Consider the following 71,441-nt stretch of genomic DNA (forward strand, 5'->3'; position numbering starts at 1 on the left):
ATGGTCACCCGGTGCCCCCGTCTCAGGGGGGGGCCGGATACAGCTGGTGGGGGTGCCGGGAAAGGCGGAGGTTGGGTCTTCGGGGGACTGGACTGGGACTCTCTCTGCCCTCCCTGGTTCCCCCCCCCTCTCTGGCAGGGTGGTCCCTGACTGGCTCGGGGGTACTCTCCTACAGGGCCCCGGGAGACCCGGGTGTTGGTCCAGCGATCCGCCTCGACAGCCAGCTTTCTCGGATCCGTGAGCTTGCTGTCGAGCAGATGCTGGCGCAGTTCCACAAAACAGTTCGCAGCCAGGTGTTCCCACAACATGAGGTCGGTTAGTTCTTCTAGGGTGGTTACCTTGCTGCCCTTGATCCACCCATCGAATGCGCGGCTGAAGAAGTTTACATACTCCACCCAGGTGGTGCCCGGGATCTTCCTGCAGTCCCGGAACCGCTGGCGGTACATCTCCGGGGTGAGGCCGTACCTTGTGAGGAGGGCCTCTTTCATGTGGTCGTAGGAGGTCTGCATGGAGGTTGGTAGGTCGAGCAGGGTGTCTCTCCCTTCGCTCAGGAATCGTCCCCACAACCCGGCCCCCCAATCCTTCTGCGGGACCCGATGGGAGGTCATGGCGACCTCGTAGGCCCTGAACCACTGTTGAATGTCATCGTTTTTGTAATATTCTTTGACCACATCCTTGGGGATGTGGACCTTCTGCTCCGCCGGGGAGGCCGCCTCTCGGTTCCCCGGGGGCCGCGCTTCTTCGCTTTTTGCTTTTAGCTCCATTTCCTTCAAGCTGCGTTCGTGCTCCAGTTGAAGTCTTCTTTCTTCGTGTTCCCGTTGGAGTTTCTTCTCTTCTAGTTCTCCTTGCACCCGCATCTGTTCCACTGCTAGCTTTTTCTCGGCTAATTTCAACTCGCCCTCGATTTTGAGTTTGGCTAATTCGAGTTCGTGATGGCGACTTCTTTCTCTGTCTGCGAGTTCCTCCGGGGATAGGCCCCCGTTTGGTACGAAGCTTCGCACCTGGTTGCTGCTGCATTCTCCTTGGGAGGGTCCAGCTTCGTCGTGGAGTTCCACCGCTCCTTCTGGGCGGGGTGCTCCAGAATCCACCCAAGCTTTTAGTGCCTTCTGCATATCTTCTTTGGTGTTGAGACCAGTGGTAGCGATTTTGAGTTCCTTGCAGAATTGCTTCAATTCTCTGTGTGTGTACTCCTCTATTTGTTCCGCCTGGAACACAGTCCTGGCGTCGGTTTCTGTGAGACTCATGGCGTTTTCTTCTGCCGTATTTGCCGGTAGTGCGCCAGCCATTCACAGTACGATCTCTAGATTATGAGCCCGAATCCCGTCGCTTGCCACCAATGTTAGAAGGCGACCTCAGAGGAGCCCGGAGGGGTACCTGACCACCCTGACACCCACCCTCGGGGTATCGTAGCCGGGCACTGGCGGGAGACTCCTCAGGGGAAGAGTCTCGTATCTAGGATCGTACACACGGCACCACACGACAAAGAGACACCACACCGTATGTTCTTAGGAACAAATCTTTATCTAATCAGCTTTGTAGGTTCTTAATGATCAGCAAGGTAGATATATACAAGTAGAGCACGGGCTCAAAGAGTCTCAATAGGGTTAGGAGGTAGCGGGACAGTCTTTGGGGGATATGAATCCAGGCAGGGGCGTACCCGGCGCACAGCTCACAATCCTCGAGCTGGGGGATACGCTGTAGTCGTTGGGGTCCGGCGGGACCGAGAGAGTCTGTAGGAGCCGCGAGTCACTCAGCAGGGCTCAAGAACAAGTTCGGAGGTCTTACGATCTTCAAGGAGCCGCGAGTCACTCAGCAGGGCTCAAGCACAAGTTCGGAGGTCTTACGATCTTCAAGGAGCCGCGAGTCACTCAGCAGGGCTCAAGCACAAGTTCGGAGGTCTTACGATCTTCAAGGAGCCGCGAGTCACTCAGCAGGGCTCAAGCACAAGTTCGGAGGTCTTACGATCTTCACGGAGCCGCGAGTCACTCAGCAGGGCTCAGGTGTTCCAAGGGTGCAGGGGAGCCGCGACCACATCAGCAGGGCTCTCCTCGTTCCAGAATCGAATCCGCCAGATAGTCCCAGAGCACCCCTTGTTATAGGTCGACTCCCCTTTGATGTCCGGAGTCTGTGCAGGCAGGGGTCTTGTCACCTGGGGGTCGCTAGTCGGCGTTTCCTGGCATATCGTCTTTTGATCCTTTCAGGGCCGGGTCGGGAGGAGTCCCAGACACACAGCAGGCGTGGAGCCAGTCCTCAGGGGGGGTGTGGGAGAGTAGGGTCTGCAATCCTATGATCACCCAGATTTTTTGCTTTTGCTTCATTGGTTTACGACTTTCCCCGGCTGTGGGCCTGCCAATCAGACCCACAGCCTAGCTGTTCTCTCTCGAAATTAACACACATGTACGTTAGGTGCATCCACTAATTGGAACTGGGCCGCCTTGTCAGTCCCTGTCTCAGCATACCACAGGTATCCAGGGCATCGGTGTACCCAGGGCCTACCAGGGGCTGAAGCATGTATTATGCCACCCCTGGAATGGCCGCCCAAATCTGACACAACTGGCTGCACGACAGCTGGGGCCACGTGGTGTAATCACCCGTTGGTGTAGGTGTAGTATTCCTACACCTAAACCCTAAAATGGACACATGGATTCCTATCAGTCACTCCTATAGCAGGCCTTATCAATCCTGAAGGCAGAGTGCAGGGAATCATGTGGGACGGTGCTCTGGCGCGAGCTGAGCCCGTCGACGGCTTGCGGAACCAAGTCCTAATGGCCGTTCCATGGTGACGCGGGCCAACTACTTTTAATGCATTATAATCCTGGCGGTTATTTGCTAACTTTGGCCTCACATCACCTACACATGTCGAGTAAGGTGTCATACGAATGGGAATACAAACCCCTCGCCAGTCCTGGTGACGGGGTTAGCATTCCCCCCTTTTAGAGGGACACGACATGGAAGTAACCTTGAACCCCGGTTAAAGTTGACTCAAGCCTCAGCATCACAAAATGGATGCTGCCACCAGACACAAGTCTGACCTCCTGCTGCTGGGGGACCTTCCAGCAAGGGGAGCTTGGACAAAGGGTTTCCTGTCGAGGGCGGTGTTAGCACCGTCCCAGACAGGGTTTGTGTATCCCAGGTAGGCAGGGCTGAAAGGAAGGTGATTGCAAGTGGCACCCCGGTGCTCACTGTGCATAGCCCGGCTCAAACCAGTTTCGGGGGCACACCAGCCCCTGAGCTGGCGCGAAGCCGGACAAAGGTTAGGGGTGTAACCACCCCCCTCCTGGCTCCACCCATAGGTAGAACCTAGTCACGGGCCAGCCCCTTTTCTTAGAATAAAGGTAGGAGCGAGTCCCCTTCCCAAATTGGATAATCAGATAATCGGATAACTCCGAATCACGAACCACTTTCCACGAAAGGAACTCTTGACTATTTCTGAAGACTCTCCCTTGTGGCTAAGGAGTAGCCACCCTGCACCAGCAGGCACCACCTAAGCGCTTGCGGTTTGCTTTAAGTCTCTCCTACGGATCAAGACTGCCCAGCTCGACGAGACCCGAGTTCCCTGCCATCTCTGACCTTTTACCTACCTCATCAGCCCAGCTGAGAGTCGTAGGTGTGACGAGACCTGCGGGACCGGCTATCTTCAGAACCTGCACGACGCTTATCTAGCACGCCCACCGAGGGACCCTCGAGTGAGTGCCCCTAGGGTTTGAGAAGCCCTAAACCCTGAGCAGCTCCAGCATCGAAGTCTGTCTCCCCAGCATCCACGAGATCTGCGTGGGGGCCCTTCCGCTCCTTGCTGTTCACCGCGTTGTCCGACCACTTGCCGACCGGCTTGTGGCCCTCTTCACGACGCACCACGTTTTGTTTCATCACTAGTCTGGTTGCTCCAGACTGGCTCTTGCTCCCCTTCAACAGAGGAGTACCACGGACCCTCCTGGTCCACTCCCGATGCCATCTTGACTCCCCCGCTTGGGTTGCCACTGCCAAGATCCGCTGCCCCCTCCTGGGCCCAGCACCATCGACAGCAGACACCTTCGTGGGACAGCTCGCCCTCCATCCTGGTCGCCGCCGCGCCTCCTGGTCCGAGGAACAGCCGAGTCCGACGTCACCCACTCACCTGGTCGAGGTGACTTCAGCCGGTACCCTCCTGGTACCCACACGATCGCTGGCTAGCGGTTGAGAACTGAGTCCCCTCTGCTTTCAGGTTTCCTTCATCACCGATCCAGGCTTGGATCGCTCTGAACATCGTCACTGGTCGCCTGCCAGCAACTTCTTCTTTCAGGCTCCTGAGACTACACGAGGACTCCCGACATCTTGCCGAACTTCACGCAGCCGCAGCCTCCGGGCTAGGTAACTCGAGCATCTCGGTGCTCCATCGCAGGTTCGCTCTGCAAGTGTCCAGTTCCTTTTTCGTTTAGTCCCACTGATCGGATCACTCCGGAATCAGTACCTCCAGACTCTAACCATTCGCATTTCACTGTTAGTGTAGATGGTTTCTCGTGCCCCTCGGGCATTTGTGTAAATTGTGCAACTGTAGTATTTTCCTAAGAGTTTTGTAGTGTGCTTAGCTCCCTGACTCATAAAGAGCCAGGGTAGTCTTGTTATAAATAAATATCCTTTTATTTTCATAACAACTTGTGTGGTGTCCTTTCACTTGGTGTTCAAGGGGTATATGTGATGGTAAACAGCTGGCTTAACACGCCCTCTAGAGTTTAGCCTAAGACTGCTCGTATCCACGCTACTAGGATAGCTGGTCTAAAAGGTTGACTTACAACCAATCATCAATAAGGGTCGTTTGGAATGATACACAGTGATCACTAGAATAGTGAGCACTACATATCAGGCCAACTTCTCACATTGGTGAGCAGCGGTTGGGATTTGAGCTTGCTGTTGTTTTACCACACACGTATCCTAAGAATATCGCAGTGAAAGATCACATAAGTACCCAGGTACATATAACTTAACTTAGAATACTCCGAGTTCTACTGAACCGGCTGTTGTAGTGTAACAGGGCTTAGCACACCCTGACTACAACTCTTAGCAAGGGATCAGTAGGTAAACACATAGTGTAGGTAGGTGCATCACTTACACCTCACTAGAAAAGCATGTCAGTCCACGGAGAGTCTTCGCAGACTCCCTTAGTGGTCAGTGACCCTCCACATGTCGTGTCACGATATGCAGCTCTTAGCTTCAAGGAGATGCGACAACTGTGTGCCTCCAGGAAGCTAAACCAGGGTTCTAACCCTACCATCGCAATTCTGATAGGTCTCTTAGAGGCGTACGATGCTAGGAGGTCCTCTAACCCAGGTCCCCCCAGTGCAGATGGGAACATGCCTCCCTTAGAGGGAACCCTCGGTGACCCAGACCTCGACCTCCACACAGAGGAGGAGGACGAGGACGAGTTATCGGGAGACGAGGCAGACAAAGGTCCAGTGGTAGTCGGCAGGCTTACAAGGACCAACTTAAGCAGGCATGAGAATGGAACTGGGGGAGCCCCGGGCCCACGCTCAAGCAGGCTTAACCTTGGGAACGGACGAGCTAGGTCTCTCTCCAGAGGCTCTGGCAGATCGGTTCATACACATGTCTCTCAGGCATCTTCTCAGAGAGGAATGACTTCCCCTCAGAGGAGGGAGCATGAAGCGAAGATGCGGGAGGTCAATCTGAGGATCGAGCGGGAAGAACTTGCCCTCGCCAAAGAAAGACTTGCCTTGGCCCGAGAGCAGAAATTAAGTGGGTTAGATCCCACTGGTGGCAGCATTCTCAATAGAGAGAAAGACAGGGGTATAGACACTAGACACCTGAGTAAAATAGTGCCCCCCTTTAAACAAGGGGACGACATCCACAAGTGGATAACTGCCTTGGAGAGGGCCTGCACTGTCCAGTGCGTCCCCCCAAGTCAGTGGGCAGCTATACTGTGGCTTTCCTTTGAAGGTAAAGGAAGGGACAAGCTCCTCACTACAAGAGCTGAGGATGCTAACAACTACCAAGTCCTGAAGAACACACTGATTGATGGGTTCGGCTTAACCACGGAACAGTACCGGGTGCTGTTCCGGGACACCCAGAAAATTCAGTCTCAGGATTGGGCTGACTTTGTCGATTGTGCCACTAAGGCTTTGGAAGGCTGGTTGCTGGGTAGCAAGGTTACTGATTACACAGGATTGTACAATCTTATCATGCGAGAACAGATTTTAAACAACTGTCAGAACCAATTGTTGCATCAGCACCTTGTCGACTCGGATCTGACCTCTCCCCAAGAATTGGGAAAGAAGGCGGACAGATGGGTCAGAACAAGGGTCAAGCAGAACCAGAATCAGAACCAGGGTGGTCAGAAGAAAGCAGACCAAAAGGGTAACAAGAACGAACAAAATGACCAGAAGTCTTCGACAGGTCCCCAACAAACCAAAGAGGGTGGGGGTCAGGCTTCACAGAAGAAGAAGACTCAAGAAGGCCAGTCAAAAAGGTGGTGCCAATACTGTAAAAGTAAGACTCACTAGTTTAGTGAGTGCACCAAGAAAGGAGGGCAAACTCCTACCACTGCAGCCCCTAAGGCACCTGCGCCCCCTAGTACAGTCAGCAGTGGTAGTGCGCCTCCCAAGGCATTAGTTGGGTTAACCTTGGGAACCGAGGGGAGTGACGACTTAATCGGCACGCTCACTCAGGCCGTCCTTGTCTGTACAGGGGATATGGATATGTCCCCTGAGGCCAGTCCCAATACTTTGGGCAAATACAGACAGACACCTTTGATAAATGGAAGAGTGGCTCAGGCCTACAGGGACACGTGTGCCAGTGTCACCATGGTGACGCCTAACTTTGTGGACCCTGGACAGATCATGCTAGGTACCAGTTACCTAGTGACCAATGCCAGCAACGTCACTACCAATCACAGTATGGCAGTTGTTGATTTCTCCTGGGGAGGGGTAAGTGGCCCGAAAAAGGTTGTGGTTAGTTCAGACCTCCCCGTAGAATGTCTGTTGGGCAATGATTTGGAAACGTCACAATGGTCAGAAGTGGAGCAGAGGACTCACATGGAGATGTTAGGCTTGCCAGCACATGTCCTTGCTGTGACCAGGTCACAGGCCAAAAGATGCCCCACTGAACAGGTGCTGGATCCTGGAAGAACGGACCAGACACCTTCCAAGAAAAGGAGCAGTAAGGGTAAGGCTTCGCCTTCCCCCTTGCCCCAGGTCGTGGATCAAGTCTCCGAGGAGGCTGACCTTAAAGAACTGAGGGAAACTGAGCCGCAAGAGCTTGAACCTGGTCAGGTTGAGTTTCTGGGCTCAGGGGGACCCTCCAGGGAAGACCTGGGGAAGGCACAGTTAGACTGCCCCTCACTTGAACCCCTCAGACAGCAGGCCGCTGCTGAGGCTGCAGGGAACGCCACAGGTGTGAGAAGTTGGCCTGATGTATGATGTCACTAGTTATAGTGTACACCTTATATCAGTCCAAATACCCTTATGGTGATTGGTTGTAAAGTCAACCTTATAGACCAGCTATCCTAGTGGTAGCATGGACAAGAGCAGTCTTAGGCTAAACTCTGAATGGCATGTGAAGCCAGCTGTGATACCATATATAATCCCTTGAATACCAAATGAAAGGACACCACAACAGATATATATATAAAATAAAGTGTATTTATTCTAAGCAAACCCTCAGCACTCTTTATGAGTTTAGAGGTAAGTACAACACAGTCTTATTAATGCATACAGTAAGTCACACAGGTAAGTAATACAGTTAGGCCCTAGGGGCCACGCAAACCATATACTAAGTAAGTGGTATAAGAACCACTGTCACGGAAATAGAATAGGCCTAGGCCTAGGGAATCGCTGGGGCTACACTACACTAGCGTTAGTTAGGAAGTGGGAGGCCCACGGGATTCGTGTGCAGAGTGGAAACACTCACGCGTAATGCGTAAAAGTCAATAGCAATGTTACAGTTTAGAAATAGATAGATTTAGGACACTTCCGGAGTAGCTAGGAAGTTGAGACTTGAAAACTAGACACTAGGATAGTCACTATCCTGATGAGCACCGGAGTACCCAAGTTACCTAGCCCACAGGCTGCGGGTGCATAGGGGTGAAGATGCGTCGTTTTCGTCGTCGACTCCTATGGATGCCTGAAGAAAGATGCTGACAGGCAGTCAGGAGAGAGTGTCCGGTGGATCCCAAGCCTGGGATCAAGAAGAGAAGAAACCTGCAAGCAGAGGGGACAGAGTCAAGGTCACTAGCCAGTGACCACGTGGAACCAGGAAGGAACCAGGCGATGTCGTGAAGAGTTGCAGGTGAAGGTGAAGCTTGTCGCTGCAGCCAGGAGGACCAGGAAGCGTCGAGGACGACCAGGACCAGGAGGCGAGCTGTCCCACGAAGGCTCTTGCTGTCGGCGGCGTCGAAGTTGGACTAGGACTCACCAAGCCTTGGCAAGCGGAACCCACGAAGAACAAGGGACTTGCTTCTGGTGCAGACCAGGAAGGTCTGGGGTGCTTCTTCTTTGCAGAGAAGCGGGAGCCAGTCTGGAGGAGCCAAACCAGCGCAGAAGATTTCAGGGAGCGTCGTCACAGAGGCCACTAGCCAGCGGGCAAGCAACCGGACAGACGCGGCAAGCAGGAAAATGCTGAAGGGCCCCACGCAGGACTCGTGGAGTGTGGGGGGCTGGTCTTCGGTGCAGATGGTGCTTGGGGTTGGGGCTTCTCAATCCCCGGTGCACAACTTCGAGGGTACCTCAGAAGCTGCGCTGTAAGTTACTAGCCACTTTTCCCAGGTCGCCGGTCCCACGTCGCTCGTCGCCTCCACGGATCTCAGCTCTGCTGCAGATGTGGATGAGGGTCGGAGAAGTCTGGAAATCAAGGCTCTGGTCGGGCTCTGCAGTCGGTTCCTCGTCGAACGTTTCACAAAGCAAAGGGTAGTCACTTGATGGTGCCTGTTTGCACAGGGTAGCCACTCCTTGGCTACAAGGGAGATTCTTCAGTCTTCTTCTTTCGTCGAATGTCGAAGGTCCAGAGTTTCTGTTCAGTTTTGCAGGTTCAGGATAATCTAAAGTCTTGAGGCCCAACTCCCACTCTTATACTAATCTGGGGGGCTGGGATACCTGCTAGGTCACGCCTTATGGGTGGGACCTGGGAGGGGGTGGTTACACCCACTTCCCTTTGTCCAGTTTCGCGCCAGAGCTGGGGCTGGAGTGCCCCAGCGCCGGTTTGAACTGGACTATGCAAGGAACACCTTGTGTGCCCCAGGCATGTCTCATTCCTTTCAGCCCACCCTGCCCCAATACACTAAAGGCTGTCTGGGGAGGTGCTAGCACCTCCCCAAGCAGGAAACCTATTGTCCAGGCCTCCCTGGCTGGGATCACTCCCAGCTGCAGGAGGTCAGACTTGTGTCGTGGCAGCAGCATCCATTTTGTGATGCTGAGGCTTTGGTCAGAGGCTAACAGTTGAAGTATGATTTTAACATGTCTTTCCCTCTAGAAGGGGGGAATAATATTCTCATGTCCAGAAATGGCATGGGGGTATTATTCCCGAGTGTTAGACACCTTACACGACATGTTTTGATAAAGCCAAACCATAGTTACCATAACCGTCTAAGATTATAAGGCACTTTAAGAGTATATGGTAGGCTATATCATAGAACAGCTATAAGGACATGGTTCCGAAAGCTGCAGACAGGCTCAGCTCATGCTAGAGCACCATCTCACATGTTACCAAGCACTCTGCCTCCAGGATTGTCAAGGCCTGCCATAGGAGTGACTGATAGGTACACATGTGTCTATATGTTAGTTAGGTATAGGAATACTACACCTAAGCAAGGGGTGATTACACGACCTTGCCCCAGCTGAGTGATCAGCCAGTTGTGTCAAAATGGAAGGCCAGGCCAGGGGTGGCACAATACATGCTGCAGCCCCTGGTAGGCCTAGGGTACACCTATGCCCTGGGTACCTAGGGTACACTGTACAGGGGCCAATAAGGTGATCCTATCCAAATGGGTTATGCACCTAAAGTACATAGTAGTAATTTAGAGAGAGAACAGCAGGGCTGTGGGTCTGATTAGCAGGCCCACAGCCACATCTAAGTCGAAAACCAGTAAAGCAAAAGCAAAAAGTGGGGGTGAACATAGAAAGCAGACCCTACTCTCCTACACAACCCCCCCCCAAACTTAGGGACATTAAACTAACCTTGACCAGTTGAGTCTTCATGTTCTAAGTGGAAATATCTGGAGAGTCCATCTGCATTGGCATGGTCAGTCCCAGGTCTATGTTCCACTGTGAAGTCCATCCCCTGTAGGGAAATGGACCACCTAAGAAGTTTGGGATTTTCACCCTTCATCTGATTTAGCCACAAGAGGGGCTTATGGTCTGTCTGAATCTTGAAGTGAGTGCCAAACAAGTATGGCCTCAGCTTCTTCAGGGCCCAAACCACAGCAAAGGCCTCCCTCTCAATAGCTGACCAACGTTTCTCTCTAGGGGTCAGCCTTCTACTTATAAAAGCAATGGGCTGGTCTTGACCATCTACATTCAGTTGTGAAAGAACAGCTCCCACACCTAACTCAGAAGCATCTGTCTGGACAATGAACTCTTTGGAGTAGTCTGGACTTTTCAGAATAGGTGCACTGCACATGGCCTGCTTCAGGTCATCAAATGCTTTTTGACAGCTTGCTGTCCACTGAACTTTCTTTGGCAGCTTCTTGGAGGTCAAGTCATTAAGTGGTGTCACTATGGACCCATAGTTCTTAACAAACTTTCTGTAGTACCCAGACAGGCCCAAGAAAGCTCTGACCTGAGTCTGGGTAGTTGGAGGAGCCCAGTCCTTTATGGTCTGGATCTTGCTCTCCAGTGGTTGAACCTGACCCCCACCAACTAGGTGGCCCAGGTATACAACCTTGCTCTGCCCTATCTGGCACTTAGTGGCCTTGATAGTGAGGCCTGCCTTTTGCAGGGCCTCTAAAACATTCCTCAGGTGGACCAGGTGATCCTCCCAGGTGGAGCTAAAGACAGCAATATCATCAAGATAAGCTGCACAATAATCATCCAACCCAGTACGGACTTGATTCACCAGCCTTTGGAAAGTGGCAGGTGCATTCTTCAAACCAAAGGGCATTACCACAAATTGATAATGTCCTCCTGGGGTCGAGAAAGCAGTTTTGGCCTTTGCACTCTCAGCTAGTCTGATTTGCCAGTAGCCTGCTGTTAGGTCAAATGTGCTCAAAAACTTAGCAGCTGCCAGTCTGTCAATGAGCTCATCTGCCCTAGGTATTGGGTGGGCATCTGTCCTAGTGACAGCATTGAGACCTCTGTAATCCACGCAAAACCTCATCTCTCTCTTACCATCTTGGGTGTGAGGTTTTGGCACAAGGACTACAGGACTAGCCCAAGGGCTCTCTGAAGGTTCACTGACTCCCAGCTCCAACATCTTTTGTACCTCAACTTTTATGCAGTCCCTGACATGGTCAGGTTGCCTGTAGATTTTACTCTTCACAGGCAGACTGTCACCAGTGTCCACCTCATGGGTGCACCAGTTTGTCTGACTTGGGGTCAGAGAGAACATATGTCTGTAGGCCTGCAGAACTTGTCTGCAGTCCTGTTGCTGATGGACAGTGAGGCTGTCAGAAAAGACCACACCATCAACTGAGCCATCATCAGGGTTCTGAGTCAACAGGTCTGGGAGAGGGTCACTCTCTTCCTCCTGCCCCTCATCTGTAGCCATGAGTAGCCCCATGTCTGCCCTGTCAACATATGCCTTCAATCTGTTGACATGAAGCACCCTGTGGGGGCTTCTGGGAGTCCCAAGGTCCACCAAGTAGGTGACTTCTCCCTTTTTCTCAACAATAGTGTGGGGTCCAGACCATTTGTCTTGGAGTGCTGCTGGGGCCACTGGCTCCAACACCCACACTTTCTGCCCTGGCTGGTAAACAGTCAGTACAGCCTTTTGGTCATGCCAAGCTTTTTGGAGTTCTTGGCTTGCCTCAAGGTTTTTAGAAGCCTTCTTCATATACTCTGCCATCCTGGAGCGGAGACCAAGTACATAATCCACTATGTCTAGTTTGGGTTGTCTGAGAGGTCTCTCCCATCCTTCCTTCACCAAACACAGGGGTCCTCTTACAGGATGCCCAAACAAAAGCTCAAAAGGGCTGTAGCCAACCCCCTTTTGTGGGACCTCTCTGTAAGCAAACAGAAGGCAGGGTAAAAGGATGTCCCATCTTCGCCTAAGCTTGTCTGGTAATCCTTTTATCATTCCCTTTAGGGTCTTGTTGAATCTCTCAACAAGCCCATTGCACTGTGGGTGATAGGGTGTGGTGAACTTATAGTTAACACCACACTCCTTCCACATTGCAGTCAAGTATCCTGACATAAAGTTGGCACCTCTGTCAGAAATGACCTCCTTTGGAAAGCCCACTCTGGAGAATACTCCAAGCAGGGCCCTTGCCACAACAGGAGCTGTTGTGGTCCTCAGGGGAATTGCTTCTGGGTACCTGGTGGCATGGTCCACTATCACCAGTATGAATCTGTGCCCAGATGCTGTTTGTGGGTCCATTGGTCCTACAATATCTATGCCCACTCTTTCAAAGGGGACCCCCACCACAGGTAGTGGTATGAGGGGGGCCTTTGTGGTGCCACCTGATTTGCCACTGGCTTGGCAGGTGACACAGGAGCGACAAAACTCCTTAGTATCTTCTGACATATGGGGCCAGTGAAAGTGAGGGACAAGCCTGTCCCAAGTCTTGTTCTGGCCTAAATGTCCTGCAAGGGGAATATCATGGGCCAAGGTTAGAAGGAAGCCTCTGAACTTCAGTGGTATGACCAACCTCCTGGATGCACCAGGCTTGGGGTCTCTAGCCTCTGAGTACAGTAGCCCTTCATCCCAATACACTCTATGGGTACCTTGAGCATTCCCTGCAGCCTCAGCAGCAGCCAGCTGTCTGAGGGGTTCAAGAGAGGGGCAGTCTAATTGAGCCTGCCTCAGATCTGCCCTGGAAGGTCCCCCTGTCCCAAGAAACTCAACCTGATCAGGTTCAAGTTCTTCTAGGACAGTTCCTTCAGGGCTCTCAGAATCATCCTCCTGGGAGGGCTGATCCACCACCTGAGGCAGGGGGGAAGGCACAGCCTTAACCCTACTGCTCTTTCTCTTGGATTGTGACTGGTCCATAGTTTCAGGATCCAGCACTTGTTCAGTGTTGCACTTTTTGGCCTGTGACCTGGTCACAGCAAGGACATGTGCATCTATCCCCAGCATTTCTGCATGGGTCCTATACTCCACTTCAGACCAAACTGAAGTTTCAAGATCATTGCCCAGTAAACACTCTACAGGAAGGTCTGAACTAACAACAACTTTCTTGAGGCCAGTTACCCCTCCCCAGGAGAAGTTAACAATAGCCACACTATGGGAGGTAGTGGCATTGCTAGCGTTGGTCACTAGGTAATTCTCACCTAGTATGATCTGTCCAGGGTCCACAAAAGCAGGTGTCACCATTGTGACACTAGCCCCCGTGTCCCTGTAGGCCTGAGCCATTCTTTGGTTGATAAAAGGTGTCTGTCTGTACTTGCCCAGGTTACTGGGGCCTACAGTAGAGGACAAAGCTAAGTCCCCATCACAGATCAGGACAGCCTGAGTAGGTACTCTGACTAGGCCAGAATCCTCCTCAGTTCCCAGGGTTAACCCTACTACACCCTTTTGCTGGGAACCACCACTTACAGCTGAACTAGGGGGTACAGTTGCCTTAGGGGCAATGGTGGCTGGGGGCTTATCCTTTTTGGTGCACTCACTAAACCAATGTGAGGTAGACTTACAATAGTTGCACCATGGTTTCTTTTGGCCTTCTTTCTTCTTATCCTTTTTGGAACCACCCTCCCCCTGAGCCTTTTGGGGGCCTGGTGAAGACTTCTGGTCTTTTTGTTTCTGCTCATTACCCTTCTGGTCTGCCTTTTTCTGATCACCGCCCTGGTTCTGGTTTTTCTGCTTAACTCTAGTCCTGACCCATCTATCTGCCTTCTTTCCCAATTCTTGGGGAGAAGTCAGATCAGAATCAATCAGGTGTTGATGCAATAGCTGGTTTTGACAGTTGTTAAGTATTTGTTCTCTCATGATCAAATTATACAATCCTGTATAGTCCTTAACCTTACTTCCCAATAGCCAGCCTTCCAGAGCCTTAGTGGCACAATCTACAAAGTCAGTCCAGTCCTGAGTCTGTGTCTTCTGGGTATCCCTGAACAACAACCTGTATTGTTCAGTGGTTAGGCCAAACCCATCAATCAGAGCACTCTTCAGGACAGTGTAATTATCTGCATCCTCATCACTAACTGTGAGGAGCTTGTCTCTTCCTTTCTCAGAGAAGGAGAGCCACAAGATAGCTGCCCACTGACTTTGGGGTACCTGCTGTACTTTGCAAGCTCTCTCCAAAGCAGTTATCCATTTGTGGATGTCATCCCCACACTTGTAGGGAGGGACAATCTTGCTCAGGTTTCTATTATCATAGTGCCTGTCTCTATCTCTAGGAATGTTGCTGCCACCAGTGGGTTCTAACCCACTTAACTTTTGTTCTCTAGCCAGAGCAAGCTTTTCTTTGGCAAGGGCAAGTTCTTCCCTCTGAATCCTCAGATTAGCCTCCCTCATTCTGGCTGCATGCTCCTTTCTCTCAGGTGAAGTCATTCCCCTGTGAGAGGAAGCATTAGAGATGTTAGAGACATGGGAGTGGATGGATTCCCCTGAAGGGGATCTGTCCTTCCTGTTTCTCTGTGAATGTCTACTTGTGGGTCTGTATGGGGGGACCCCATGCAAACTCCCATGTAAACTTAAGTTAGCCTGGCTAAGTCTCCTTACTTGGCTCTGGCTGTCTACCTCCCCATCTGAAGCCCCATCTGACTCCTCTGTGGTGGGTAGACCCTCCTCTGTGCCTAGGGCACCTTCCTGTGATGCCCTCTGAGCATCATACTTCTCTAGGAGTTGTCTTAACTGAAGGAGGGTAGGGTTTGCACCCTGTTTTATTCCTCTGGAGGTACACAATTGTCTCATCTCCTGGAATGTTAAGGTATCATACCTAGAGGGGGTCTTCTGCAGACCTGCCCCTCCTGAGAGAGCATCTACTTGATCTCCTCCCAGAGGCATGATCTAGTGAGGGTGTGGTGTGTGCACCTACCTACACTAGTTGTATCTACTAAACCTTTCTAGTAGTTGTAGTCAGGGTGTGTTATTCCCTTCAACCTACAACTACAAAGTCCAGTAGGACTTAAGTATAATAATCTATGTTATATGTACCTAGACAATATCTGTGTGATCTTTCAATTTAGTATCTCAAGATTACAATGGTATTACAACAGCAAGCTCAGATCCCAACCGCTGCTCACCAATGTGAGAAGTTGGCCTGATGTATGATGTCACTAGTTATAGTGTACACCTTATATCAGTCCAAATACCCTTATGGTGATTGGTTGTAAAGTCAACCTTATAGACCAGCTATCCTAGTGGTAGCATGGATAAGAGCAGTCTTAGGCTAAACTCTGAATGGCATGTGAAGCCAGCTGTGATACCATATATAATCCCTTGAATACCAAATGAAAGGACACCACAACAGATATATATATAAAATAAAGTGTATTTATTCTAAGCAAACCCTCTAGAGGTAAGTACAACACAGTCTTATTAATGCATACAGTAAGTCACACAGGTAAGTAATACAGTTAGGCCCTAGGGGCCACGCAAACCATATACTAAGTAAGTGGTATAAGAACCACTGTCACGGAAATAGAATAGGCCTAGGCCTAGGGAATCGCTGGGGCTACACTACACTAGCGTTAGTTAGGAAGTGGGAGGCCCACGGGATTCGTGTGCAGAGTGGAAAAACTCACGCGTAATGCGTAAAAGTCAATAGCAATGTTACAGTTTAGAAATAGATAGATTTAGGACACTTCCGGAGTAGCTAGGAAGTTGAGACTTGAAAACTAGACACTAGGATAGTCACTATCCTGATGAGCACCGGAGTACCCAAGTTACCTAGCCAACAGGCTGCGGGTGCATAGGGGTGAAGATGCGTCGTTTTCGTCGTCGACTCCTATGGATGCCTGAAGAAAGATGCTGACAGGCAGTCAGGAGAGAGTGTCCGGTGGATCCCAAGCCTGGGATCAAGAAGAGAAGAAACCTGCAAGCAGAGGGGACAGAGTCAAGGTCACTAGCCAGTGACCACGTGGAACCAGGAAGGAACCAGGCGATGTCGTGAAGAGTTGCAGGTGAAGGTGAAGCTTGTCGCTGCAGCCAGGAGGACCAGGAAGCGTCGAGGACGACCAGGACCAGGAGGCGAGCTGTCCCACGAAGGCTCTTGCTGTCGGCGGCGTCGAAGTTGGACTAGGACTCACCAAGCCTTGGCAAGCGGAACCCACGAAGAACAAGGGACTTGCTTCTGGTGCAGACCAGGAAGGTCTGGGGTGCTTCTTCTTTGCAGAGAAGCGGGAGCCAGAATGGAGGAGCCAAACCAGCGCAGAAGATTTCAGGGAGCGTCGTCACAGAGGCCACTAGCCAGCGGGCAAGCAACCGGACAGACGCGGCAAGCAGGAAAATGCTGAAGGGCCCCACGCAGGACTCGTGGAGTGTGGGGGGCTGGTCTTCGGTGCAGATGGTGCTTGGGGTTGGAGCTTCTCAATCCCCGGTGCACAACTTCGAGGGTACCTCAGAAGCTGCGCTGTAAGTTACTAGCCACTTTTCCCAGGTCGCCGGTCCCACGTCGCTCGTCGCCTCCACGGATCTCAGCTCTGCTGCAGATGTGGATGAGGGTCGGAGAAGTCTGGAAATCAAGGCTCTGGTCGGGCTCTGCAGTCGGTTCCTCGTCGAACGTTTCACAAAGCAAAGGGTAGTCACTTGATGGTGCCTGTTTGCACAGGGTAGCCACTCCTTGGCTACAAGGGAGATTCTTCAGTCTTCTTCTTTCGTCGAATGTCGAAGGTCCAGAGTTTCTGTTCAGTTTTGCAGGTTCAGGATAATCTAAAGTCTTGAGGCCCAACTCCCACTCTTATACTAATCTGGGGGGCGGGGATACCTGCTAGGTCACGCCTTATGGGTGGGACCTGGGAGGGGGTGGTTACACCCACTTCCCTTTGTCCAGTTTCGCGCCAGAGCTGGGGCTGGAGTGCCCCAGCGCCGGTTTGAACTGGACTATGCAAGGAACACCTTGTGTGCCCCAGGCATGTCTCATTCCTTTCAGCCCACCCTGCCCCAATACACTAAAGGCTGTCTGGGGAGGTGCTAGCACCTCCCCAAGCAGGAAACCTATTGTCCAGGCCTCCCTGGCTGGGATCACTCCCAGCTGCAGGAGGTCAGACTTGTGTCGTGGCAGCAGCATCCATTTTGTGATGCTGAGGCTTTGGTCAGAGGCTAACAGTTGAAGTATGATTTTAACATGTCTTTCCCTCTAGAAGGGGGGAATAATATTCTCATGTCCAGAAATGGCATGGGGGTATTATTCCCGAGTGTTAGACACCTTACACGACATGTTTTGATAAAGCCAAACCATAGTTACCATAACCGTCTAAGATTATAAGGCACTTTAAGAGTATATGGTAGGCTATATCATAGAACAGCTATAAGGACATGGTTCCGAAAGCTGCAGACAGGCTCAGCTCATGCTAGAGCACCATCTCACATGTTACCAAGCACTCTGCCTCCAGGATTGTCAAGGCCTGCCATAGGAGTGACTGATAGGTACACATGTGTCTATATGTTAGTTAGGTATAGGAATACTACACCTAAGCAAGGGGTGATTACACGACCTTGCCCCAGCTGAGTGATCAGCCAGTTGTGTCAAAATGGAAGGCCAGGCCAGGGGTGGCACAATACATGCTGCAGCCCCTGGTAGGCCTAGGGTACACCTATGCCCTGGGTACCTAGGGTACACTGTACAGGGGCCAATAAGGTGATCCTACCCAAATGGGTTATGCACCTAAAGTACATAGTAGTAATTTAGAGAGAGAACAGCAGGGCTGTGGGTCTGATTAGCAGGCCCACAGCCACATCTAAGTCGAAAACCAGTAAAGCAAAAGCAAAAAGTGGGGGTGAACATAGAAAGCAGACCCTACTCTCCTACAACAGGTACCCACAAAGTGTACTGGGACGATGGACTCCTGTACTCCGAGGCAAGAGACCCCAAACCTGGTGCGACCAGGAGGCTGGTCATCCCCTTGTCTCTGAGAGGTTTCCTTCTCACCTTGGCCCACGAGATTCCCCTTGCAGGTCACTTAGGCCAGAATAAGACTTGGGACAGAATTGTTCCACACTTTCACTGGCCCCACATGTCCGAAGATACGAAGGAGTTTTGCCGCTCCTGTGTCACTTGCCAAGCCAGTGGTAAGTCAGGTGGCACGACAAAGGCCCCCCTCATACCACTACCAGTGGTGGGGGTACCCTTTGAACGAGTGGGGATCGACATTGTCGGACCAATGGAACCCCAGACAGCATCAGGGCACAAGTTTATACTGGTGGTGGTGGACCACGCCACCAGGTATCCTGAAGCTATTCCCCTTAGGACCACTACAGCACCTGTGGTGGCACGGGCCCTACTTGGAGTGTTCTCCAGAGTGGGCTTCCCTAAGGAGGTCGTCTCAGACAGAGGTGCAAACTTCATGTCGGGATATCTGACTGCTATGTGGAAGGAATGTGGTGTCAACTACAAGTTCACCACACCCTATCACCCACAATGCAATGGGCTTGTTGAGAGATTCAACAGGACCCTAAAAGGGATGATTCACGGACTACCTGAAAAGCTTCGGCGGAGATGGGATGTCCTGATACCCTGCCTCTTGTTCGCCTACAGAGAGGTCCCGCAGAAGGGGGTTGGCTACAGCCCTTTTGAGCTTCTGTTCGGACATCCTGTAAGGGGACCCCTTTGTTTGGTAAAGGAAGGATGGGAGAGACCTCTCAGAAAGCCGGCATCAAACATTGTGGACTATGTACTCGGTCTCCGCTCGCGGATGGCGGAGTACATGGAGAAGGCGTCTAAAAACCTGGAGGCGAGCCAAGAATTACAGAAAGCTTGGCACGACCAAAAGGCTGTCCTGACTGTGTACCAGCCTGGACAGAAGGTGTGGGTGCTGGAGCCAGTGGCCCCAGCAGCCCTCAAAGACAAATGGTCTGGGCCCCACACGATCATTGAGCAAAAGGGAGAGGTCACCTACTTGGTAGACCTGGGAACTCCCCGGAGCCCCCACAGGGTGCTCCATGTAAACAGGCTCAAGGCATATGTCGACAGGGAGGGCATGGGCTTGCTCATGGCCACAGATGAGGGACAGGAGGAGGAGAGTGACCCTCTCCCAGACCTGCTCTCTCAGAACCCTGACGATGGATCAGTAGATGGTGTTGTCTTTTGTGGCAGCCTCTCTGGACATCAACAAGAGGATTGTAAACAGGTTCTTCAATCCTTTCGACATATGTTCTCTCTGACACCCAGTCAGACCAAGTGGTGTACCCATGAGGTCGACACTGGGGACAGTCTGCCCGTAAAGAGTAAAATCTATCGGCAACCTGATCATGTCAGAGACTGCATCAAGACAGAGGTGCAGAAAATGTTGGAGCTGGGAGTCATTGAACCCTCGGACAGCCCCTGGGCTAGTCCCGTAGTGCTCGTGCCGAAACCTCACACCCAGGGCGGTAAGAAAGAGATGAGGTTTTGCGTGGACTACAGAGGTCTCAATGCGGTCACTAAGACTGACGCCCACCCGATACCAAGAGCAGACGAACTTATCGACCGGTTGGCCTCGGCCAACTACTTAAGTACGTTTGACCTGACAGCTGGGTATTGGCAAATCAGGTTAGCTGAGGAGGCCAAGCCCAAAACAGCATTTTCTACCCCGGGTGGGCATTATCAGTTCGTGGTAATGCCCTTTGGTTTGAAAAATGCACCTGCCACCTTCCAAAGGCTGGTGAATCGAGTTCTCACTGGGTTGGACGACTTCTGTGCGGCGTATCTGGACGATATCGCTGTCTTTAGCTCCACCTGGGAGGATCACCTGGTCCACCTGAGGAAAGTGTTAGAGGCCCTGCAGAAGGCAGGCCTCACTATCAAGGCCACCAAGTGCCAGATAGGGCAGACACAGGTTGTATACCTGGGCCACCTTGTAGGTGGAGGCCAGGTTCAACCATTGGAGAGCAAGATACAGGCCATCCAGGACTGGGCTCCTCCAACCACCCAGACTCAGGTTCGAGCTTTCTTGGGCCTGACTGGTTATTACCGGAAATTTGTCAGAAATTATGGATCCATTGTGACCCCGCTAAACGACCTGACAAGTAAAAAGATGCCAAAAAAAGTTCAGTGGACAGCAAGCTGTCAGAAGGCATTCGATGACCTGAAGCAGGCCATGTGCACAGCACCTATCCTAAAGAGTCCAGACTACTCCAAACCATTCATTGTCCAAACAGACGCTTCGGAGCTAGGTGTGGGAGCTGTTCTATCGCAACTGAATTTTGATGGTCATGACCAGCCCATAGCTTTTATTAGCAGGAGGCTGACCCCCAGAGAGAAGAATTGGTCAGCTATTGAGAGGGAGGCCTTTGCTGTGGTTTGGGCCCTGAAGAAGTTGAGGCCATACTTGTTTGGCACTCACTTCAAGATTCAGACCGACCATAAGCCCCTCTTGTGGCTAAATCAAATGAAGGGTGAAAACCCCAAACTACTTAGGTGGTCCATTTCCCTACAGGGGATGGACTTCACAGTGGAGCATAGACCTGGCACTGATCATGGCAATGCAGATGGGCTCTCCAGGTATTTCCACTTAGAGCAAGAAGACTCACCTGGTCAAGGTTAGCTTATTGTCCCAAAGTTTGGGGGGGGGTCATGTAGGAGAGTAGGGTCTGCAATCCTATGATCACCCAGATTTTTTGCTTTTGCTTCATTGGTTTACGACTTTCCCCGGCTGTGGGCCTGCCAATCAGACCCACAGCCTAGCTGTTCTCTCTCGAAATTAACACACATGTACGTTAGGTGCATCCACTAATTGGAACTGGGCCGCCTTGTCAGTCCCTGTCTCAGCATACCACAGGTATCCAGGGCATCGGTGTACCCAGGGCCTACCAGGGGCTGAAGCATGTATTATGCCACCCCTGGAATGGCCGCCCAAATCTGACACAACTGGCTGCACGACAGCTGGGGCCACGTGGTGTAATCACCCGTTGCTGTAGGTGTAGTATTCCTACACCTAAACCCTAAAATGGACACATGGATTCCTATCAGTCACTCCTATAGCAGGCCTTATCAATCCTGAAGGCAGAGTGCAGGGAATCATGTGGGACGGTGCTCTGGCGCGAGCTGAGCCCGTCGACGGCTTGCGGAACCAAGTCCTAATGGCCGTTCCATGGTGACGCGGGCCAACTACTTTTAATGCATTATAATCCTGGCGGTTATTTGCTAACTTTGGCCTCACATCACCTACACATGTCGAGTAAGGTGTCATACGAATGGGAATACAAACCCCTCGCCAGTCCTGGTGACGGGGTTAGCATTCCCCCCTTTTAGAGGGACACGACATGGAAGTAACCTTGAACCCCGGTTAAAGTTGACTCAAGCCTCAGCATCACAAAATGGATGCTGCCACCAGACACAAGTCTGACCTCCTGCTGCTGGGGGACCTTCCAGCAAGGGGAGCTTGGACAAAGGGTTTCCTGTCGAGGGCGGTGTTAGCACCGTCCCAGACAGGGTTTGTGTATCCCAGGTAGGCAGGGCTGAAAGGAAGGTGATTGCAAGTGGCACCCCGGTGCTCACTGTGCATAGCCCGGCTCAAACCAGTTTCGGGGGCACACCAGCCCCTGAGCTGGCGCGAAGCCGGACAAAGGTTAGGGGTGTAACCACCCCCCTCCTGGCTCCACCCATAGGTAGAACCTAGTCACGGGCCAGCCCCTTTTCTTAGAATAAAGGTAGGAGCGAGTCCCCTTCCCAAATTGGATAATCAGATAATCGGATAACTCCGAATCACGAACCACTTTCCACGAAAGGAACTCTTGACTATTTCTGAAGACTCTCCCTTGTGGCTAAGGAGTAGCCACCCTGCACCAGCAGGCACCACCTAAGCGCTTGCGGTTTGCTGTAAGTCTCTCCTACGGATCAAGACTGCCCAGCTCGACGAGACCCGAGTTCCCTGCCATCTCTGACCTTTTACCTACCTCATCAGCCCAGCTGAGAGTCGTAGGTGTGACGAGACCTGCGGGACCGGCTATCTTCAGAACCTGCACGACGCTTATCTAGCACGCCCACCGAGGGACCCTCGAGTGAGTGCCCCTAGGGTTTGAGAAGCCCTAAACCCTGAGCAGCTCCAGCATCGAAGTCTGTCTCCCCAGCATCCACGAGATCTGCGTGGGGGCCCTTCCGCTCCTTGCTGTTCACCGCGTTGTCCGACCACTTGCCGACCGGCTTGTGGCCCTCTTCACGATGCACCACGTTTTGTTTCATCACTAGTCTGGTTGCTCCAGACTGGCTCTTGCTCCCCTTCAACAGAGGAGTACCACGGACCCTCCTGGTCCACTCCCGATGCCATCTTGACTCCCCCGCTTGGGTTGCCACTGCCAAGATCCGCTGCCCCCTCCTGGGCCCAGCACCATCGACAGCAGACACCTTCGTGGGACAGCTCGCCCTCCATCCTGGTCGCCGCCGCGCCTCCTGGTCCGAGGAACAGCCGAGTCCGACGTCACCCACTCACCTGGTCGAGGTGACTTCAGCCGGTACCCTCCTGGTACCCACACGATCGCTGGCTAGCGGTTGAGAACTGAGTCCCCTCTGCTTTCAGGTTTCCTTCATCACCGATCCAGGCTTGGATCGCTCTGAACATCGTCACTGGTCGCCTGCCAGCAACTTCTTCTTTCAGGCTCCTGAGACTACACGAGGACTCCCGACATCTTGCCGAACTTCACGCAGCCGCAGCCTCCGGGCTAGGTAACTCGAGCATCTCGGTGCTCCATCGCAGGTTCGCTCTACAAGTGTCCAGTTCCTTTTTCGTTTAGTCCCACTGATCGGATCACTCCGGAATCAGTACCTCCAGACTCTAACCATTCGCATTTCACTGTTAGTGTAGATGGTTTCTCGTGCCCCTCGGGCATTTGTGTAAATTGTGCAACTGTAGTATTTTCCTAAGAGTTTTGTAGTGTGCTTAGCTCCCTGACTCATAAAGAGCCAGGGTAGTCTTGTTATAAATAAATATCCTTTTATTTTCATAACAACTTGTGTGGTGTCCTTTCACTTGGTGTTCAAGGGGTATATGTGATGGTAAACAGCTGGCTTAACACGCCCTCTAGAGTTTAGCCTAAGACTGCTCGTATCCACGCTACTAGGATAGCTGGTCTAAAAGGTTGACTTACAACCAATCATCAATAAGGGTCGTTTGGAATGATACACAGTGATCACTAGAATAGTGAGCACTACATATCAGGCCAACTTCTCACAGGGGGCCGGAGGGACGATCGAAACCCATCTTCCCAGGGGAGGTCAGAGGTGCGATGGAAACTGCTCCTCCCTCTCCCACTCCATGGGAGCGCGATGTCCTCCAGCCGGGGCGGCGCCTCTAGGCCTGGGTCGCACTGGGGTCGGGCGGCCATTGTAGGTGCACGAAGTGGGCACGCGGGTTCTGTGGTACTGGGGGAAGATGGAGGGCCTGGACGGGGAAGTCCGGGGTGGGTGTGTGTGTGTGCAGGCGGGAAGGACCGGCTAGGCCATGTACTCGGGGCTGAATGAGGTGCATGGGTCAGGGTGTGTGGCGCGGGGACAGGAATGGCCATGCCACGAGGCCGGGTCTAATACGGACATACACACATGGAGTTGTGGGCATCTGATAATGATGTACACCCACCCATGTCTCTGCCCACTGCTGGTATTCCTCTGCAGCCACCCCCATGTCTCTGCCCACTGCTGGTATTCCTCTGCAGCCACCCCCATGTCTCTGCCCACTGCTATAGTGATATGCAGCCACCCCTATGTCTCTGCCCACCGCTGGTATTCCTCTGCACCCACCCCCAGGTCTCTGCCCATTGCTGGTATTCCTCTGCACCCACCCCCATGTCTCTACCCACTGCTGGTATTCCTCTGCTGCCACCCCCATGTCTCTGCCCACTGCTGGTAGTGATATGCAGCCACCCCCATGTCTCTGCCCACTGCTGGTATTCCTCTGCACACACCCCCATGTCTCTGCCCACTGCTGGTAGTGATATGCACACCCCCCCATGTCTCTGCCCACTGCTGGTATTCCTCTGCACACAACCCTATGTCTCTGCCCACTGCGGGTAGTGATATGCACACACCCCCATGGCTCTGCACACTAGTGGTATTCCTCTGCAGCCACCCCCATGTCTCTGCCCACTGCTGGTAGTGATATGCAGCCACCCCCATGTCTCTGCCCACTGCTGATATTCCTCTGAACCCACCCCCATGTCTCTGCCCACTGCTGATATTCCTCTGAACCCACCCCCATGTCTCTGCCCACTGCTGGTAGTGATATGCAGCCACCCCCATGTCTCTGCCCACTGCTGGTATTCCTCTGAACCCACCCCCATGTCTCTGCCCACTGCTGGTATTCCTCTGCACACACACCCATGTCTCTGCCCACTGCTGGTATTCCTCTGCACCCACCCACATGTCTCTGCCCACTGCTGGTGGTGATATGCAGCCACCCCCATGTCTCTGCCCACTGCTTGCAGTGATATGCAGCCAACCCCATGTCTCTGCCCACTGCTGGTAGCGATATGCACCCACCCCATGTCTCTGCAAACTGCTGGTAGTGATATGCAGCCACCCCCATGTCTCTGCCCACTGCTGGTATTCCTCTGCACACACCCCCATGTCTCTGCCCACTGCTGGTGTGATATGCAGCCACCGCCATGTCTCTGCCCACTGCTGGTAGTGATATGCACACCCACCCATGTCTCTGCCCACTGCTGGTATTCCTCTGCACCCACCACATGTCTCTGCCCACTGCTAGTATTCCTCTGCACCCACCCACATGTCTCTGCCCACTGCTGGTGTGATATGCAGCCACCGCCATGTCTCTGCCCACTGCTGGTAGTGATATGCAGCCAACCCCATGTCTCTGCCCACTGCTGGTAGCGATATGCACCCACCCCCATGTCTCTGCCCACTGCTGGTAGTGATATGCACACACACCCATGTCTCTGCCCACTGCTGGTATTCCTCTGCACCCACCACATGTCTCTGCCCACTGCTAGTATTCCTCTGCACCCACCCACATGTCTCTGCCCACTGCTGGTGTGATATGCAGCCACCGCCATGTCTCTGCCCACTGCTGGTAGTAATATGCAGCCACCCCCATGTCTCTGCCCACTGCTGGTAGTGATATGCACCCACCCCCATGTCTCTGCCCACTGCTGGTAGTGATATGAAGCCACCCCCATGTCTCTGCCCACTGCTGGTATTCCTCTGCACACACACCCATGTCTCTCTCCACTGCTGGTAGTGATATGCACCCCCCCCCATGTCTCTGCCCACTGCTGGTATTCCTCTGCACCCACCCCCATGTCTCTGTCCACTGCTGGGAATCCTCTGCACCCACACCCATGCCTCTGTCCACTGCTGGTAGTGATATGCACCCACACCCATGTCTCTGTCCACTGCTGGTAGTGATATGCACCCACCCCCATATCTCTGTCCACTGCTGGGAGTCCTCTGCAGCCACCCCCATGTCTCTGTCCACTGCTGGTATTCCTCTGCACCCACCCCTCACATGTCTCTGCCCACTGCTGGTATCCCTCTGCACCAACCCCTCACATGTCTCTGCCCACTGCTGGTATTCCTCTGCAGCCAACCCCATGTCCCTGCCCACTGCTGGTAGTGATATGCACACACCGCCATGTCTCTGCCCACTGCTGGTATTCCTCTGCACTCACCCACATGTCTCTGCCCACTGCTGGTTGTGATATGCAGCCACCCCCATGTCTCTGCCCACTGCTCGTATTCCTCTGCACACACACCCATGTCTCTGCCCACTGCTGGTATTCCTCTGCACACACCCCCATGTCTCTGCCCACTGCTGGTAGTGATATGCACACACACCCATGTCTCTGCACACTGCTGGTATTCCTCTGCAGCCACCCACATGTCTCTGCCCACTGCTGGTAGTGATATGCAGCCACCCACATGTCTCTGCCCACTGCTGGTATTCCTCTGCACCCATCCACATGTCTCTGCCCACTGCTGGTAGTGATATGCAGCCACCCCCATGTCTCTGCCCACTGCTCGTATTCCTCTGCACACACACCCATGTCTCTGCCCACTGCTGGTATTCCTCTGCACACACTCCCATGTCTCTGCCACTGCTGGTAGTGATATGCACACAACCCCATGTCTCTGCACACTGCTGGCATTCCTCTGCAGCCACCCCCATGTCTCTGCCCACTGCTGGTAGTGATTTGCAGCCACCCCCATGTCTCTGCCCACTGCTGGTATTCCTCTGCACCCACCCACATGTCTCTGCCCACTGCTGGTAGTGATATGCAGCCACCCCCATGTCTCTGCCCACTGCTGGTAGTGATAAGAAGCCACCCCGATGTCTCTGCCCACTGCTGGTATTCCCCTGCACACACACCCATGTCTCTGTCCACTGCTGGTAGTGATATGCACACACACCCATGTCTCTGCCCACTGCTGGTATTCCTCTGCACCCACCCCCATGTCTCTGTCCACTGCTGGGAATCCTCTGCACCCACACCCATGCCTCTGTCCACTGCTGGTAGTGATATGCACCCACACCCATGTCTCTGTCACTGCTGGTAGTGATATGCACCCACCCCCATGTCTCTGTCCACTGCTGGGAGTCCTCTGCAGCCACCCCTCACATGTCTGCCCACTGCTGGTATTCCTCTGCTGCCAACCCCATGTCTCTGCCCACTGCTGGTATTCCTCTTCACACACACCAATGTCTCTGCCCACTGTTGGTATTCCTCTGCACCCACCCACATGTCTCTGCCCACTGCTGGTGGTGATATGCAGCCACCCCCATGTCTCTGCCCACTGCTTGCAGTGATATGCAGCCAACCCCATGTCTCTGCCCACTGCTGGTAGCGATATGCACCCACCCCCATGTCTCTGCCCACTGCTGGTAGTGATATGCAGCCACCCCCATGTCTCTGCCCACTGCTGGTATTCCTCTGCACACACCCCCATGTCTCTGCCCACTGCTGGTGTGATATGCAGCCACCGCCATGTCTCTGCCCACTGCTGGTAGTGATATGCACACCCACCCATGTCTCTGCCCACTGCTGGTATTCCTCTGCACCCACCACATGTCTCTGCCCACTGCTAGTATTCCTCTGCACCCACCCACATGTCTCTGCCCACTGCTGGTGTGATATGCAGCCACCGCCATGTCTCTGCCCACTGCTGGTAGTGATATGCAGCCAACCCCATGTCTCTGCCCACTGCTGGTAGCGATATGCACCCACCCCCATGTCTCTGCCCACTGCTGGTAGTGATATGCACACACACCCATGTCTCTGCCCACTGCTGGTATTCCTCTGCACCCACCACATGTCTCTGCCCACTGCTAGTATTCCTCTGCACCCACCCACATGTCTCTGCCCACTGCTGGTGTGATATGCAGCCACCGCCATGTCTCTGCCCACTGCTGGTAGTGATATGCAGCCACCCCCATGTCTCTGCCCACTGCTGGTAGTGATATGCACCCACCCCCATGTCTCTGCCCACTGCTGGTATTTCTCTGCACACACACCCATGTCTCTCTCCACTGCTGGTAGTGATATGCACCCCCCCCCATGTCTCTGCCCACTGCTGGTATTCCTCTACACCCACCCCCATGTCTCTGTCCACTGCTGGGAATCCTCTGCACCCACACCCATGCCTCTGTCCACTGCTGGTAGTGATATGCACCCACACCCATGTCTCTGTCCACTGCTGGTAGTGATATGCACCCACCCCCATATCTCTGTCCACTGCTGGGAGTCCTCTGCAGCCACCCCCATGTCTCTGTCCACTGCTGGTATTCCTCTGCACCCACCCCTCACATGTCTCTGCCCACTGCTGGTATCCCTCTGCACCAACCCCTCACATGTCTCTGCCCACTGCTGGTATTCCTCTGCAGCCAACCCCATGTCCCTGCCCACTGCTGGTAGTGATATGCACACACCCCCATGTCTCTGCCCACTGCTGGTATTCCTCTGCACCCACCCACATGTCTCTGCCCACTGCTGGTTGTGATGTGCAGCCACCCCCATGTCTCTGCCCACTGCTCGTATTCCTCTGCACACACACCCATGTCTCTGCCCACTGCTGGTATTCCTCTGCACACACCCCCATGTCACTGCCCACTGCTGGTAGTGATATGCACACACACCCATGTCTCTGCACACTGCTGGTATTCCTCTGCAGCCACCCACATGTCTCTGCCCACTGCTGGTAGTGATATGCAGCCACCCACATGTCTCTGCCCACTGCTGGTATTCCTCTGCACCCATCCACATGTCTCTGCCCACTGCTGGTAGTGATATGCAGCCACCCCCATGTCTCTGCCCACTGCTCGTATTCCTCTGCACACACACCCATGTCTCTGCCCACTGCTGGTATTCCTCTGCACACACCCCCATGTCTCTGCCACTGCTGGTAGTGATATGCACACAACCCCATGTCTCTGCACACTGCTGGCATTCCTCTGCAGCCACCCCCATGTCTCTGCCCACTGCTGGTAGTGATATGCAGCCACCCCCATATCTCTGCCCACTGCTGGTATTCCTCTGCACCCACCCACATGTCTCTGCCCACTGCTGGTAGTGATATGCAGCCACCCCCATGTCTCTGCCCACTGCTGGTAGTGATAAGAAGCCACCCCGATGTCTCTGCCCACTGCTGGTATTCCCCTGCACACACACCCATGTCTCTGCCCACTGCTGGTAGTGATATGCAGCCACCCCCATGTCTCTGCCCACTGCTGGTATTCCTCTGCACCCACCCACATGTATCTGCCCACTGCTGGTAGTGATATGCAGCCACCCCCATGTCTCTGCCCACTCCTGGTAGTGATATGCAGCCACCTCCATGTCTCTGCCCACTGCTGGTAGTTGTTAGAAGGCGACCTCAGAGGAGCCCGGAGGGGTACCTGACCACCCTGAGACCCACCCTCGGGGTATTGTAGCCGGGCAATGGCGGGAGACTCCTCAGGGGAAGAGGCCGGGTCTAACACGCGTCCCCCCAAGCTGAAAGCCAGAGAGAACTACCCATCCTCTTGGGTGTTCTCTTCGCTGAGGCGGAAGAACCGGGAGAGGCCGTCGGCGTTGGCGTGGTTAGTACCAGGGCGATGTTCCACGGTGAAATCCATCCCCTGGAGGGAGATTGTTAGACGGCGACCTCAGAGGAGCCCGGAAAGGGGTTCCTGACTACCCTGAGACCCACCCTCAAAGTATCGTAGCCGGGCACTGGCGGGAGACTCCTCAGGAGGAGAAATCTCGTATCGAGGATCGTACTTCTGGCACCACACGACACAGAAACACCACACCGTGCGTTCTTAGGAACCAATCTTTATCAAACAGGTTAGCACTGCAAATATGTACAAGGAGAGCACGGGCTCAATGAGTCTCGGAAAGGATAGGGGGTAGCGGGACAGTCTCTGGCAAAAGGTTCAAGGCAAGGACGTACCCGGCGCACAGCTCACAATCCTCCAGCTGGGGGGTAGGCTGGTTGTCGTGGGGTCCGGCGGGACCGGTGGAGTCTGTGGAAGCCGCGAGTCACTCAGCAGGGCTCAGGTACAGTTCGGAGGTCTTACGATCTTCAGGGAGCCGCGAGTCACTCAGTAGGGCTCAGGTACAGTTCGGAGGTCTTACGATCTTCAGGGAGCCGCGAGTCACTCAGCAGGGCTCAGGTACAGTTCGGAGGTCTTACGATCTTCAGGGAGCCGCGAGTCACTCAGCAGGGCTCAGGTGGTCTAAGTTCCAGGAGCCGCGACCGCGTCAGCAGGCTCTCGTTGTTCCAGCGTCGAATCTGCCGGACAGCCCCAGAGCACCCCTTGTTATAGGTCGACCCCTCTTTGATGTCCGGAGTCTGTGCAGGCAGGGGTCTTGTCACCTGGGGGTCGCTTGTCGGGGTTTCCTGCCATTGTCTTGTGATCTTTTCAGGGCCGGGTCGGGGAGGAGTCCCAGACACCCAGCAGGCGTGGAGCCAGCCCTCAGGGAGGCCGGAGGGCCGATCGAAACCCATCGTCCCAGGGGAGTTCAGAGGTGCGATAGAAACTGCTCCTCCCTCTCTCATCCCCTGGAAGCGTGATGTCCTCCAGCCGGAGTGGCGCCTCTAGGCCCGGGTCGCGCTGGGGCCGGGCGGCCATCTTGGTGCACGAAGTGGGCAGGCGGACCCGGGGTGGCCGAAGGGAGAGAGGCCATGGACGAGGATGTCCGGGTCGGGTGCGTGTGTTCTGGTGGAAAGGATCGGTTAGGCCGGGGGGATTGGGGCTGCCGGCACCAGGTTAGGTGGTGTGGGGACCAGTAGAGCCATGTTACGAGGCCGGGTCCAACACGCGTCCCCCCCCAGCTGAAAGCCGGAGAGAACTGCCCATCATCTTGGGGGGTTCTCTTCGCTGAGGCGGAAGAACCGGGAGAGGCCATCGGCGTTGGCGTGGTCAGTCCCAGGGCGGTGTTCCACGGTGAAATCCATCCCCTGGAGGGAGATTGACCACCGCAGTAGCTTGGGGTTTTCTCCCCGCATCTGCATGAGCCATCGCAAGGGCCGATGGTCGGTTTGTACTTTAAAATGGGTGCCGAACAGGTAAGGGCGTAGTTTCTTGAGCGCCCAGACCACGGCAAAGGCTTCGCGCTCAATCGTGCTCCATCGCTGTTCTCTGGGCAACAGCCGCCGGCTGAGGAAGGCGACGGGCTGGTCTAGGCCTTGGTCATTCATCTGGGACAGGACGGCCCCAATGCCATGCTCGGAGGCATCGGTTTGGACTACAAACTCCTTGGAGTAGTCGGGAGCCTGGAGGACGGGGGCCGTGCACATGGCCTTCTTTAGGGCATCGAACGCCTCCTGGCAGGCGGTCGTCCACTGAACCTTCTTTGGCTGTTTTTTGGATGTGAGTTCTGTGAGGGGGCCGACAAGGCTGCCATACCCCTTGATGAATCTTCTGTAGTAGCCAGTGAGGCCCAGAAAGGCTCGGACCTCCGTTTGGGTGGTGGGGGGTTCCCAGGCCACGATGGCGTCGATCTTTGGCTGTAGAGGGGCGACCTGGCCACTCCCGACCTGGTGCCCCAGGTAGACTACTGATCCTTGCCCAATTTGGCACTTGCTAGCTTTTACTGTGAGGCCTGCCTGGCGCAGGGCGGTTAGCACCCTCCGGAGGTGCTGGAGGTGCTCACTCCATTCGGAACTGAAAACGGCGATGTCGTCTAGATAGGCCGCGCTGAACTGTTCCAGCCCGGCCAGGACTCTATTCACCAGGCGCTGGAAGGTGGCCGGGGCATTTTTCATTCCGAAGGGCATTACGCGGAAGCGGTAATGCCCATCTGGGGTGGAGAAGGCGGACCGCTCCTTGGCCCCCTCGGTGAGCGCAATCTGCCAGTATCCGCAGGTGAGGTCGAAGGTGCTGAGGAACCGGGCTGCCCCGAGTCGGTCAATGAGCTCGTCGGCTCGTGGAATGGGGTGGGCATCGGCTCGGGTGACGTCATTGAGCCCCCGGTAGTCCACACAGAACCGGAGCTCGGGGGCGACACCGGGGGCCGCTGCCTTCGGGACCAGGACCACTGGGCTGGCCCAGGGACTGTCAGATGGCTTGATCACCCCCATGGTTAACATCTTTGAGACTTCAGCTTGAATGCAGGACCGGACCCGGTCTGGGACCCGGTATGCTCGGTGTCTCACCGGCGGGCTGTCCCCGGTGTCCACGTCATGGACACACCAGTCGGTGACTCAGGGGATCAGGGAGAAGAGGTCGGCAAATTGTCCTAGTAGCTGGCGGCAGTCCTCTTGTTGCTGGGCAGTGAGAGCTGGGGAGAGGTTCACTCCCTCCACGGAGCCATCCTGCTCCTTGCACACAGGAGGTCCGGGAGGGGATCGGTCTCATCTTCGGCCCCGTCATCGGTGGCCAGCAGGAGGCTCAGTTCTGTCCGCACGAAGTGAGGCTTGAGGCGGTTCACGTGCAGGACCCGGAGGGGATCCCGAGGCGACTGGACGTCCACCAAGTATGTGACTGGACTCTTCCGCTCAATCACTTTGTAGGGCCCGGTCCACCTGTCCTGGAGGGCTCCTGGCTTCACGGGGGCCATGACCCATACTTGTTGGCCCGGCTGGAACTCGAACAGAGTGGCATTCTGGTCGTACCAGCGCTTCATCTCTTCTTGGCTTGTCTCTAGGTTGGCCTCGGCCAGTGCTCGGAACTTCCTGGTCTGGTTCCGGAGGGTCAGAACATAGTGGAACACATCTCGTGGGGTGGTCTGGGGGCCGCCTCCCACCCTTCCTTAACCAAGCTGAGGGGACCTCGGACGGGGTGTCCATAGAGCAACTCAAACGGGCTGAACCCTAGGGACTTCTGGGGGACCTCTCGGTAAGCGAACAAGAGGCAGGGGAGCAGGACGTCCCACTTACGCCGGAGGGGCTCTTCTAGGCCGGTGATCATCCCTTTCAGAGTCCTGTTAAACCTCTCTACTAGGCCGTTCCCTTGGGGATGGTACGGGGTGGTGAATTTGTAGGACACTCCACATTGTTGCCACAGGGACGTCATGTACTTCGAGATAAAATTAGTGCCGCGATCGCTCACGACCTCGCGGGGAAAACCTACCCGGGAAAAGATCCCCATCAGGGCCCGGCCCACTACGGGGGCCGTGACGGTGCGTAGGGGGATCGCCTCAGGGTATCGGGTGGCGTGATCCACCAGGACCAGGATGAAACGGTGACCTTGGGAGGTGGGGGGGTCCAGGGGCCCCACGATGTCGATCCCGACTCGTTCAAAGGGGGTACTGACGACCGGGAAGGGTTGGAGGGGAGCCTTGCGCTTCCCCCCACTCTTCCCGCTAGCTTGGCACGTGGGACAGGACTTGCAGTGGGCTTCTACAGCTGCTCTCATTCTAGGCCAGTAAAAATGGGTCACGAGACGGCTGTAGGTCTTGTCTTGACCCAGGTGGCCGGTGTTAGACGGCGACCTCAGAGGAGCCCGGAAGGGGGTCCTGACTACCCTGAGACCCACCCTCGTAGTATCGTAGCCGGGCACTGGCGGGAGACTCCCCAGGGGGAGGAATCTCGCAGCTAGGATCGTACTTCTGGCACCACACGACACAGAGTGACCACACTGGGTATTCTCAGAAAACAATCTTTATCAAGTAGGTTATCACGGCAAATATGTACAAGGTGAGCACGGGCTCAAGAGTCTCGGAAAGGTAGGGGGTAGCGGGACAGTCTTTGGCAAAGGTTCAAGCAGGGACGTATCCGGCGCACAGCTCACAATCCTCGAGCTGGGGGATACGTGGTCGTAGTCGGGGTCCGGCGGGACCGTGAGAGTCTGGGGGGACCGCGAGTCACTCAGCGGGCTTAGGTACAAGTTCGGAGGTCTTACGATCTTCAAGGAGCCGCGAGTCACTCAGCAGGCTCAGGTACGAGTTCGGAGGTCTTACGATCTTCAGGGAGCCGCGAGTCACTCAGCAGGCTTAGGCACAAGTTCGGAGGTGTTACGATCTTCAAGGAGCCGCGAGTCACTCAGCAGGCTTAGGCACAAGTTCGGAGGTGTTACGATCTTCAAGGAGCCGCGAGTCACTCAGCAGGCTTAGGCACAAGTTCGGAGGTGTTATGATCTTCAAGGAGCCGCGAGTCACTCAGCAGGCATAGGTTGGATCGGTTCCAGGAGCCGCGACCACGTCGGCAGGCTCTCGTTGTTCCAGCGTCGAATCTACCGGACAGACCCAGAGCACTCCTTGTTATAGGTCGACCCCTCTTTGATGTCCGGAGTCTGTGCAGGCAGGGGTCTTGTCACCTGGGGGTCGCTTGTCGGGATTTCCTGCTATTGTCTTTTGATCCCTTTCAGGGCCGGGTCGGGAGGAGTCCCAGACACCCAGCAGGCACGGAGCCAGCCCGCAGGGAGGCCGGAGGGCCGATCGAAACCCATCGTCCCAGGGGAGTTCAGAGGTGCGATAGAAACTGCTCCTCCCTCTCTCATCCCCTGGAAGCGTGATGTCCTCCAGCCGGAGTGGCGCCTCTAGGTCAGGGTCGCGCTGGGGCCGGGCGGCCATCTTGGTGCATGAAGTGGGCACGCGGGCCCGGGGTGGCCGAAAGGAGAGAGGCCACGGACGAGGATGCCCGGGTCGGGTGCGGGTGTTCTGGTAGGAAGGACCGGCTAGGCCGTGGGTTTGGGCTGCAGGTACCAGGTTTCGGTGGTGCGGGGGCACGGAGGGCCATTCTATGAGGCCGGGTCCAACACGCGTCCCCCCCAGCTGAAAGCCGGAGAGAACTGCCCATCATCTTGGGGGGTTCTCTTCGCTGAGGCGGAAGAACCGGGAGAGGCCGTCAGCGTTGGCGTGGTCCGTACCAGGGTGGTGTTCTACGGTGAAATCCATCCCCTGGAGGGAGATTGACCACCGCAGTAGCTTGGGGTTTTCTCCTCGCATCTGCATGAGCCATCGCAAGGGCCGATGGTCAGTTTGGACTCTGAAATGTGTGCCGAACAAGTAGGGTCGTAGCTTTTTGAGTGCCCAGACCACGGCAAAGGCTTCGCGCTCTATGGTGCTCCACCTCTGTTCTCAGGGCAACAGCCGCCGACTGAGGAAGGCGACGGGCTGGTCTAGGCCTTGGTCATTCACTTGGGACAGGACGGCCCCAATGCCATGCTCGGAGGCATCGGTCTGGACTATGAACTCCTTGGCATAGTCGGGAGCCTGGAGGACGGGAGCAGTGCACATGGCCTTTTTTAGAGCATCGAAAGCTTCCTGGCAGGCAGCCGTCCACTGCACCTTCTTTGGCTGTCTTTTAGATGTGAGTTCGGTGAGAGGGCCGACAAGGCTGCCATACCCCCGAATGAATCTTCGGTAGTAGCCTGTGAGTCCCAGGAAGGCTCGGACCTCCGTCTGGGTGATGGGTGGTTCCCAGGCCAGGATGGCGTCGATCTTTGGCTGTAGAGGGGCGACCTGGCCGCTCCCGACCTGGTGCCCCAGGTAGACTACGGATCCTTGCCCGATCTGGCACTTGCTGGCTTTTACTGTGAGGCCTGCCTGGCGCAGGGCGGTTAGCACCCTCCGGAGGTGCTGGAGGTGCTCACTCCACTCTGAACTGAAGACAGCGATATCGTCTAGATATGCCGCGCTGAACTGTTCCAACCCGGCCAGGACCCTATTCACCAGTCGCTGGAAAGTGGCCGGGGCATTTTTCATCCCGAAGGGCATTACGCGGAAGCGGTAGTGCCCGTCGGGGGTGGAGAAAGCGGACCGCTCCTTGGCCCCTTCGGTGAGCGCAATCTGCCAGTATCCGCAGGTGAGGTCGAAAGTGCTGAGGAACCGGGCTGCCCCTAGCCGGTCAATGAGTTCGTCTGCTCGTGGGATGGGGTGGGCATCGGCTCGGGTAACGTCGTTGAGCCCCCGGTAATCCACGCAGAATCGAAGTTCGGGGGCGACACCGGGGGCCGCTGCCTTCGAGACCAGGACCACGGGGCTGGCCCAGGGACTGTCAGAGGGCTCGATCACCCCCAGGGTCAGCATCTTCGAGACTTCATCTTGAATGCAGGACCGGACCCGGTCAGGAACCCGGTAGGCTCGGTGTCTCACCGGCGGGCTGTCCCCGGTGTCCACGTCATGAACACACCAGTTGGTGACCCGGGGGGTCAGAGAGAAGAGGTCGGCAAATTGTCTTAGGAGCTGGCGGCAGTCCGCTTGTTCAATCAATCAATCAATCAAGGAATTTGTATCGCGCACTACTCACCCGGAAGGGTCTCAAGGCGCTTGGGGGAGGGGGTCTGCTACTGCTCGAACAGCCAGGTCTTGAGCTGTTTCCTGAAGGCGAGGTGGTCCTGGGTCAGCCGCAGGTGGACGGGTAGGGAGTTCCATGTCTTAGCCGCCAGGTAGGAGAAGGATCTTCCTCCGGCGGTGGCTCTCTGGATGCGAGGGACGACGGCGAGGGCGAGGTTCGCGGATCGTAGCTGTCGGGTGGGCGTGTAGAAGGTCAGGCGGTCGTTGAGGTACCTTGGGCCCAGGTCGTGGAGGGATTTGTGTGCGTGGGTGAGGAGCCTGAACGTGATCCTCTTGTTGACAGGGAGCCAGTGCAGGTCTCTTAGGTGGCTCGAGATGTGGCTGCGTCGGGGGGCGTTCAGGATGAGACGGGCGGAGGCGTTCTGGATACGCTGAAGTCTTTTCTGAAGCTTGGCTGTTGTACCGGCGTAGAGGGTGTTTCCGTAGTCTAGTCTGCTGGTGACGAGGGCCTGGGTGACAGTCTTCCTGGTCTCAGTCGGGATCCATCTGAAGATCTTGCGGAGCATGCGGAGGTTGTGGAAGCAAGATGAGGAGACGGCGTTGACTTGTCTGGTCATCGATAGGGAGGAGTCCAGGATGACGCCCAAGTTGCGTGCCCTCGTGGCGCCATTGGGCCAATTCGGGTAGATCTCCTAACTCGGGGACCGGGGCGGGGTCGGATGGTGCGGGTTCGTAGCTAGCGACGGACCCTTCTGATGGGGGGACGGGAGGACCCTCGGCGGGGACTGTTCTGGTCTCTTCGATCGGGGTGCTTTCGACTTCTCTCTGGGGAGTGAGTCGGGCGGACATAGATCGGGTGGTGGCGCACACCCACTCGGGGAGTCCCATCATTCCTAGGTGGGCCTTACGCTCTACGTGCTTCCAGGGGGAACTCTCTAGGTCGTTCCCTAAAAGGCAGTCGACCGGCTGGGAGGTTCTTACGGCCACCTTGAGTTTACCTACCACCCCTCCCCACTCAAATGGCACCAGGGCTACCTGACACATACTCTCTCTATTGTCTGCGGATATTACGGGGCAAAAGACGTTGGGGAGGATCTGCTCTTCGGGGACTAGGTGCCTGAGGACACCGGTGATACTGGCCCCGGTGTCTCGCAGGGCCTCTACCTGGTGGCCATTGATTTTGACGAGCTGCCCATATTTCTGGGTGTTGGAGGGGAGGAGGCTACCAGGGATCATCTCCCTATCTCCCAGGGATACTAGGGCCATCGCTGCGGGTTCCCACTCCTCGGCTTCCTCAACCTCCTCCCCCAGGGCTACGTTGGCTATCTGTCTCGTCGGGGGGACTTGGGCGGCCATGGGGCACTCTGGGTCATTGGCGTAGTGCCCGGGTTTCTGGCAACGGAAACATGTGACGGTCACCCGGTGTCCCCGTTTCCCAGGGGGCCCGGTCACTGGTGGAGGGGGCGCCGGGAAAGGTGGAGGTTGTGTCTTCGGGGGGCTAGGCTGGGACTCTCTCGGCCCTCCCTGGTTCCCTCCTCCTCTCTGGCGGGGTGGTCCCTGACTGGTTCGGGGGTACTCTCCTGCCATGCCCCGGGAGACCCGGGTGTTGGTCCAGCGGTCGGCCTCCACAGCCAGCTTCCGGGGATCTGTGAGCTTGCTGTCCAGCAGATGCTGACGTAGTTCTACGAAGCAGTTCGCAGCTAGATGTTCCCACAACATGAGATCAGTGAGTTCGGCAAGGGTGGTGACTTTGCTGCCCTTGATCCACCCATCGAAGGCCCGACTGAAAAAGTTTACATATTCCACCCATGTGGTGCCCGGGATCTTCCTGCAGTCCCGGAACCGTTGCCGGTACATTTCTGGGGTGAGGCCGTATCTTGTGAGTAGAGCCTCTTTCATGTGGCTTGTTGCTGGGCATTGAGGGCTGGGGAGAGGTTCACTCCCTCCACGGAGCCATCCTGCTCCTTGACACACAGGAGGTCCGGGAGGGGATCCGACTCATCTTCGGCCCCGTCATCGGTGGCTAGCAGGAGGCTCAGTTCTGTCCGCACAAAGTGAGGCTTGAGGCGGTTCACGTGCAGGACCCGGAGGGGATCCCGAGGCGACTGGACGTCCACCAAGTATGTGACTGGACTCTTCCGCTCAACCACTTTGTAAAGCCCAGTCCATCGGTCCTGGAGGGCGCCAGGCTTCACGGGGGCCATGACCCACACCTGCTGGCCCGGCTGGAACTCGACCAGAGTGGCATTCTGGTCGTACCAGCGTTTCATTTCTTCTTGACTCGCCTCCAGGTTGGCCTCGGCCAGTTCTCGGAACTTCCTGGTCTGGTTCCGGAGGGCCAGGACGTATTGGAACACATCTCGGGGGGTGGTCTGGGGTGCCGCCTCCCACTCTTCCTTAACCAAACTGAGGGGACCTCGGACTGGGTGCCCATAGAGTAATTCAAACGGGCTGAATCCTAGGGACTTCTGGGGGACCTCTCGGTAAGCGAACAAGAGGCAAGGGAGCAGGACGTCCCACTTACGCCGGAGGGGCTCTTCTAGGCCAGCGATCATCCCTTTCAAAGTCCTATTAAACCTCTCTACTAGGCCGTTCCCTTGGGGATGGTACGGGGTGGTGAACTTATAGGACACTCCACATTGTTGCCACAGGGACGTCATATACCTTGAGATAAAATTAGTGCCGCGATCGCTCACGACCTCACGGGGAAACCCCACCCTGGAAAAGATCCCCATCAGGGCCCGGCCCACCACAGGGGCCGTAATGGTGCGCAGGGGAATAGCCTCCGGATAGCGGGTGGCGTGGTCCACTAGGACCAAGATGAAATGGTGACCTTGGGAGGTGGGGGGGTCCAGTGGTCCCACGATGTCGATTCCGACTCGTTCGAAGGGGGTACTGACGACCGGGAAGGGTTGGAGGGGAGCCTTGAGCTTCCCCCCACTCTTCCCACTAGCCTGGCACGTGGGGCAGGACTTGCAATGGGCCTCTACCGCTGCTCTCATTTTAGGCCAATAAAAATGGGTCACAAGACGGCTGTAGGTCTTGTCCTGTCCCAGGTGGCCGGCGAGGGGGACGTCGTGGGCTAAACCCAGGAGGAAATCTCGGAAGCGGAGGGGTACCACCAGTACCCGTCCGGATCCCAGCTCCACCGACTTCTGCTCACTGTACAGGATGCTATTCTCCCAATAGATTCGGTGCGTCCCGGTCTGGTCACCTGCGGCTTGGCCCTCGGCCTGGCGCCGCAGCCCGACCAGGGAAGGACAAGTGGCTTGCTCCCTGCAAAACTCTTCCCGGGTGGGCCCGCCCTCGTGGCGCCATTGGGCCAATTCGGGTAGATCTCCTAACTCGGGGACCGGGGCGGGGTCGGATGGTGCGGGTTCGTAGCTAGCGACGGACCCTTCTGATGGGGGGACGGGAGGACCCTCGGCGGGGACTGTTCTGGTCTCTTCGATCGGGGTGCTTTCGACTTCTCTCTGGGGAGTGAGTCGGGCGGACATAGATCGGGTGGTGGCGCACACCCACTCGGGGAGTCCCATCATTCCTAGGTGGGCCTTACGCTCTACGTGCTTCCAGGGGGAACTCTCTAGGTCGTTCCCTAAAAGGCAGTCGACCGGCTGGGAGGTTCTTACGGCCACCTTGAGTTTACCTACCACCCCTCCCCACTCAAATGGCACCAGGGCTACCTGACACATACTCTCTCTATTGTCTGCGGATATTACGGGGCAAAAGACGTTGGGGAGGATCTGCTCTTCGGGGACTAGGTGCCTGAGGACACCGGTGATACTGGCCCCGGTGTCTCGCAGGGCCTCTGTAGGAGAGTAGGGTCTGCAATCCTATGATCACCCAGATTTTTTGCTTTTGCTTCATTGGTTTACGACTTTCTCCGGCTGTGGGCCTGCCAATCAGACCCACAGCCTAGCTGTTCTCTCTCGAAATTAACACACATGTACGTTAGGTGCATCCACTAATTGGAACTGGGCCACCTTGTCAGTCCCTGTCTCAGCATACCACAGGTATCCAGGGCATCGGTGTACCCAGGGCCTACCAGGGGCTGAAGCATGTATTATGCCACCCCTGGAATGGCCGCCCAAATCTGACACAACTGGCTGCACGACAGCTGGGGCCACGTGGTGTAATCACCCGTTGCTGTAGGTGTAGTATTCCTACACCTAAACCCTAAAATGGACACATGGATTCCTATCAGTCACTCCTATAGCAGGCCTTATCAATCCTGAAGGCAGAGTGCAGGGAATCATGTGGGACGGTGCTCTGGCGCGAGCTGAGCCCGTCGACGGCTTGCGGAACCAAGCCCTAATAGCCGTTCCATGGTGACGCGGGCCAACTACTTTTAATGCATTATAATCCTTGTGGTTATTTGCTAACTTTGGCATCGCATCACCTATACATGTCGAGTAAGGTGTCATACGAATGGGAATACGAACCCCTCGCCAGTCCTGGTGACGGGGTTAGCATTCCCCCCTTTTAGAGGGACACGACATGGAAGTAACCTTGAACCCCGGTTAAAGTTGACTCAAGCCTCAGCATCACAAAATGGATGCTGCCACCAGACACAAGTCTGACCTCCTGCTGCTGGGGGACCTTCCAGCAAGGGGAGCTTGGACAAAGGGTTTCCTGTCGAGGGCGGTGTTAGCACCGTCCCAGACAGGGTTTGTGTATCCCAGGTAGGCAGGGCTGAAAGGGAGGTGATTGCAAGTGGCACCCCGGTGCTCACTGTGCATAGCCCGGCTCAAACCAGTTTCGGGGGCACAGCAGCCCCTGAGCTGGCGCGAAGCCGGACAAAGGATAGGGGTGTAACCACCCCCCTCCTGGCTCCACCCATAGGTAGAACCTAGTCACGGGCCAGCCCCTTTTTCTTAGAATAAAGGTAGGAGCGAGTCCCCTTCCCAAATTGGATAATCAGATAATCGGATAACTCCGAATCACGAACTACTTTCCACGAAAGGAACTCTTGACTATTTCTGAAGACTCTCCCTTGTGGCTAAGGAGTAGCCACCCTGCACCAGCAGGCACCATCTAAGCGCTTGCGGTTTGCTGTAAGTCTCTCCTACGGATCAAGACTGCCCAGCTCGACGAGACCCGAGTTCCCTGCCATCTCTGACCTTTTACCTCCCTCATCAGCTCAGCTGAGAGTCGTAGGTGTGACGAGACCTGTGGGACCGGCTATCTTCAGAACCTGCACGACGCTTATCTAGCACGCCCACCGAGGGACCCTCGAGTGAGTGCACCTAGGGTTTGAGAAGCCCTAACCCTGAGCAGCTCCAGCATCGAAGTCTGCCTCCCCAGCATCCCCGAGATCTGCGTGGGGGCCCTTCCGCTCCTTGTTGTTCACCGCGTTGTTCGACCACTTGCCGACCGGCTTGTGGCCCTCTTCACGACGCACCACGATTGTTTCATCACTAGTCTGGTTGCTCCAGACTGGCTCTTGCTCCCCTTCAACAGAGGAGTACCACGGACCCTCCTGGTCCACTCCCGACACCATCTTGACTCCCCCGCCTGGGTGGCCACTGCCAAGATCCGCTGCCCCTTCCTGGGCCCAGCATCATCGACAGCAGACACCTTCGTGGGACAGCTCGCCCTCCATCCTGGTCGCCGCCGCGCCTCCTGGTCCGAGGAACAGCCGAGTCCGACGTCACCCACTCACCTGGTCGAGGTGACTTCAGCCGGTACCCTCCTGGTACCCACACGATCGCTGGCTAGCGGTTGAGAACTGAGTCCCCTCTGCTTTCAGGTTTTCCTTCACCACCGATCCAGGCTTGGATCGCTCTGAACATCGTCACTGGTCGCCTGCCAGCAACTTCTTCTTTCAGGCTCCTGAGACTACACGAGGACTCCCGACATCTTGACGAACTTCACGCAGCCGCAGCCTCCGGGCTAGGTAACTCGAGCATCTCGGTGCTCCATCGCAGGTTCGCTCTACAAGTGTCCAGTTCCTTTTTCGTTTAGTCCCACTGATCGGATCACTCCGGAATCAGTATCTCCAGACTCTAACCATTCGCATTTCACTGTTAGTGTAGATGGTTTCTCGTGCCCCTCGGGCATTTGTGTAAATTGTGCAACTGAAGTATTTTCCTAAGAGTTTTGTAGTGTGCTTAGCTCCCTGACTCATAAAGAGCCAGGGTAGTCTTGTCATAAATAAATATCCTTTTATTTTCATAACAACTTGTGTGGTGTCCTTTCACTTGGTGTTCAAGGGGTATATGTGATGGTAAACAGCTGGCTTAACACGCCCTCTAGAGTTTAGCCTAAGACTGCTCGTATCCACGCTACTAGGATAGCTGGTCTAAAAGGTTGACTTACAACCAATCATCAATGAGGGTCGTTTGGAATGATACACAGTGATCACTAGAATAGTGAGCACTACATATCAGGCCAACTTCTCACATTGGTGAGCAGCGGTTGGGATTTGAGCTTGCTGTTGTTTTACCACACACGTATCCTAAGAATATCGCAGTGAAAGATCACATAAGTACCCAGGTACATATAACTTAACTTAGAATACTCCGAGTTCTACTGAACCGGCTGTTGTAGTGTAACAGGGCTTAGCACACCCTGACTACAACTCTTAGCAAGGGATCAGTAGGTAAACCCATAGTGTAGGTAGGTGCAACACTTACACCTCACTAGAAAAGCATGTCGGTCCACGGAGAGTCTGCAGGGACTCCCCTAGTGGTCAGTGACCCTCCACAGGTCGTGTCACGGTATGCAACTCTTAGTTTCAAGGAGATGAGACAACTGTGTGCCTCCAGGAAGCTAAACCAGGGTTCTAACCCTACCATCGCAATACTGATAGGTCTCTTAGAGGCGTACGATGCTAGGAGGTCCTCTAACCCAGGTCCCCCCAGTGCAGATGGGAACATGCCTCCCTTAGAGGGAACCCTCGGTGACCCAGACCTCGACCTCCACACAGAGGAGGAGGACGAGGACGAGTTATCGGGAAACGAGGCAGACAAAGGTCCAGCGGTAGTCGGCAGGCTTACAAGGACCAACTTAAGCAGGCATGAGAATGGAACTGGGGGAGCCCCGGGCCCACGCTCAAGCAGGCTTAACCTTGGGAACGGACGAGCTAGGTCTCTCTCCAGAGGCTCTGGCAGATTGGTTCATACACATGTCTCTCAGGCACCTTCTCAGAGAGGAATGACTTCCCCTCAGAGGAGGGAGCATGAAGCGAAGATGCGGGAGGTCAATCTGAGGATCGAGCGGGAAGAACTTGCCCTCGCCAAAGAAAGACTTGCCTTAGCCCGAGAGCAGAAATTAAGTGGGTTAGATCCCACTGGTGGCAGCATTCTCAATAGAGAGAAAGACAGGGGTATAGACACTAGACACCTGAGTAAAATAGTGCCCCCCTTTAAACAAGGGGACGACATCCACAAGTGGATAACTGCCTTGGAGAGGGCCTGCACTGTCCAGTGCGTCCCCCCAAGTCAGTGGGCAGCTATACTGTGGCTTTCCTTTGAAGGTAAAGGAAGGGACAAGCTCCTCACTACAAGAGCTGCGGATGCTAACAACTACCAAGTCCTGAAGAACACACTGATTGATGGGTTCGGCTTAACCACGGAACAGTACCGGGTGCTGTTCCGAGACACCCAGAAAATTCAGTCTCAGGATTGGGCTGACTTTGTCGATTGTGCCACTAAGGCTTTGGAAGGCTGGTTGCTGGGTAGCAAGGTTACTGATTACACAGGATTGTACAATCTTATCATGCGAGAACAGATTTTAAACAACTGTCAGAACCAATTGTTGCATCAGCACCTTGTCGACTCGGATCTGACCTCTCCCCAAGAATTGGGAAAGAAGGCAGACAGATGGGTCAGAACAAGGGTCAAGCAGAACCAGAATCAGAACCAGGGTGGTCAGAAGAAAGCAGACCAAAAGGGTAACAAGAACGAACAAAATGACCAGAAGTCTTCGACAGGTCCCCAACAAACCAAAGAGGGTGGGGGTCAGGCTTCACAGAAGAAGAAGACTCAAGAAGGCCAGTCAAAAAGGTGGTGCCAATACTGTAAAAGTAAGACTCACTGGTTTAGTGAGTGCACCAAGAAAGGAGGGCAAACTCCTACCACTGCAGCCCCTAAGGCACCTGCGCCCCCTAGTACAGTCAGCAGTGGTAGTGCGCCTCCCAAGGCATTAGTTGGGTTAACCTTGGGAACCGAGGGGAGTGACGACTTAGTCGGCACGCTCACTCAGGCCGTCCTTGTCTGTACAGGGGATATGGATATGTCCCCTGATGCCAGTCCCAATACTTTGGGCAAATACAGACAGACACCTTTGATAAATGGAAGAGTGGCTCAGGCCTACAGGGACACGTGTGCCAGTGTCACCATGGTGACGCCTAACTTCGTGGACCCTGGACAGATCATGCTAGGTACCAGTTACCTAGTGACCAATGCCAGCAACGTCACTACCAATCACAGTATGGCAGTTGTTGATTTCTCCTGGGGAGGGGTAAGTGGCCGGAAAAAGGTTGTGGTTAGTTCAGACCTCCCCGTAGAATGTCTGTTGGGCAATGATTTGGAAACGTCACAATGGTCAGAAGTGGAGCAGAGGACTCACATGGAAATGTTAGGTTTGCCAGCACATGTCCTTGCTGTGACCAGGTCACAGGCCAAAAGATGCCCCACTGAACAGGTGCTGGATCCTGGAAGAACGGACCAGACACCTTCCAAGAAAAGGAGCAGTAAGGGTAAGGCTTCGCCTTCCCCCTTGCCCCAGGTCGTGGATCAAGTCTCCGAGGAGGCTGACCTTAAAGAACTGAGGGAAACTGAGCCGCAAGAGCTTGAACCTGGTCAGGTTGAGCTTCTGGGCTCAGGTGGACCCTCCAGGGAAGACCTGGGGAAGGCACAGTTAGACTGCCCCTCACTTGAACCCCTCAGACAGCAGGCCGCTGCTGAGGCTGCAGGGAACGCCACAGGTACCCACAAAGTGTACTGGGACGATGGACTCCTGTACTCTGAGGCAAGAGACCCCAAACCTGGTGCGACCAGGAGGCTGGTCATCCCCTTGTCTCTGAGAGGTTTCCTTCTCACCTTGGCCCACGAGATTCCCCTTGCAGGTCACTTAGGCCAGAATAAGACTTGGGACAGAATTGTTCCACACTTTCACTGGCCCCACATGTCCGAAGATACGAAGGAGTTTTGCCGCTCCTGTGTCACTTGCCAAGCCAGTGGTAAGTCAGGTGGCACGACAAAGGCCCCCCTCATACCACTACCAGTGGTGGGGGTACCCTTTGAACGAGTGGGGATCGACATTGTCGGACCAATGGAACCCCAGACAGCATCAGGGCACAAGTTTATACTGGTGGTGGTGGACCACGCCACCAGGTATCCTGAAGCTATTCCCCTTAGGACCACTACGGCACCTGTGGTGGCACGGGCCCTACTTGGAGTGTTCTCCAGAGTGGGCTTCCCTAAGGAGGTCGTCTCAGACAGAGGTGCAAACTTCATGTCGGGATATCTGACTGCTATGTGGAAGGAATGTGGTGTCAACTACAAGTTCACCACACCCTATCACCCACAATGCAATGGGCTGGTTGAGAGATTCAACCGGACCCTAAAAGGGATGATTCACGGACTACCTGAAAAGCTTCGGCGGAGATGGGATGTCCTGATACCCTGCCTCTTGTTCGCCTACAGAGAGGTCCCGCAGAAGGGGGTTGGCTACAGCCCTTTTGAGCTTCTGTTCGGACATCCTGTAAGGGGACCCCTTTGTTTGGTAAAGGAAGGATGGGAGAGACCTCTCAGAAAGCCGGCATCAAACATTGTGGACTATGTGCTCGGTCTCCGCTCGCGGATGGCGGAGTACATGGAAAAGGCGTCTAAAAACCTTGAGGCGAGCCAAGAATTACAGAAAGCTTGGCACGACCAAAAGGCTGTCCTGACTGTGTATCAGCCTGGACAGAAGGTGTGGGTGCTGGAGCCAGTGGCCCCAGCAGCACTCAAAGACAAATGGTCTGGGCCCCACACGATCATTGAGCAAAAGGGAGAGGTCACCTACTTGGTAGACCTGGGAACTCCCCGGAGCCCCCACAGGGTGCTCCATGTAAACAGGCTCAAGGCATATGTCGACAGGGAGGGCATGGGCTTGCTCATGGCCACAGATGAGGGACAGGAGGAGGAGAGTGACCCTCTCCCAGACCTGCTCTCTCAGAACCCTGACGATGGATCAGTAGATGGTGTTGTCTTTTGTGGCAGCCTCTCTGGACATCAACAGGAGGATTGTAAACAGGTTCTTCAATCCTTTCGACATATGTTCTCTCTGACACCCAGTCAGACCAAGTGGTGTACCCACGAGGTCGACACTGGGGACAGTCTGCCCGTAAAGAGTAAAATCTATCGGCAACCTGATCATGTCAGAGACTGCATCAAGACAGAGGTGCAGAAAATGTTGGAGCTGGGAGTCATTGAACCCTCGGACAGCCCCTGGGCTAGTCCCGTAGTGCTCGTGCCGAAACCTCACACCCAGGGCGGTAAGAAAGAGATGAGATTTTGCGTGGACTACAGAGGTCTCAATGCGGTCACTAAGACCGACGCCCACCCGATACCAAGAGCAGACGAACTTATCGACCGGTTGGCCTCGGCCAACTACTTAAGTACGTTTGACCTGACAGCTGGGTATTGGCAAATCAGGTTAGCTGAGGAGGCCAAGCCCAAAACAGCATTTTCTACCCCGGGTGGGCATTATCAGTTCGTGGTAATGCCCTTTGGTTTGAAAAATGCACCTGCCACCTTCCAAAGGCTGGTGAATCGAGTTCTCACTGGGTTGGACGACTTCTGTGCGGCGTATCTGGACGATATCGCTGTCTTTAGCTCCACCTGGGAGGATCACCTGGTCCACCTGAGGAAAGTGTTAGAGGCCCTGCAGACGGCAGGCCTCACTATCAAGGCCACCAAGTGCCAGATAGGGCAGACACAGGTTGTATACCTGGGCCACCTTGTAGGTGGAGGCCAGGTTCAACCATTGGAGAGCAAAATACAGGCCATCCAGGACTGGGCTCCTCCAACCACCCAGACTCAGGTTCGAGCTTTCTTGGGCCTGACTGGTTATTACCGGAAATTTGTCAGAAATTATGGATCCATTGTGACCCCGCTAAACGACCTGACAAGTAAAAAGATGCCAAAAAAAGTTCAGTGGACAGCAAGCTGTCAGAAAGCATTCGATGACCTAAAGCAGGCCATGTGCACAGCACCTATCCTAAAGAGTCCAGACTACTCCAAACCATTCATTGTCCAAACAGACGCTTCGGAGCTGGGTGTGGGAGCTGTTCTATCGCAACTGAATTTTGATGGTCATGACCAGCCCATAGCTTTTATTAGCAGGAGGCTGACCCCCAGAGAGAAGAATTGGTCAGCTATTGAGAGGGAGGCCTTTGCTGTGGTTTGGGCCCTGAAGAAGTTGAGGCCATACTTGTTTGGCACTCACTTCAAGATTCAGACCGACCATAAGCCCCTCTTGTGGCTAAATCAAATGAAGGGTGAAAACCCCAAACTACTTAGGTGGTCCATTTCCCTACAGGGTATGGACTTCACAGTGGAGCATAGACCTGGCACTGATCATGGCAATGCAGATGGGCTCTCCAGGTATTTCCACTTAGAGCAAGAAGACTCACCTGGTCAAGGTTAGCTTATTGTCCCAAAGTTTGGGGGGGGGTCATGTAGGAGAGTAGGGTCTGCAATCCTATGATCACCCAGATTTTTTGCTTTTGCTTCATTGGTTTACGACTTTCTCCGGCTGTGGGCCTGCCAATCAGACCCACAGCCTAGCTGTTCTCTCTCGAAATTAACACACATGTACGTTAGGTGCATCCACTAATTGGAACTGGGCCACCTTGTCAGTCCCTGTCTCAGCATACCACAGGTATCCAGGGCATCGGTGTACCCAGGGCCTACCAGGGGCTGAAGCATGTATTATGCCACCCCTGGAATGGCCGCCCAAATCTGACACAACTGGCTGCACGACAGCTGGGGCCACGTGGTGTAATCACCCGTTGCTGTAGGTGTAGTATTCCTACACCTAAACCCTAAAATGGACACATGGATTCCTATCAGTCACTCCTATAGCAGGCCTTATCAATCCTGAAGGCAGAGTGCAGGGAATCATGTGGGACGGTGCTCTGGCGCGAGCTGAGCCCGTCGACGGCTTGCGGAACCAAGCCCTAATAGCCGTTCCATGGTGACGCGGGCCAACTACTTTTAATGCATTATAATCCTTGCGGTTATTTGCTAACTTTGGCATCGCATCACCTATACATGTCGAGTAAGGTGTCATACGAATGGGAATACGAACCCCTCGCCAGTCCTGGTGACGGGGTTAGCATTCCCCCCTTTTAGAGGGACACGACATGGAAGTAACCTTGAACCCCGGTTAAAGTTGACTCAAGCCTCAGCATCACAAAATGGATGCTGCCACCAGACACAAGTCTGACCTCCTGCTGCTGGGGGACCTTCCAGCAAGGGGAGCTTGGACAAAGGGTTTCCTGTCGAGGGCGGTGTTAGCACCGTCCCAGACAGGGTTTGTGTATCCCAGGTAGGCAGGGCTGAAAGGGAGGTGATTGCAAGTGGCACCCCGGTGCTCACTGTGCATAGCCCGGCTCAAACCAGTTTCGGGGGCACACCAGCCCCTGAGCTGGCGCGAAGCCGGACAAAGGATAGGGGTGTAACCACCCCCCTCCTGGCTCCACCCATAGGTAGAACCTAGTCACGGGCCAGCCCCTTTTTCTTAGAATAAAGGTAGGAGCGAGTCCCCTTCCCAAATTGGATAATCAGATAATCGGATAACTCCGAATCACGAACTACTTTCCACGAAAGGAACTCTTGACTATTTCTGAAGACTCTCCCTTGTGGCTAAGGAGTAGCCACCCTGCACCAGCAGGCACCATCTAAGCGCTTGCGGTTTGCTGTAAGTCTCTCCTACGGATCAAGACTGCCCAGCTCGACGAGACCCGAGTTCCCTGCCATCTCTGACCTTTTACCTCCCTCATCAGCTCAGCTGAGAGTCGTAGGTGTGACGAGACCTGTGGGACCGGCTATCTTCAGAACCTGCACGACGCTTATCTAGCACGCCCACCGAGGGACCCTCGAGTGAGTGCACCTAGGGTTTGAGAAGCCCTAACCCTGAGCAGCTCCAGCATCGAAGTCTGCCTCCCCAGCATCCCCGAGATCTGCGTGGGGGCCCTTCCGCTCCTTGTTGTTCACCGCGTTGTTCGACCACTTGCCGACCGGCTTGTGGCCCTCTTCACGACGCACCACGATTGTTTCATCACTAGTCTGGTTGCTCCAGACTGGCTCTTGCTCCCCTTCAACAGAGGAGTACCACGGACCCTCCTGGTCCACTCCCGACGCCATCTTGACTCCCCCGCCTGGGTGGCCACTGCCAAGATCCGCTGCCCCTTCCTGGGCCCAGCATCATCGACAGCAGACACCTTCGTGGGACAGCTCGCCCTCCATCCTGGTCGCCGCCGCGCCTCCTGGTCCGAGGAACAGCCGAGTCCAACGTCACCCACTCACCTGGTCGAGGTGACTTCAGCCGGTACCCTCCTGGTACCCACACGATCGCTGGCTAGCGGTTGAGAACTGAGTCCCCTCTGCTTTCAGGTTTTCCTTCACCACCGATCCAGGCTTGGATCGCTCTGAACATCGTCACTGGTCGCCTGCCAGCAACTTCTTCTTTCAGGCTCCTGAGACTACACGAGGACTCCCGACATCTTGACGAACTTCACGCAGCCGCAGCCTCCGGGCTAGGTAACTCGAGCATCTCGGTGCTCCATCGCAGGTTCGCTCTACAAGTGTCCAGTTCCTTTTTCGTTTAGTCCCACTGATCGGATCACTCCGGAATCAGTATCTCCAGACTCTAACCATTCGCATTTCACTGTTAGTGTAGATGGTTTCTCGTGCTCCTCGGGCATTTGTGTAAATTGTGCAACTGAAGTATTTTCCTAAGAGTTTTGTAGTGTGCTTAGCTCCCTGACTCATAAAGAGCCAGGGTAGTCTTGTCATAAATAAATATCCTTTTATTTTCATAACAACTTGTGTGGTGTCCTTTCACTTGGTGTTCAAGGGGTATATGTGATGGTAAACAGCTGGCTTAACCCCTTCAGCGCTGGGCGAATTCCGCCGCGGTGCTGAAGGGTTCGAGCGCGGGCGGGCTCATGACGGAACGGTTCCGTCATGAGCACAGCTCAACCGTGGCTCATGACGGAACCGTTCCGTCATGAGCATGGAAGGGGTTAACACGCCCTCTAGAGTTTAGCCTAAGACTGCTCGTATCCACGCTACTAGGATAGCTGGTCTAAAAGGTTGACTTACAACCAATCATCAATAAGGGTCGTTTGGAATGATACACAGTGATCACTAGAATAGTGAGCACTACATATCAGGCCAACTTCTCACAGCCTCTACCTGGTGGCCATTGATTTTGACGAGCTGCCCATATTTCTGGGTGTTGGAGGGGAGGAGGCTACCAGGGATCATCTCCCTATCTCCCAGGGATACTAGGGCCATCGCTGCGGGTTCCCACTCCTCGGCTTCCTCAACCTCCTCCCCCAGGGCTACGTTGGCTATCTGTCTCGTCGGGGGGGACTTGGGCGGCCATGGGGCACTCTGGGTCATTGGCGTAGTGCCCGGGTTTCTGGCAACGGAAACATGTGACGGTCACCCGGTGTCCCCGTTTCCCAGGGGGCCCGGTCACTGGTGGAGGGGGCACCGGGAAAGGTGGAGGTTGTGTCTTCGGGGGGCTAGGCTGGGACTCTCTCGGCCCTCCCTGGTTCCCTCCTCCTCTCTGGCGGGGTGGTCCCTGACTGGTTCGGGGGTACTCTCCTGCCATGCCCCGGGAGACCCGGGTGTTGGTCCAGCAGTCGGCCTCCACAGCCAGCTTCCGGGGATCTGTGAGCTTGCTGTCCAGCAGATGCTGACGTGGTTCTACGAAGCAGTTCGCAGCTTGATCCACCCATCGAAGGCCCGACTGAAAAAGTTTACATATTCCACCCATGTGGTGCCCGGGATCTTCCTGCAGTCCCGGAACCGTTGCCGGTACATTTCTGGGGTGAGGCCGTATCTTGTGAGTAGAGCCTCTTTCATGTGGCTGTAGAAGGTCTGCAGGGAGAGGGGTAGGTCGAGCAGGGTGTCCCTTCCTTCGCTCAGAAACCGCCCCCACAACCCCGCCCCCCAGTCCTTCTGCGGGATCCGATGGGAGGTCATGGCGACCTCGTAGGCCCGAAACCATTGCTGAATGTCATCGTTTTTATAATATTCCTTGACCACATCCTTCGGGATGTGGACCTTCTGCTCCGCCGGGGAGGCCGTCTCTCGGTTTCCCGGGGGCCTCCCTTCCTCGTTTCGGGCCTTGAGCTCGAGTTCCTTTAAGCTGCGTTCGTGCTCCAGTTGGAGCTTCCTTCCTTCGTGCTCCCGTTGGAGCTTTTTTTCCTCCAGTTCGCCTTGTACACGCATTTGTTCTACTGCTAGCTTTTTTTCCGCTAACTTCAATTCGCCCTCAATTTTGAGTTTGGCTAACTCTAGTTCATGATTGCGGCTTCTCTCTCTGTCCGCGAGTTCTTCTGGGGATAAGCCCCCGTCTGGTACGATGCCTCGCACCTGATTGCTGCCGCTTTCACTTTGGGGAGGTTCGGTTTCGTCGGGGCGCTCCCCCGTGCCTTCCGGGCGGGAGGCCCCGGTCTCCACCCAAGTTTTCAGTGCTTTCTGCAAATCTTCCTTAGTGTTGAGACCAGTGGTAGCGATTTTAAGTTCTTTGCAAAATTGCTTTAGCTCCTTGTGTGTATATTCTTCTAGATGCTCCACCTGGAACACCCTGTTGGCGTTGGTTTCTGCGGGGCTCATGGCGCTTCCTTCTGCTATCTTTGTCGGTAGTGCGTCCGTTGTTCACGGTACGATCTCTAGGTGATGGGCCCGAATCCCGTCGCTTGCCACCAATGTTAGACGGCGACCTCAGAGGAGCCCGGAAGGGGGTCCTGACTACCCTGAGACCCACCCTCGTAGTATCGTAGCCGGGCACTGGCGGGAGACTCCCCAGGGGGAGGAATCTCGCAGCTAGGATCGTACTTCTGGCACCACACGACACAGAGTGACCACACTGGGTATTCTCAGAAAACAATCTTTATCAAGTAGGTTATCACGGCAAATATGTACAAGGTGAGCACGGGCTCAAGAGTCTCGGAAAGGTAGGGGGTAGCGGGACAGTCTTTGGCAAAGGTTCAAGCAGGGACGTATCCGGCGCACAGCTCACAATCCTCGAGCTGGGGGATACGTGGTCATAGTCGGGGTCCGGCGGGACCGTGAGAGTCTGGGGGGACCGCGAGTCACTCAGCGGGCTTAGGTACAAGTTCGGAGGTCTTACGATCTTCAAGGAGCCGCGAGTCACTCAGCAGGCTCAGGTACGAGTTCGGAGGTCTTACGATCTTCAGGGAGCCGCGAGTCACTCAGCAGGCTTAGGCACAAGTTCGGAGGTGTTACGATCTTCAAGGAGCCGCGAGTCACTCAGCAGGCTTAGGCACAAGTTCGGAGGTGTTACGATCTTCAAGGAGCCGCGAGTCACTCAGCAGGCTTAGGCACAAGTTCGGAGGTGTTACGATCTTCAAGGAGCCGCGAGTCACTCAGCAGGCATAGGTTGGATCGGTTCCAGGAGCCGCGACCACGTCGGCAGGCTCTCGTTGTTCCAGCGTCGAATCTACCGGACAGACCCAGAGCACCCCTTGTTATAGGTCGACCCCTCTTTGATGTCCGGAGTCTGTGCAGGCAGGGGTCTTGTCACCTGGGGGTCGCTTGTCGGGATTTCCTGCTATTGTCTTTTGATCCCTTTCATGGCCGGGTCGGGAGGAGTCCCAGACACCCAGCAGGCACGGAGCCAGCCCGCAGGGAGGCCGGAGGGCCGATCGAAACCCATCGTCCCAGGGGAGTTCAGAGGTGCGATAGAAACTGCTCCTCCCTCTCTCATCCCCTGGAAGCGTGATGTCCTCCAGCCGGAGTGGCGCCTCTAGGTCAGAGTCGCGCTGGGGCCGGGCGGCCATCTTGGTGCATGAAGTGGGCACGCGGGCCCGGGGTGGCCGAAAGGAGAGAGGCCACGGACGAGGATGCCCGGGTCGGGTGCGGGTGTTCTGGTAGGAAGGACCGGCTAGGCCGTGGGTTTGGGCAGCAGGTACCAGGTTTCGGTGGTGCGGGGGCACGGAGTGCCATTCTATGAGGCCGGGTCCAACAGCCGGCAAGGGGGACGTCGTGGGCTAAGCCCAGGAGGAAGTATCGGAAGCGGAGGGGTACCACCAGCACCCGTCCGGATCCCAGCTCCACCGACTTCTGCTCACTGTACAAAATGCTATTCTCCCAATAAATTCGGTGCGTTCCAGTTTGGTCGCCTGCGGCTTGGCCCTCGGCCTGGCGCCGTAGTCCGACCAGGGAAGGACAAGTGGCTTGCTCCCGGCAAAACTCCTCCCGGGTGGGCCCGCCCTCGTGGCGCCATTGGGCCAACTCGGGTAGATCGCCTAACTCAGGGACTGGGGCGGTGTCGGACAGTGAGGGCTCGTTGCTGGCGACGGGCCCTTCCGATGGGGGGACGGGAGGACCCTCGGGGGCTACTGCTCTGACTTCTTCGGTCGGGGCGTCTTCGACTTCTCCCAGGGGGGGACGTCGAGCTGACATGGATCGGGTGGTGGCGCACACCCACTCGGGGAGCCCCATCATCTCTAGGTGGGCCTTGCGCTCAACGTGCTTCCAGGGAGAACTCTCCAGGTCGTTCCCTAAGAGGCAGTCGACCGGCTGGGAGGTTCTTACGGCAACCCTCAGTTTACCTATCACTCCACCCCACTCAAACGGCACCAGAGCTACCTGACACATACTCTCTCTATTATCTGCGGAAATTACTGGGCAAAAGACGTTGGGGAGGATCTGCTCCTCGGGGACTAGGTGCCTGAGGACACCGGTGATGCTGGCCCCGGTGTCCCGCAGGGCCTCTATTTGGTGGCCATTGATCTTGACGAGCTGCCCGTATTTCTTCGTGTTGGAGGGCAGGAGGCTACCAGGGACCATCTCCCTATCTCCCAGGGATACTAGGGCCATGGCTGCGGGTTCCCACTCCCCGGTTTCCTCAACCTCCTCCCCCAGAGCTATGTTGGCTATCTGTCTTGCAGGGGTGGTTTGGGTGGCCATGGGGCATTCTGGGTCATTGGCGTAGTGCCCGGGCTTCTGGCAACGGAAACAAGTGACGGTTACCCTGTGTCCCCGTCTCCCGGGGGGTCCGGACACTGGTGGGAGGGGTGCTGGGAAAGGTGGAGGTTGGGTCTTTGGGGGACTAGGCTGGGACTCTCTCTGGCCTCCCTGGTTCCCCCCTCCTCTCTGGCAGGGTGGTCCCTGACTGGCTCGGGGGTATTCTCCTACCATGCCCCGGGTGACCCGGGTGTTGGTCCAGCGGTCTGCTTCCACCGCCAGCTTCCTGGGATCGGTGAGTTTGCTGTCAAGCAGATGCTGGCGTAGTTCCACAAAGCAGTTCGCAGCCAGGTGTTCCCACAACAGGAGGTCGGTGAGTTCCTCAAGGGTGGTGACTTTGCTGCCCTTGACCCACCCATCGAAGGCCCGACTAAAAAAGTTTACATATTCCACCCAGGTGGTGCCCGGGATTTTCCTGCAGTCCCGGAATCGCTGACGGTACATCTCGGGGGTGAGACCGTACCTTGTGAATAGAGCCTCTTTCATGTGGCTGTAGGAGGTCTGCAGAGAGAGGGGTAGGTCGAGCAGGGTGTCTCTTCCTTCGCTCAGAAACCGTCCCCACAACCCTGCCCCCCAGTCCTTCTGCGGGACCCGATGGGAGGTCATGGCGACCTCGTAGGCCCTGAACCATTGTTGAATGTCATTGTTTTTATAATATTCCTTTACCACGTCCTTGGGGATGTGGACCTTCTGCTCCGCTGGGGAGGTCGCCTCTCGGTTTCCCGGGGGCCTCCCTTCCTCACTTCTGGTCTTGAGCTCGATTTCTTTCAAGCTGCGTTCGTGCTCTAGTTGGAGCTTCCTTCCTTCGTGTTCCCGTTGGAGCTTCTTCTCTTCTAGCTCGCCTTGCACGCGCATTTGCTCTACGGCTAGCTTTTTCTCCGCTAACTTTAATTCGCCTTCGATTTTGAGTTTAGCTAACTCGAGTTCGTGATAGCGGCTTCTCTCTCTGTCCGCGAGTTCTTCCGGGGATAGGCCCCCGTCTGGTACGATGCCTCGCACCTGATTGCTGCTGCTTTCGCCTTGGGGGGGTTCGGCCTCGTCGGGGCGCTCCCCCGTGTCTTCCGGGCGGGAGGCCCCTGTATCCACCCAGGCTTTCAGTGCTTTCTGCAAATCTTCCTTGGTGTTGAGACCGGTGGTAGCGATTCTAAGTTCTTTGCAGAATTGCTTTAGTTCTTTGTGTGTGTATTCTTCTAGTTGTTCCACCTGGAACACCCGGTTGGCGTTGGTTTCTGCGGGGATCATGGCGTTTCCTTCTGCCATCTTTGTCGGTAGTGCGTCCGTCGTTCACGGTACGATCTCTCGGTGATGGGCCCGAATCCCACCGCTGCCACCAATGTTAGACGGCGACCTCAGAGGAGCCCGGAAAGGGGTTCCTGACTACCCTGAGACCCACCCTCAAAGTATCGTAGCCGGGCACTGGCGGGAGACTCCTCAGGAGGAGAAATCTCGTATCGAGGATCATACTTCTGGCACCACACGACACAGAAACACCACACCGTGCGTTCTTAGGAACCAATCTTTATCAAACAGGTTAGCACTGCAAATATGTACAAGGAGAGCACGGGCTCAATGAGTCTCGGAAAGGATAGGGGGTAGCGGGACAGTCTCTGGCAAAAGGTTCAAGGCAAGGACGTACCCGGCGCACAGCTCACAATCCTCGAGCTGGGGGGTAGGCTGGTTGTCGTGGGGTCCGGCGGGACCGGTGGAGTCTGTGGAAGCCGCGAGTCACTCAGCGGGCTCAGGTACAAGTTCGGAGGTCTTACGATCTTCAGGGAGCCGCGAGTCACTCAGCAGGGCTCAGGTACAGTTCGGAGGTCTTACGATCTTCAGGGAGCCGCGAGTCACTCAGCAGGGCTCAGGTACAGTTCGGAGGTCTTATGATCTTCAGGGAGCCGCGAGTCACTCAGCAGGGCTCAGGTACAGTTCGGAGGTCTTACGATCTTCAGGGAGCCGCGAGTCACTCAGCAGGGCTCAGGTGGTCTAAGTTCCAGGAGCCGCGACCGCGTCAGCAGGCTCTCGTTGTTCCAGCGTCGAATCTGCCGGACAGCCCCAGAGCACCCCTTGTTATAGGTCGACCCCTCTTTGATGTCCGGAGTCTGTGCAGGCAGGGGTCTTGTCACCTGGGGGTCGCTTGTCGGGGTTTCCTGCCATTGTCTTGTGATCTTTTCAGGGCCGGGTCGGGGAGGAGTCCTAGAAGCCCAGCAGGCGTGGAGCCAGCCCTCAGGGAGGCCAGAGGGCCGATTGAAACCCATCGTCCCAGGGGAGTTCAGAGGTGCGATAGAAACTGCTCCTCCCTCTCTCATCCCCTGCAAGCGTGATGTCCTCCAGCCAGAGTGGCGCCTCTAGGCCCGGGTCGCGCTGGGGCCGGGCGGCCATCTTGGTGCACGAAGTGGGCACGCGGACCCGGGGTGGCCGAAGGGAGAGAGGCTATGGACGAGGATGTCCGGGTCGGGTGCGTGTGCTCTGGTGGAAAGGATCGGTTAGGCCGGGGGGATTGGGGCTGCCGGCACCAGGTTAGGTGGTGTGGGGACCAGTAGAGCCATGTTACGAGGCCGGGTCCAACAGAGATTGACCACCGCAGTAGTTTGGGGTTTTCTCCTCGCATCTGCATGAGCCATCGCAAGGGGCGATGGTCGGTTTGGACTTTGAAATGGGTGCCAAACAGATAGGGTCGTAATTTCTTGAGGGCCCAGACTACAGCGAACGCCTCGCGCTCGATGGTGCTCCATCTCTGTTCTCTGGGTAACAGCCTTCGGCTGAGGAAGGCTACGGGCTGGTCTAGGCCTTGGTCATTCACCTGTGACAGGACTGCTCCAATGCCATGCTCGGAGGCATCAGTTTGTACCACAAACTCCTTGGAGTAGTCGGGGGCCTGGAGTACGGGGGCAGTACACATGGCCACTTTCAGGGCATCGAACGCCTCCTGGCAGGCAGAGGTCCACTGCACTTTCTTGGGCTGTTTCTTGGACGTGAGTTCCGTGAGGGGACCGACCAGGCTGCCATACCCCCGGATGAATCTCTGGTAGTAGCCAGTGAGGCCCAGAAAGGCTCGGACCTCCGCTTGGGTAGTGGGTGGTTCCCAGGCTAGGATGGCGTCGATCTTGGGCTGTAGGGGGGCGACCTGCCCGCTTCCGACCCGGTGTCCCAGGTAGACTACCGAACCTTGCCCAATCTGACACTTACTGGCTTTCATGTGAGGCCTGCCTGGCGCAGGGCCGTTAGCACCCTCCGGAGGTGCTGGAGGTGCTCACTCCATTCGGAACTGAAAACCGCGATATCGTCTAAATATGCGGCTCTGAACTTTTCCAGCCCGGCCAGGACTCTATTTACCAGTCGCTGGAAGGTGGCCGGGGCATTTTTCATCCCGAAGGGCATCACGCGAAAGCGATAGTGCCCATCCGGGGTGGAGAAGGCGGACCGCTCCTTGGCTCCCTCTGTGGGCGCAATTTGCCAATATCCGCAGGTTAGATCGAAGGTGCTGAGGAATCGCCCCAGAAGCGGAGTTCTGGGGCGACACCGGGGGCAGCTGCTTTCGGGACCAGGACCACGGGGCTGGCCCAGGGGCTGTCTGAGGGTTCGATCACTCCCAAGGTCAACATCTTCGAGACCTCGGCCTGAATGCAGGACCGGACCCGATCGGGGACTCGGTAGGCTCGGTGTTTCACCGGCGGGCTGTCTCCGGTGTCCACGTCCTGGACACACCAGTCGGTGACTTGGGGGACAAGAGAGAATAAGTGGGGGAACTGCCCTAGGAGCTGGCGGCAGTCCTCTCGTTGCTGGGAAGTGAGGGATGGAGAGAGGTTCACTCCTTCCACTGAGCCATCCTTCTCCTTGGTACACAGGAGGTCAGGGAGGGGATCTGACTCCTCTTCGGCCCCGTCATCGGTGGCCAGCAGGAGACTCAGCTCCGTCCGCACGAAGTGAGGCTTGAGGCGGTTCACGTGAAGGACCCGAAGGGGGTCCCGAGGTGACTGGACGTCCACCAAGTACGTGACCTGGCTCTTCCGCTCAATGACTTTGAAGGGCCCGGTCCATTTATCCTGGAGGGCGCAAGGTTTCACTGGGGCCATGACCCATACCTGCTGGCCCGGCTGGAACTCGACCAGAGTGGCATTCTGGTCGTACCAGCGCCTCATTTCTTCCTGGCTCGCCTCCAGGTTGGCCTCGGCCAGTTCCCGAAACTTCCTAGTCTGGTTCCGGAGGGTCAGGACGTATCGGAACACATCTCGGGGGGGTTTTCGGGGCGCCGCCTCCCACCCTTCCTTGACCAGGCTGAGGGGCCCCCGGACGGGATGCCCGTAGAGTAATTCAAACGGGCTAAACCCCAAAGATTTCTGGGGAACTTCCCGGTAGGCGAACAGAAGGCAGGGGAGCAGGACGTCCCACTTACGCCGAGGGGCTCTTCCAGGCCCACGATCATCCCCTTCAGAGTCCGGTTAAACCGCTCTACTAGGCCATTTCCTTGGGGATGGTACGGGGTGGTGAACTTATAGGACACTCCACACTGTTGTCACAGGGACGTCATGTATTTGGAGATAAAGTTCGTACCGCGATCACTCACGACCTCGCGGGGAAAACCCACACGGGAAAAGATCCCCATCAACGCCCGGCCCACCACGGGGGCTGTGACGGTGCGTAGGGGAATGGCCTCAGGGTACCGGGTGGCATGATCCACTAGGACAAGGATAAAGCGGTGACCTTGTGAGGTTGGGGGGTCCAGGAGCCCCACGATGTCGATCCCGACCCGTTCAAAAGGGGTACTGACGACAGGGAAGGGTTGGAGGGGAGCCTTGCGCTTTCCTATGCTTTTCCCACTAGCCTGGCACGTGGGACAGGACCTGCAGTGGGCTTCTACATCTGCTTTCATTCTAGGCCAGTAAAAGTGAGTCACTAGGCGACTGTAGGTTTTGTCCTGGCCCAAGTGGCCTGCGAGGGGGACATCGTGGGCCAAGCCCAGGAGGAAGTCTCGGAAGCGTAGGGGTACCACCAGCACCCGGGCTGATCCTAGTTCCACCGACTTCTGCTCGCTGTACAAAAGGTCATTTTCCCAATACAACCGGTGGGTTCCAGATTGGTCGCCCGCGGCTTGGGCCTCTGCTTGCTGCTGGGGTCCGACCAGGGAAGGACAGGTAGCTTGCTCCTGGCAGAACTCCTCTCGGGAGGGGCCCCCCTCGTGGCGCCACTGGGCCAACTCGGGCAGATCGCCTACCTCTGCGATCTGTGCGGGGTCGGAAGGTGGGGGTTCGTCGCTGGCGACCGATTCTCCTTGCGGGGCGATGTGGGGGACCTCGGTTGGGACAATCCTGTCTTCGTTGGCTGGTGCGTCCTCGACTTCCCCAGGGGGGGGCAGTCGGGCCTCCATAGATCAGGTGGTAGGGCGCACACCCACTCGGGGAGACCGATCATCCCTAGGTGGGTCTTGCACTCGACTTGTTTCCAGGGGGAACTTTCCAGGTCGTTCCCCAGGAGACAGTCGACCGGCTGGGAGGTTCTTACTGCGACTTTCAATTTACCGACCACCCCTCCCCATTCAAAAGGCACCAGGGCTACCTTACAGAGGCTTTCCGTGTTGTCAGCTGTAATTACAGGGCAAAAGACATTGGGGAGGACCTGGTCTTCGTGGACTAAATGGCTGAGGACACCGGTGATGCTCGCCCCGGTGTCACGAAGGGCCTCTACCTGTTGGCCATTGATCGTTACTAGCTGCCCGTATTTCTTCGTGTTGGAGGGCAGGAGGTTTCCAGGGACCATTTCTCTGTCCCCTAAGGATACTAGGGCCATGGCGGCGGGTTCCCACTCTACGATCCCCTCAATCTCCTCCCCTAGGGCCACGTTGGCTATCTGTCTTGGGGGGGGGTTGTAGTGGGGATGTGCGGGGCCATTGGGCATTCAGGGTCGTTGGCATAATGCCCGGGCTTCTGGCAACGGAAACAAGTGATGGTCACCCGGTGCCCCCGTCTCACGGGTGGACCGGGTACCGCTGGAGGGGGTGCCGGGAAGTGCGGAGGTTGGGTTTTCGGAGGATCGGACTGGGACTCTCTCTGCCCTCCCTGGTTCCCACCTCCTCTCTGGCGGGGTGGTCCCTGACTGGCTCGGGGGTACTCTCCTACAGGGCCCCGGGAGAGCCAGGTGTTGGTCCAGCGATCCGCCTCGACAGCCAGCTTCCTCGGATCCGTGAGCTTGTTGTCGAGCAGATGCTGGCGTAGTTCCACAAAGCAGTTCGCAGCCAGGTGTTCCCACAACATGAGGTCGGTTAGTTCATCCAGGGTGGTTACTTTGCTGCCCTTGATCCACCCATCGAATGCACGGCTGAAAAAGTTTACATACTCCACCCACGTGGTGCCTGGGATCTTCTTGCAGTCCCGGAACCGCTGGCGGTAAATCTCCGGGGTGAGGCCGTACCCTGTGAGGAGGGCCTCCTTCATGTGGCTGTAGGAGGTCTGCATGGAGGTTGGTAGGTCGAACAGGGTGTCTCTACCTTCGCTCAAAAATCATCCCCACAACCCGGCCCCCCAATCCTTCTGCGGGACTCGGTGGGAGGTCATGGCAACCTCGTAGGCCTTGAACAATTGTTGGATGTCATCGTTTTTGTAATATTCCTTGACCACATCTTTGGGAATGAGGACCTTCTGTTCCGCTGGGGGGGGGCGCCTCTCGTTTTCCCAGGGGTCGGGCTTCTTCGCTCCTTGCTTTTAGCTCGATTTCTTTCAAGCTGCGTTCATGCTCCAGTTGAAGTCTCCTTCCTTCGTGCTCCCGTTGGAGTTTCTTCTCTTCTAGTTCGCCTTGTACTCGCATCTGTTCCACTGCTAGCTTCTTCTCAGCTAATTTTAGCTCGCCCTCGATTTTAAGTTTGGCCAATTCGAGTTCGTGATTGCGACTTCTCTCTCTGTCTGCAAGTTCTTCCGGGGATAGACCCCCGTCTGGTATGAAGCTTCGTACCTGGCTGCTGCTGCTTTCTGCTTGGGAGGGTCCAGCTTCGTCGTGGAGCTCCACCGCTCCTTCTGGGCGGGGGGCTCCGGATTCCACCCAGGCTTTCAGTGCCTTCTGCATGTCTTCTTTGGTGTTGAGACCAGTGGTAGCGATTTTTAGTTCCTTGCAGAATTGCTTCAGTTCTTTGTGCGTGTACTCTTCCAGTTGTTCCGCCTGGAACACAGTCCTGGCGTCGGTTTCTGTGAGACTCGTGGCGTTTTCTTCTGCCGTCTTTGCCGGTAGTGCGTCAGCCGTTCACAATACGATCTCTAGATTATGAGCCCGAATCCCGTCGCTTGCCACCAATGTTAGAAGGCGACCTCAGAGGAGCCCGGAGGGGTACCTGACCACCCTGAGACCCACCCTCGGGGTATCGTAGCCGGGCACTGGCGGGAGACTCCTCAGGGGAAGAGTCTCGTATCTAGGATCGTACACATGGCACCACACGACAAGAAGACACCACACCGTATGTTCTTAGGAACAAATCTTTATCTAATCAGCTTTGTAGGTTCTTAATGATCAGCAAGGTAGGTATATACAAGTAGAGCACGGGCTCAAAGAGTCTCGGTAGGGTTAGGAGGCAGTGGGACAGTCTTGGGGGGATATGAATCAAGGCAGGGGCGTACCCAGCGCACAGCTCACAATCCTCGAGCTGGGGGATACACTGTGGTCGTTGGGGTCCGACGGGACCGACAGAGTCTGTAGGAGCTGCGAGTCACTCAGCAGGGCTCAAGAACAAGTTCGGAGGTCTTACGATCTTCAAGGAGCCGTGAGTCACTCAGCAGGGCTCAAGCACAAGTTCGGAGGTCTTACGATCTTCAAGGAGCCGCGAGTCACTCAGCAGGGCTCAAGCACAGGTTCGGAGGTCTTACGATCTTCAAGGAGCCGCGAGTTACTCAGCAGGGCTCAAGCACAAGTTCGGAGGTCTTACGATCTTCAAGGAGCCGCGAGTCACTCAGCAGGGCTCAAGCACAAGTTCGGAGGTCTTACGATCTTCAAGGAGCCGCGAGTCACTCAGCAGGGCTCAGGTGTTCCAAGGGTGCAGGGGAGCCGCGACCACGTCAGCAGGGCTCTCCTTGTTCCAGAATCGAATCTGCCCGATAGTCCCAGAGCACCCCTTGGTATAGGTCGACTCCCCTTTGATGTCCGTAGTCTGTGCAGGCAGGGGTCTTGTCACCTGGGGGTCGCTTGTCGGCGTTTCCTGCCATATCGTCTTTTAATCCTTTCAGGGCCGGGTCGGGAGGAGTCCCAGACACACAGCAGGCGTGGAGCCGGTTCTCAGGGGGGGCCGGAGGGCCGATCGAAACCCATCTTCCCAGGGGAGGTCAGAGGTGCGATGGAAACTGCTCCTCCCTCTCTCACTCCATGGGAGCGCGATGTCCTCCAGCCGGGGCGGCGCCTCTAGGCCTGGGTCGCGCTGGGGTCTGGCGGCCATTGTAGGTGCACGAAGTGGGCACACGGGTTCTGTGGTAACGGGGGAAGATGGAGGGCCTGGACGGGGAAGTCCGGGGTGGGTGTATGTGTGTGCTGGCGGGAAGGACCGGCTAGGCCGTGTACTCGGGGGCTGAATGAGGTGCATGGGTCAGGGTGTGTGGCGCGGGGACAGGAATGGCCATGCCACGAGGCCGGGTGTTAGACGGACCGGGAGGGTCGGCCGAGGACAAGGGGAGAGGTCTCCGGGGAGAGCCGTCTCCAGCGATCGTACAGATGAATAACTTCCCCCCCCACAGACAGACACCACACAAGGTTAAGATTTAGCGTTCTTTATAGGTAATTTCTTAAGGTACGATGAAATGGTACAAGGAGGTCTGGACTCAGGGGTCCCCTCGATTCGAGTCTCTTGGTTTGGGGAAAGGGATTAGCGGGACAGTCTGGTTACCAGTCTGGTAGCTGAGATGGTACGGTGGATAGCTCACAATCCTTGAGCTCGGTGTTCTAGCTTGGACGGGCCGCGGCAGCGCCAGCAGGTCCCGGTGAAGATGGTCGTTACACGGTCCGCGGCAGCGCCAGCAGGTCCCGGTGAAGATGGTCGTTACACGGTCCGCGGCAGCGCCAGCAGGTCCCGATGAAGGTGGTCGTTACAACGGTCCGCGGCAGCGCCAGCAGGTCCCGACGAGGATGGATGTTGCAGAAGGCCGTGGCAGCGCCAGCAGGCAGGACGATAGTTCACAAGGCAGGGCTACGGCAGCGCCAGTAGTCCGTCAAGGCTGAGTTCTCTCGGTGTCTCTCGACTCCGGGATACAACTGCCTTCCTGCTCTGGAGCTGCCCTAGTTATAAGTCTGGCGCCCTTTGATGTCCGGACCCTCGCACTTGGAGGTCGGGGGGTCCGGGATGAGGGAGTCCAGACACCCAGCAGGGGGTGGAGCCAGCGCCTGGGGGAGCTGGAGGGTGATCGGCACCTGGCGGGGGAGAGCCCTCGACGCTTCTTTCTCCCATTGACCTGCCAAGTGGTCCGTTCACCTCCTGGGTGGATGGTGGTGCCGGGATGTCGGGGCCGGCCAGGCCCAGGGTTAGGGTCGGGCTGAGGCCACGCGGCCTCGTGGCGCAGTGTCCAAGATGGCGGCTGATCCGGCCGGGGGAGCCGGTAGTGGTTCGGTCCCATGATACATGGATGTCCGGGGGCAGGAGTTCCGTTGGGAGACGGGGTGCGGGTTGCCCTTGGGGGTAACACCTGGGAGTCCGGGGTTTGGGCCCTGTCGTGCGGGGGGGGGGAGCAAGCCCTTCATGTGGCCTGTCCAACATGCGTCCCCCCCAGCTGAAGGCGGGGAGAGTCACCCATCCTCTTGGGGACTCTCCTCGTCGAGGCGGAAAAAGCGTGACAGGCCATCTGCGTTGGCGTGGTCTTGGCCCGGTCGATGTTCCACAGTGAAGTCCATTCCCTGCAGGGAGATGGACCAGCGCAATAGTTTTGGGTTTTCCCCCCGCATCTGCATTAGCCACTGCAGGGGTCGATGGTCGGTTTGCACCCGGAAGTGGGTACCGAAGAGATAGGGCCGGAGCTTTTTGAGGGCCCACACTACTGAGAAGGCCTCCCTCTCGATTGTGCTCCAGCGCTGTTCTCGGGCCAGGAGGCGTCTGCTGATGAAGGCCACCGGCTGGTCAAGACCCTCGGGGTTCAGCTGGGAAAGAACCGCCCTGATGCCGTGGTCGGAGGCGTCTGTTTGTACAATGAATTCCCGACTGTAATCGGGGGCCTGGAGCACAGGGGCGGTGCACAGGGCGGCCTTCAGCTTCTCGAAGGCCGCTTGACAGTCGGGGGTCCAGTTAATCCTCTTCGGGTGGTTTTTGGACGTGAGACCCGTGAGGGGCCCCACAATGCTGCCATAGTCCCTCACGAACCGCCGGTAGTAGCCGGTGAGTCCCAAGAAGGCTCGGACCTCGGTCTGCGTGACGGGGGGTTGCCAGGACTGGATGGCAGCAATTTTGAGTTGCAGAGGGGCCACCAGACCGCTTCCCACCTGGTGTCCGAGGTAGGTCACGGACCCTTGACCAATTTGGCACTTGCCGGCCTTAATCGTGAGGCCGGCCCGCTGGAGGGCCTGCAGGACCTCTTGGAGGTGGTGGAGGTGGTCGGACCAGTGGCGGCTGTACACAGCGATATCGTCCAGGTAGGCGGCGCTGAACTCTTCGAGCCCCGCCAAGACCTGGTTCACTAGACGTTGAAAAGTAGCGGGGGCATTCTTCATGCCGAAGGGCATGACCTTGAAGTGGTAGTGGCCATCGGGGGTAGAAAAGGCGGACCGTTCCTGGGCCCGGGGTGTGAGACCGATCTGCCAGTAGCCCGCTGTCAGGTCGAAGATGCTGAGGTAGCGGGCGGCCCCCAGGCGGTCGATCAATTCATCCGCTCGGGGGATAGGATGAGCGTCGTTCCGGGTGACAGCGTTCAAGCCCCGATAGTCGACGCAGAATCGGAGTTCAGGAGTGGTGCCGGGGGCAGCGGCTTTGGGGACCAGTACGACCGGGCTGGCCCAGGGGCTGTCCGAGGGCTCGATGACCCCGAGCGTGAGCATCTTGGATACTTCCTCTTGGATGCAGGCCCGCACCCGATCTGGCACGCGGTAGGCCCGGTGTCGGATAGGGGGACTGTCCCCGGTGTCCACGTCGTGCAAGCACCAAGGGGTGATCCCTGGGGTGAGGGAAAACAGTGTAGCAAACCGCAGCAGGAGGTCCCGGCAGCCCTGGCGTTGCTCTGGGGTGAGGGCATCGGAGAGCCGGACCCCGTCCACGGAACCGTCGTTCTCCTGGGTCTTCAGGAGATCAGGGAGGGGCTCGGAGTCTTCTTCCGCCCCACTGTCTGTAGCCATCAGGAGGCTGAGTTCCGAGCGCACAAAGTGGAGTTTGAGTCTGTTGGTGTGGAGGACCCGGAGGGGGTTCCGGGGGGACTCCATGTCGATGAGGTAGGTGACGGGGCTCTTGCGTTCGACCACTTTGAAGGGCCCCGTCCACTTATCTTGCAAGGCACATGGTTCGGTGGGGGACATCACCCACACTTGTTGACCAGGTTCGAATTCGACGGAGGAGGCATTCTGATCGTACCATTTTTTCATGTCCTCCTGACTGGCCTCGAGGTTCGCTTTTGCCATCTCCCTGAAGCGCTGGGTCTGATTGCGTAGTGCCAGGAGGTACTTGAAGACGTCTGGAGGGGTCTTTAGGGGGGCCATCTCCCAACCTTCTTTGACTAGGCTGAGGGGCCCTCGCACAGGGTGCCCGTACAGGAGTTCGAAAGGGCTAAAGGCGAGGGACTTCTGGGGAACTTCTCGATAGGCGAAGAGGAGGCACGGGAGTAGTACATCCCACTGGCGACGGAGGGGCTCTTCCAATCCCCCAATCATTCCCTTGAGTGTGCGGTTGAATCGCTCAACTAGTCCGTTCCCTTGAGGGTGATAGGGGGTCGTGAATCGGTAGGTGACCCCGCACTGTTGCCAGAGGGACTTCATATATTTCGAGATAAAGTTTGTGCCTCGGTCGCTGACGACTTCTCGGGGGAAGCCCACCCGGGAGAAGATCCCCATTAGGGCCCGGCCGACCACCGGAGCTGTTACAGTTCGCAGGGGCACAGCCTCGGGGTAGCGGGTGGCGTGGTCCACCAGTACCAGGATGAACCGATGTCCTTGTGCCGTGCGGGGGTCCAGGGGCCCCACAATGTCTATTCCTACCCTCTCGAACGGGGTGGTGACCACTGGGAAGGGTTGCAGAGGGGCTTTGAGCTTACGGCCGCTCTTCCCACTGGCCTGGCACGTGGGGCAGGACCGGCAGTGGTTAAGGACGTCGTTCCGCATCTTCGGCCAGAAAAAGTGGGTCACTAGGCGACTGTAGGTTTTGTCCTGGCCCAGGTGTCCAGCCAGGGGAACATCGTGGGCCAAAGTTAGTAGGAAGTCTCTGAAACGGAGGGGCACCACCAGCACTCGACTGGCCCCTAACTCCGCGATTCTTTGTTCACTGTAGAGCAGGTCGTTATCCCAATAGACCCAATGGGTTCCGGTGGAGTCCCCTGCGCTCTGGGCGCTGGCTTGCTGGCGGAGTCCCTCGAGGGAGGGGCAGGTCTTCTGCTCCTGGCGGAATTGTTCCTGGGTGGGCCCCCCTTCTTGACGCCACTGAGCCAGGCCGGGAAGGTCCTGGGGCTGGGCGACCCCTTCGGGCGTTGGCTCTGGGGGGTCGGTATAGTCGTTGTCCTCTACTGGAGCGACCGGGGGAGGAGGTGCTGGCCATTCTGGTTCTTCTGGTCGGGGGACGGCCCGGGCGGCCATGGACCGGGTGGTTACGCAGGCCCAGTCCGGGAGGCCCAGCATCCCCAGGTGCTCTCTTCTTTCGACGGCGGCCCACGGGGAACTCTCAAGGTCATTCCCCAGGAGGCAGTCCACGGGGGCATCATCCCGGACCGTCACCTTCAACAGGCCGGAGACCCCTCCCCATTCGAAGGGGACGCAGGCCATCCGACACAGACTTTCGGAATTGTCGGCTGAGCGGACGGGGCAGAGAATGTTCGGCAGGATCTGCTCTGGTTTCACCAGGTGACAGCGGACGGCCGTCACACTGGCCCCTGTGTCACGTAGGGCTTCGGCCCGACGCCCATTAATGTTCACCCACTGGCCATATTTCCGGGTGTTGGCGGGTAGGGGAGCCCGCGGGACCATGTCTTTTCCCCCTAGGCACGCTAGAACCATGGCGGCCGGTTCCCACTCTTGTTGTGCCTGCTCATATTCTTCCTGTTCCTCGGAGATTTGTTCTCCCCCCAGGGCGGCGGCAGCTACCTGGCGGGGCTTTGGCGTTTGGTTCTGCGGGCAGCTCGGGTCATTGGCGTAGTAGCCGACTCGCTGGCATCGGTGACACGTGACGTTGGCTCGGAACCCCGGGCGCATCGGGGGGTTGCCCCGGCCGGCCGGGGGCGGGGTGCTGGCCGCGGGAGTGGCCGGGATGGTGTCTCTCCCTCGCCCCTGGCCTCCTCCTCCTCCTCGGGGACGGTGCTGACCTTGGTTGTTTCGGTTTTGCTCGTGTGGCCCTCTCCGGCCCACTCGGGTGCTTTCCCATCGGTCAGCTTCGGCGGCGAGTTGCCGTGGGTCAGTCAATTTACTGTCGAGGAGGTGCTGCCTGAGCTCGACGAAGCAGTTGTTAGACAGGTGCTCCCACACCATAAGATTAAAGAGTTGCTCGTAGGTCGTTACGTGGCTTCCCTTGATCCAACCCTCGAAGGCTCGGCTGAAATAGTTGACGTATTCCACCCAAGTTGTACCCGGGATCCGGGTGCAGTCTCGGAACCTCTGGCGGTACATTTCGGGTGCGAGCCCATATCGGGTGAGGAGGGCAGCCTTCATGTGGTCATAGGATGACATCTGATGATCTGGGAGCTGCAGTAGGGCATCGCGGCCTTCGTTGACGAACCTCCCCCATAGGCCGGCTCCCCAGTCACTCCGATCGATCCGGTGGGAGGTCATGGCGATCTCGTAGGCTTTGAACCACTGTTGTATGTCGTCCTCTCGGACATACTCTCGGACAACATCCTTGGGGATGTGGACTTTCTTCTCGGTTGCTCCCGGGGTGTGCGGTCGCTCAGGCACCCCCGGTTCTTTATTCTGTTTCCGAAGTTCTATTTCCGCCAGTTTGCGCTCGTGTTCGAATGTTAGTCTTTCTTCTTCGAGCTCTCTCTGCCTCTGTTTTTCTTCCCGTTCTTCTCGGAGCCGCAGATGTTCTAGATTTAGTTTTTGCTCGGCTAACTTTAGTTCACCGTCCATCTTGAGTCGTGCCATTTCCAACTCATGTAATCTGGTTTTTTCTCTTTCTTGGATCTCTTCCTGCGAGAGGCCCGTTCCTCGCTCCTCGGGAGCTGTGGCGTTCCCCTCTGGTGCTACACCGTTTTGGTCGGGGGATCCGGTGACCCCGGTTTCCGCCCACGACTCAAGGGCGTGCTTCAAATCGTCTTTGGTACTCAGGCCGGTGGTAGCAATGCCTAGTTCCATGCAGAATTGTTTAAGTTCGCGATGGCTATACTCTTCCAATTTATCCATTTGGAATTTCTCGGTGGAACCGCTATCTTTGGTTGACATCGTGGTTTTGTCGTGGGGTGAGCTACTCTCTGTACGATTACGCGTTGATTCGGATCGCGCCGCTGGCCACCAATGTTAGACGGACCGGGAGGGTCGGCCGAGGACAAGGGGAGAGGTCTCCGGGGAGAGCCGTCTCCAGCGATCGTACAGATGAATAACTTCCCCCCCCACAGACAGACACCACACAAGGTTAAGATTTAGCGTTCTTTATAGGTAATTTCTTAAGGTACGATGAAATGGTACAAGGAGGTCTGGACTCAGGGGTCCCCTCGATTCGAGTCTCTTGGTTTGGGGAAAGGGGGTAGCGGGACAGTCTGGTTACCAGTCTGGTAGCTGAGATGGTACGGTGGATAGCTCACAATCCTCGAGCTCGGTGTTCTAGCTTGGACGGGCCGCGGCAGCGCCAGCAGGTCCCGGTGAAGATGGTCGTTACACGGTCCGCGGCAGCGCCAGCAGGTCCCTGTTGGACAGGCCACACGAAGGGCTTGCGCCCTCCCCGCATGACAGGGCCCAAGCCCCGGCCCCCCAGGCGCGGCCCACGAGAATCACCCGCACCCCGTCTCCCGACGGAACTCCTGCCCCCGGACCTCCCTGTAGCACGGGCCCAAGCCACCACCGGCTCCCTCGGCCGGGTCAAGCCGCCATCTTGGGCCCTGCGCCACGAGGCCGCGTGGCCTCCCCCCGACCCTAACCCTGGGCCTGGCCGGCCCCGACATCCCGGCACCACCATCCACCCAGGAGGTGAGCGGATCACTTGGCAGGTCAATGGGAGGACGAAGTGCCAAGGACTCTCCCCCGCCAGGTGACGATCGCCTCCAGCTCCCCCAGGCACCGGCTCCACCCCCCCGCTGGGTGTCTGGACACCTTCATCCCGGACCCTCCGACCCCCCAAGTGCGAGGGTCCGGACATCAAAGGGCACCTGCCCTATAACTGGAGCAGCTGCGGAGCAGGAAGGCAGTTGTATCCTGGAGTCGAGAGACACCGAGAGAACTCAGCCTTGACGGACTACTGGCGCTGCCGTAGCCCTATCTTGTGATCTATCGTCCTGCCTGCTGGCGCTGCCGCGGCCTTCTGCAACATCCATCCTCGTCGGGACCTGCTGGCGCTGCCGCGGCCCGTTGTAACGACCATCTTCACCGGGACCTGCTGGCGCTGCCACGGACCGTACATCGACCATCTTCTCTGGGACCTGCTGGCGCTGCCGCGGCCCGTGTATCGACCATCTTCACTGGGACCTGCTGGCGCTGCCGCGGCCCGTACCAGCTAGACCACCTAAGCTCGAGGATTGTGAGCTACCCACCATACCACCTCAACTACCAGACTGGTAACCAGACTGTCCCGCTACCCCCTTTCCCATCTTGAGAGACTTGAATCGAGGGGACCCCTGAGTCCAGACCTCCTTGTACCTTTTCATCGTACCTTAAGAAGTGCTTATAAAGAACGCTAACTCATCTCCTTGTGTGGTATCTGTCTGTGGGGGGGAAGTTATTTGTCTGTACGATCGCTGGAGACGGCTCTCCCCGGAGACCTCTCCCCTTGTCCTCGGCCGACCCTCCCGGTCCGTCTAACATTGGTGGCCAGCGGCGCGATCCGAATCAATGCGTAATCGTACAGAGAGTAGCTCACCCCACGACAAAACCACGATGTCAGCTAAAGATAGCGGTTCCACTGAAAAGTTCCAAATGGATTAGTTGGAAGAGTATAACCACCGCGAACTTAAACAATTCTGCATGGAACTAGGCATTGCTACCACCGGCCTGAGTACCAAAGAGGATTTGAAGCGCGCCCTTGAGTCGTGGGCAGAAACTGGGATCACCGGATCCTACGACCAAAACAGTGTCGCACCACAGGGGAACGCCACGGCTCCCGAGGAGAGGGGAACGGGCCTCTCGCAGGAGGAGATCCAGGAAAGAGAAAGGACCAGATTACACGAGTTGGAAATGGCACGACTCAAGATGGACGGTGAACTAAAGTTAGCCGAGCAGAAACTAAATCTAGAGCATCTGCGGCTCCGAGAGGAGCGAGAAGAAAAACAGAGACAGAGAGAGCTTGAGGAAAAAAGAATAACACTCGAACACGAACGCAAACTGGCGGAAATAGAACTTCGGAAACAGAATAAAGAGACGGGGGTGCCTGAGCGACCGCACACCCCAGGGGCAACCGAGAAAAAAGTCCACATCCCCAAGGATGTTGTCCGAGAGTATGTCCGAGAAGACGACATACAACAGTGGTTCAAAGCCTACGAGATCGCCATGACCTCCCACCGGATCGACCGGAGTGATTGGGGAGCTGGACTATGGGGGAGGTTCGTCAACGAAGGTCGCGATGCCCTGTTGCAGCTCCCAGATCACCAAATGTCGTCCTACGACCACATGAAGGCTGCCCTCCTCACCCGCTACGGCCTCACACCCGAGATGTACCGCCAGAGGTTCAGAGATTGCACCCGGATCCCAGGTACAACTTGGGTGGAGTACGTAAACTATTTCAGCAGAGCCTTCGAGGGGTGGATCAAGGGGAGCCATGTAACGACCTACGAACAACTCTTTAACCTCATGGTATGGGAACACCTGTCGAACAACTGCTTCGTCGAGCTCAGGCAGCACCTCCTCGACAGTAAATTGACCGACCCCCGGCAGCTCGCCGCTGAAGCTGACCGATGGGAGAGCACCCGAGTGGGCCGGAGAGGACCGCACGAGCAGAACCGAAGCAACCAAGGCCAGCACCGACCTCGGGGAGGAGGAGGAGGCCAGGGGCGAGGGAGAGACACCCTCCCGGCAACACCCGTGGCCAGCACCCCGCCCCCGGCCGGCCGGGGAAACCCCCCGATGCGTCCAGGGTTCCGAGCCAATGTCACGTGCCACCGATGCCAGCGAGTCGGCCATTACGCC

The sequence above is a fragment of the Triturus cristatus genome, chromosome 7 (genome assembly GCF_964204655.1).
Source record: "Triturus cristatus chromosome 7, aTriCri1.1, whole genome shotgun sequence".
In the NCBI taxonomy this organism is placed as follows: domain Eukaryota; kingdom Metazoa; phylum Chordata; class Amphibia; order Caudata; family Salamandridae; genus Triturus; species Triturus cristatus.